Source organism: Dermacentor variabilis, chromosome 5 (genome assembly GCF_050947875.1).
Source record: "Dermacentor variabilis isolate Ectoservices chromosome 5, ASM5094787v1, whole genome shotgun sequence".
NCBI lineage: Eukaryota > Metazoa > Arthropoda > Arachnida > Ixodida > Ixodidae > Dermacentor > Dermacentor variabilis.
In genome coordinates, this window is record NC_134572.1 from 67,630,579 (window position 1) to 67,689,183 (window position 58,605).

The following is a 58,605-nucleotide window of genomic DNA, read 5'->3' on the forward strand; positions in this document are numbered from 1 at the left end:
TACCGTGGGCACATGCGAGTGCAAGGGGGGATGGGACTGGACAAATTTTTACTCTAAAAAGTGCTCTTAGGAGCTGGTGCTGTAAAATACGGATGACTGATCAGTGTCGTTTAAAACATTCTATAGTATACCAAACTTCATGCGGAAGTAGCGGTATGGGACGCATGTTAATAAAACAAATTATTATTCTAAAGACAATTAGGGGTGAACAAGTAGCAGTTTTCGAGGTGTGACTCGAATACGAATCGAACAGTGTTAAAATCGAACCAAATACCAATTGAATATAGTGACATATGTGAGTGGAATGTCAAATATTTTTCAATGAATTCGTGAATAATGCACAGCCTTCTCGCCATTAATATCAAACAATTTTAACCTCCTGGTGTTCATTACAATGGAACGTTTCCATAATTACACTGCAAATTATGAAGCATGTTGAAATTAAAAGTATGTTTAATGTATATACTATTAAGTTCTTGCATTCATGCCCGTTTGCCAACATGCAACTTGTTAACAACTTGAGTGACATTGTTGTATTTTGTTTTTGTAAATACACTAAATGTACGATGGCCACTATTAAGGTGGCTGGTCGGATGGCGTACATTTCCTGCCTTTACATTTCCTCTTTTATTTCACGAACACCTCGCGCCTTTCCATAGTGTGCCTGTATTGAGATAAAAAGGATGCTGTCGTTTCTACGGCGCTATCTCTCTCATTTTACCTTTGTCCTTGGAATACAGGACATCATTATTTGTGCTAATGAGTTCTGTAATGTTCTGATGGTAGGGGTCTTTTGGTCATTTAAAGAAGCAGCGCTGCTCGTCGCAGTTTATATATCACATCTCCATACCGGTTCCTTCTGTCGGGACCTCCCGCCTATTGAAGCAAAAGAAGAAGCATTTATTCGCTCGCTCGCGGAAGTATACACGGCAACAAAAACATGCAGGAGGAGATCCCAATGCTCTGGGATTTTGTGCCACCTCCTGTGCAGAGTTAAAAACAAAATCAAAAACAAAATAGGTTGATGCAAATTCAGCAAAGAGGCAAGGTTGTCACTAACATAATTAAGAACTACTAACACAACGAAAAAGGTGAACTGAGACATAATAGAACATAACATGACGTTACATAGATATACTGATTGAAATTTCATTAATGAATACAAATGGCAGTAAATGACATGGCAGTAAAATAATTACAAGTAGACCAACAATGAAAATAGATCTCTTTTGAAACCGCCTATGCTCTGAGACAGCTTTATGTTAGTTGGAACAAAGTTCCAGAAGGACGCTGCTGTGAACGTTGAAGTTAATTTTATTATTGGTCTTAATTTCAGGCAATAAGAAGTTATTAGCTGATGAGAATTGAGTTGGTTAACAAGTTGTTTTTGTTGAAAATACTTGAGGGGATGTTTGAATGAAGAGAGTTCTGGGCAAGAACATTGCCATGTTTAATTTACACAGCTTGTGAATTGTGATAATATGATGCTCCTGCAAAAGGGTGATCGGAAAGTAATAATGCTGATGGCCTGGTTTTGAACGAGTTGTGAAGGCGCTAGGTGCGAGGGATATGTTTTGCTCCATGACTCAATGCAGCAGGTGAAGTGATTGTGAATGAACGCGCGATACAGAGAGAGAAAGGTTTTTGGAAAGAAGTTTGGCCGTGCTTTTATATGTATCCTGTTACCTTACGCTGTGTTTTGCTTTAGAAGTGAGGTGTACTTAAGTTTACAGTCGAGGACAACCCCCCAAACATCGACATGGAATTATAGCATTGATGGGGTTATCAGCGAGAGTTGTGTTCAGAATCATTTGGACCATCTTTTGAGTGCAGTGAAATAGTATAAAGACTTTTCACTGGCGCCAATTTCGCAATGTGTTTAACCAAGTGAGGCAAAATATAGCGCAACATATCTTGGTTCCGAAACAAATAAGAAACAGTGGCCCTTAGAACAATGTTCGCTCGCCTATCATAAATGATGAACGATTCTGGTCACTATCGGAGCTTTTGTTGAGTTACTCACAGCTACAAGAGGAGACTGCTTCGGCATCATTTATCTACTTCAACGAGGCGTGAATTCTTCCTTGCGGCCGATACGCGCGCGAATGCGAGAGCCACGCACTTTTTGCGACGGACAACACGAAGCCTGGCCAACGCCTCCAATGCGATTGCTTCCCTCGTTGGCACTGCTCCAAGTCGTGCTGCTGGTCCTCGAGCTATATATAAGATGGTTGCCTCGCCACAACCACACGTGTAATCTCCGCACTTCTACCTTTGTCTCGTATAATGGCTCCTAATGACAGGCACCGCGAGCAAAGTACTAAGGCACGCTCCGAACTCAGCTCGCTTAATCTCATGTCAATCCGAATAGTTAAACCGTTGCGCGCCTCCTACGTTAGCTAAGACATGGCTAACGGATGTTCCTCAGTGCAGGAAAAAAAAACACTGAATGTCATTGCTTTCGAGGACGATCATCTAGAAAACGGATGGTGCGGCGCCGATGCGATGTCACGATTGAAGAAGTGCTGTTTATACGTTACGCGCACTATATAGCTTTTGTGGCGGATTTTTCCAGGTGATTTCTGTTGCGGAGGACTTCGTTTGAGAGTAAAGTGCGCCGCCTACTCGCCATAAATAGGTGCCTTTTTATTGCCCGTTGCTTTTTTTCTTATTCTTCCGCATCGTACAGACAAGCGACTAGCGTGATTCTTCGGCCGGATGTTTTCCTCAGCGTCTTTCGCAGCATTTGTTTTCTTCTTAGGCGCATGATTGAGCGGCAAAACGGCCTGTTGTGCTTCATGCGAATAGAAAAAAAAAAGTAATCGTTCTTGTTTTGCTGCCACAGTCATATATACAAAAACGATATATCGTCAGAGGTCATGATACACACATTTTCTAGCTGGTGTCTGACGTTTCATGGTCGGTATTTGTCCTAGTAGAGTGAAATATGCCAGTTGTCAGAATAGTCAGGACGTGGCCGCCACAGCGAGATATATATTCTTTTGCTGGAAATCACCGTGCCGCAATAGATACGGCGGAGGTCGTCTCTCTTGGGATAGATTGTAGATACGTTTTCCTCAAACACCCCCATACGAGCCTGGAGATATTATCGTCTATGTAGTTTCTATCAAGGAATGACAAAGTATCACATATTTTTCAGTGTGAAATCGTATCGACTAGTATAGGTGTCGTGCAAGAGTGATATGCTGTACAGGAAAGTAAACCTGCTTCGAAAGCGCAAGGGCTTTCGGTCGAATTAAGCGCTGCATGAGTTTATTGAATTATCTGGTCGTAAAGCCAGTGACTCTGATGTTTATCAACCTTTATTGATTTATTAACACCTAAAATATCTTTGATGAAAGAGATGGGGGAAGGAGAGGGGATTATCCGAAAACAGACGCGCCGATCCACATAGCAGCGGCTGCTAGCACTGTGCGGACAATGGCCTCCCAGATCGGAGAGTGCACAAACCTCACGCGTTATCTTGAAGGTCATGTGCGGGCTTTCTAGGTTACAGAGGCGCATTATGAGTTCATGTGACACATGTCCTTGCTGCAAAGACTTGCCAATAACGTGCCTTAGATACTAATGAAGTAGGCCATCCGCCTGACGACGATGCGTTTCGGAGGGAGTCATCGACACAGCGACCACTAATCCCCTTTTGTGATTTTCTCCTTAAGGATTCAGGCTGTTGGCTAAACTCGAAAACCAATCTCCTTTGAGGCACTACGTCATTCTTGTATTCGTTCAGAACAAATTAAAAAAAGTATCATCGTCAGCAGCAGCAGCCGCCTATATTTATGTACACTGGCAGGACGTACGCCTCTCCCAGAGACCTCCAATTACCACTGCATGCATTGCACTAGCTGATTCCAACGTGCGCCCGCAGATTTCCTAATTTCATCACCCCACTTAATTTCCTACCATCCTCGACAGCGGTTCCTTTCCCTTGGCTGTAACTCTAATGGTCCACCGGTTACCTGCCCTATGCATTACATGCCTGCCAGCTCCCATTCCTTTCTTTTAATCTCAACTATAATATCGGCTATCCCCGTTTGCTCTCTGATCCACACCGCTCTCTTCCTGTCTCTTAACGTTACACCAAGCATTTCTTATTCCATAGTTCTTTGTGTGGTTAACTTGTTCTGGAGCTTCTATGTTAACCTCCAAGTTTCTGCCCATATGTTAGTACCGATAGAATACCATTATTGTACGCTTTTCTCTTTTCTTATTTTTCAGAAAAAAAAATGTTGGACTAAAATCCGGGCTGTGAAGGTGTTTGGCCAGCGAAGACCAATGTGGAGCAGTCTTGAACGACTGAGCAATGCACTACACGAAATCAATGACAGCAAGACAGTTAAATGCTTTGTACCAAAACTTGGGCACAAACCGCTCGGTCCTGCCGAGCCTGAGCACGACGCCGTTGTGCATATTGAGGTTGCTGTTACCTTCGTCGCTCATCGTATTCGCGCTGCTTTTCAGGCGTACCCTCTATGCGTGACCTAACCATAGCACTATCACACCATAAATGAAATCAGTTGCTAGACGGCTTCTTCTTTTACATATCAAAGTGTAGTGACGTCACTCCCTGCTTCTCATACTACAGTGGCCACTTCCGGGCAAATGCAGCTTATTCAAGCGTAATCTTTACCAAAAAACCCATCCGCCGTCTAAACAGACACAGTACAATGCCCCAACGCACGGAAGCATGTGTCATCTGCGCCACAACAGGCGCAACCTCGGACAACACTGCGAAAATCGCCGCTGCAGTGACGACACGAACCAAAAGGACAGAAGTGGCCGAGGAGGCGACTATAGCCCTAGACATTGTCTCAAGAAGCTCTAGAATCATCTTAAGTGACTCCAAAGCGGCCATAAGCAACTTTGAAAAAGGTCGAATAGCACCACCAACCATGCGAGTCCTCCAAGGACAGCACACCCACGGCCAAGGAAAAACAATAGGACTGGTATGGGTAACGGCACGCGCGGAGAACCCCGGGAACGAAGCGGCGCATCAACACGCTCGATGAATCGCCAGGCGAGCGATGAAGTCCTCAGACCCGGAAAACGCAGCGAATGCCTATACACTTAGCAGGACATCACGCAATATTATCGTCTAAACAGACAAACAAAACCCCCACCACACGATTCCCTTGCCAAACATTAAGAAGTCACATGGTAGCGACTACAAAACAACTCCAACCGAAACCCGCATATATATGCAAACATATACCCCGACCAAGTAAGCCCACTCTGTGGATTCTGTTGGGAACAACCAAAACTGAATTACATAATATGGGACTGCGAAGAAGACTAGCCTCCTCCTAACCTCATGGCCTCTCCTTCACCTGAAGCGTGAGAGGCGATGCTGCTCAGTTCTATCCTATACACCCTACTCTAGGACATATAACGAGCTGAAGAGGTCGCCATTAAACATCGTTTTACGGCCATTTGGCCCACCTGAAGAAACCACGCGCAATTACCCCACCTAATGCTGACGAAATAAAGTTTTAGAGCGATAGCTCCACTACTTCAGGTACAAAGCCAGAAAATGTCTGGTTCCGTAAATCTGACCTTCAAGATCTGCCAAGGTCAAACTGGGACTTAGGTGGCGCTGCGTACCCCGCGTGGGTGCCCATGTCTTGAATGCGATCTGCAATGTGGACAAAGTGCGCGGTTGCGCGGGCCTCATCTTCCAAGCGATCTGCGATCTGTTCAACGTGCGCCAAGTGCTAGTAGCTTCCTATGCGATGTGCTTTCGACACTTAGTTCACGTTGCAGCAATACGCGGCACGAAGGTGAATTCACTCGCTGCTGCTGCCGCGCCGAGCAGCGTCTGTATGTTGTGGTGCAATTGTAGATGCGGTAGTTGCTGACGGCGCCAAGCAGCGTCTATGTCCTTTCCCATAGCAAGAAAACCCATGCTGTCGCTCGACAAACTTTAGCTTAACCGCGTTCAATCACAGCAGTTCTTTTCCTATCTAAGCACAAGTGTCAAGACCACATGATAGATGATGAGTCGCGTTCAAAAAATAACATTCGCCGCCTGCGTATACCAGCCTACCTTACTATAACGCATGCGGCGAACGCTATTGTTTGAACGCGACTTATCATCTATCATGTGGTTTTGACACTTGTGCTTTTATTTAGTGAAACGAATACTGGGTTGTGTACTGCATGCATAATTCCAATGGAGATAAGCACTTTTCGCTTCAATTCGTGAAATTTCCTGTCGACTGTTTTGTCGATGGAGACGAAAAAAATCCTGGGATCCGAGTCATATAGAGCTTAGCTGTGAAAAAAAAATTCCCCGACGATTACGATGCTCCCCAATGCAAAATTTTAGCGCAGCTGTACAAGTGTTTTCATTTCACGATATATTGGCTGGCGAGGACAATCTGTATCTTGCGGCGCGTTGCAAACGGAGCGAAGTGTGGCGCGACTGCCTCGCTATTCGCGAGATCGCGAGAGGCGTGGGTGAATCGCGCGCGCGATTCACAGCATCCGCCGCAGACATACCTCGGCTCATGCAGCGCTTTGTTTCCATATATGGTATCGGTGGACGCGCTCGCCGCATGCCTTATCGCTGGCACCATTGCTGAACAAATGACGCGCGCTACTATGGTGCCATCTCGTAGCGATCGTCGCCGCACTACGCTTTCTTCTCACGCTTTCGCCATATCCCCCTTCTCCGCTTTCCCTCTCGCGCTCTTTTTGCTATCCTCGTCTTTCATTGCCCGCTGCGCTCCGTGTTCGCTCTTTCATCCTTAGCTGTGCTCGTTCGCTCGGTTACGACGAGGGACGCCGACGCTCAACGCAGGAACGGGCGACTAAGAGCTGCGCTCTAAAACAAATATAGCATGCTATATATGTTTACACTCGTGGATTGAACGTTCCACTCGAGAACTGCAACGGCTTTATCTGCAGCATGTAAGAACATTTTTTCTGCATCTGTCTTCTACCGCTAGCACCTGTTCATACGTAATCAGGTCAGCTGCAGATATCGGATAGTTTATTTCTGTACTCTTAACCTCTTGTCTTTACTGAATTGCTCTTGGCTCGATTTCAAAAATGTCAGGATGAGGCTCAACGACGGTTCTGTAAACGACAAGTATGGGGTTTTAGAAGTACGCAATGCCATTTGAATGCGACACGTCGTGTCATTTGAATGCGACACGTCGTCAGCTGATGTCGCGTTATAGGAAATGTAGGTTGGTAGGCGTACGGTAGGTTATTAAAAAGAACGACAGACTCATGATTTACTCGAGAAACACAAACTTAAAGAAGTTGTTTCCACAAGCTCTACTTTTCTAACTTCTGAACAGGGTTTGTATTCACTCTGGCGTTTGCCTGACACTCTTACTCGGTCCTGCGTCGACTTTCTCAGAGCTTCTGTACGACTTTTATCTTCACTCTACCTTCAATTGCTTCCTTTGTCACTTACGCAAACACGTTAGTCGCACCGTCCTTTCAAACTTACAAATTTCATTGCCTTAAATGTTCGGCTCTATGTATTCTCAATCCTATACATGTGTATACTTTTACATTTGCTCTTGAGGACAACTAAGATTTGACAGAATGAGGATCACGCTACGTCGCACTACTTACAGGGAGACCCGGTTTTTTGGTATTTCACTCGGCAGCTGACCGTGCCTTCTCAAAAGCTTTCGAAGGAACTAAGAACATTGCTAGTGGATTTAAAAGCGAAACACAGCTATATTTGCATTTGCAGCCATGTCTATATGCATGGACTTTGAAACACGGTCACCCAAGTGCCGGTAGCCAGTGCGCCGCGGCACTGTGCTCCTCGCTATCAGAGCGCGCCGGCTGCCCGCTGCTGGGTGACGTAAACGGAACGTTGCCTCGATGGGCGCGGCTTTGCGCTCGCTGCGGCCTCCCAGTTTCGGTTTCGCGCGCTCTGACAGCCGAAATTCGTCGTGGCAGAGTTGCGCGGGTAATCGCAGTTTTCCAGATAAAACTTTCAGAGAAAAGTTTCAGAGAAAACTTGATATGGTTTGCAGGGAGAGATTGCCTCAGTTTCCCAGTTTCGATGATCGAGCCCGCGGAAACTAAAAGTCTTGAAGTTAATTATTATATTTTTGTCAATTAGCTACTAATTACTGCGTGTCACCTGCCACACCGTGGTCGTCACCACTGACGGAGTGTCTCTGATAGAACCGCCCCTTTGTTGCAAAACGGCCATTTTAAATAGTAGTTAATATATTCGTAGAAAATTCCGGTATAGCTATTACCTAGTCACGTGCCAAAGCTACCATGCTTTCGCATCGAATCGTGCTTTCTTAGAATACTCTGAACTAGCGCTCATGCGGAAGTGGCGCAACATAATTAGCACAGGGAGAGAATAAGTTAAATAAAAGAAAAACCAAGCGAAGTGGCATGGAAAACAAGAACAAGATCAGCAGGAACAAAAAAAGAAAGCAAACGTTTTCGCCTGACGCCTCTCCTTGAATCGCAATGCCACAGTTAAGTACTGCTATAATCCCGGAACGCGTTCGTACGTATTAGTAGAGCACTAGGACACGCACGTTTGGCCCTGCCCACCGGCAAGCCAACCGAACTTACGGCTATGCGTGGTGTCAAGGACACCCGCCCCAAAAGCCTGGCGAAGAGCTTATACACTGATGCCAATACACGCAGGGTTACGCTTAAATGGCGCATTTGCGTGTTTGGCTGTCAGGAGCACGGCAGTTACCCGTGTACTCCTCCTTTCTCAGCGTCGAGCGGCTAAGCGCACCAACCGGAGATGAAAACCATAATGATACTAATGTTTGTCGCTCTCAGGGCAGCAAGAGGCAATTTACTCACGCACGAGTGAAGCTGCGTCGTGTTCAAGGATGGCGCGTCTTTCAGTGGACCCGTGGCAACCGGTTTGCGAGTTGAGAGCAAAACTCGGCCGCACCGTTTGCCCCGCCTCTCTGCGTCCACTTTCTCCGCGTATGAGAGAAGGTTGCCGTCCTTTTTGGCCGTACAGTGGAGGTGCTTCGGTGCAGTGTTGTGATCACGCGCTTACTTTACACATCACGAGGCCTCGTTTACAGAAATGACTGGGGTGTATACGAAGAAATCTGTTGAGGACGTGTTCGACACGTCGCAAGAGGCGCTTCCGTTCAGACTTCAACAGATCGCCGAAGATGAGCTCGGAGAGACTCCAACTCGGAGGAAGGAATCTCTTGCGAAGCTTCTCCAGCTTTTATCAGGTGAAATAAGAATCGACATCCCGGATCAGATTGCATTTGTGTGGGGAGCAACGTAGCCTTCTACGGCTTTGAGGAAGGCTCGGATGGTACCGCAAGCAGGAAGTCCGGTTTGGCCATGTGGTATCCTAAATTGCGCAGTTGTCGAATTCTAAAGCAAGGTCAGCGACGAGCAGTTGCAGCTGATGCACGTGCCTTCGGTACCCCAATCGCATATCGCAGGTTTGAGGCTTCACAATAGACAGCTTCCTTGCTGTCATGTACCTTGACGGAACTGCCGTAGGCGTCGTTGCTCTTGCTGTATTTAATTTCGTGGTGTTTTTATAGCATGTTGTTTTATATAGAAGAACTCAAGGAATGCAGTGTGATCAAAATGTCTGATTACCATACCAAATCATGCATTTGCAAAATTCGAGCACGCTTCTGTCGAAGCAGACTCATCATTTCTGTAGAAAATCCCGCCGGCGACGAAACACCTTGAGTAAGAATTAAAAAAAAATAAAGAACATAGGTAGCAATTATCGTCTATGGGACATGCGTAAGTACTTGATGCGTGTACAATAGATTTTACTTATGAAAGTTATGAATGCTTCTTCAGCTTTATGTGAAACTTTGTCAGTAGGCGCCACTGGGTATCGAACATCATTTTGAATCGCAAGAAAGCGCTGGGAATTTTTGTTTTTACCGTGGAATTCTATGGTTCTGCAGATAAGGGATCTTTTTGACGGAAAAAGCATTACTCAGATACTGTGTCGAGCCGGCATCATCGGCATAACTTTAGATTATACGTTCTCTGCTTTATATCGTATTTACTTTGTCTTATGTACCGAAAGATGCTGAATTTGTCTTTGCTCCTTTATTTTCTTTTTAATTGAAATCAAATTGTTTCCAATCACAGTGTTCCAATGTTATTTGAGTCTGAAATTTTGTAATGGTGCCTCGTAAGGAGTTTTGAAACACGTGAAGCTACGTATGTAGCTTAGTCCAATAAGACCATCCCGTCTGCAAGGAGAATACAAGTGATTTGATTTGCTTGGTTAATTTTACAGTTAACGCGAGAGTGAAGCCGCACATAGACAGCATTGGTGCTGCTATTACTTGTGCGTCTGAATTTGTTCCCGTTTGCTCGCGGTGGTGTTTGAGCACTGACATGCCTCACCAATCACGTGTTAATGCCCTTAACTTGATTTGGAGCCTATCATGTGCGTTATAGACCGATCAGCTTACTGTCCGTTGCCTACAAACTATTTACTAAGGTAATCGCAAATAGAATCAGGAACACCTTAGACTTCTGTCAAGCAAAGGACCAGGCAGGATTCCATAAAGGCTACTCAACAATAGATCATATTCACACTATCAGTCAGGTGATAGAGAAATCTGCGGAATATAACCAACCCTTTTATATAGCTTTCATTGATTACGAGAAAGCGTTTGATTCTGACGAAACCTCAGCAGTCATAAAGGCATTACGGAATCAGGGTGTAGACGAGCCGTATGTAAAAATACTGAAAGATATCTATAGCGGCTCCACAGCCATCGTAGTCCTCCATAAAGCAAGCAACAAAATCCCAATAAAGAAAGGCGTCAGGCAGGGAGATACGATATCTCCAATCCTATTCACAGCGTGTTTACAGGAGGTATTCAGAGACCTGGATTGGGAAGAATTGGGGATAAAAGTTAATGGAGAATACCTTAGTAACTTGTGATTCGCTGATGATATTGCCCTGCTTAGTAACTCAGGGGACCAACTGCAATGCATGCTCACTGACCTGGAGAGGCAAAGCAGAAGAGTGGGTCTAAAAATTAATCTGCAGAAAACTAAAGTAATGCTTAACAGTCTCGGAAGTGAACAGCAATTTACAATAGGCAGCGAGGCACTGGAAGTCGTAAGGGATAACATCTACTTAGGGCAGGTAGTGACGGCGGATCCGGATCATGAGATGGAAATAATCAGAAGAATAAGAATGGGCTGGGGTGCGTTTGGCAGGCATTCTCAGATCATGAACAGCAGGTTGCCATTATCCCTCAAGAGAAAAGTATATAATAGCTGTGTCTTACCAGTACTCACCTACGGGGCAGAAACCTGGAGGCTTACGAAAAAGGTTCTACTCAAATTGAGGACGACGCAACGAGCTATGGAAAGAAGAATGATAGGTGTAACGTTAAGGGATAAGAAAAGAGCAGATTGGGTGAGGGAACAAACGCGAGTTAATGACATCTTAGTTGAAATCAAGAAAAAGAAATGGGCATGGGCAGGACATGTAATGAGGAGGGAAGATAACCGATGGTCATTAAGGGTTACAGACTGGATCCCAAGGGAAGGGAAGCGTAGCAGGGGGCGGCAGAAAGTTAGGTGTGCGGATGAGATTAAGAAGTTTGCAGGCATGGCATGGCCACAATTAGTACATGACCGGGGTTGTTGGAGAAGTATGGGAGAGGCCTTTGCCCTGCAGTGGGCGTAACCAGGTTGTTGTTGTTGTTGTTGTTGATGATGATGATGATGATGCTGATGATGATGTGCGTGGTTTTCGTATACTCTGGGGCAGAGGAAGAGGACCTGAACACACGGAAGGATGCTCAGTTTCTTCTGAGGTTCCTGCGGGTGCGGAAATACAACGTGGAGGCGGCCCTGCGCACAGTGAAAAACTATTACAAGATCCGAAACACCAGTGGGCCGGTGTTCCGCGACTTCCTGCCTTCCAAGGTGTCTCCAGCTACGAGAAAGCTCATGATGGTCATGAAAGAGAAGGATGCTCACGGACGACGAATCTTCTTTTTCAAACCCGGTATGGTATCATCGATGAAATCCGTGCCGCGAATTCTACATGTGCAATGTTGACAACAGGAGCGCTTGGCTTTCAACCGACTCGATATGGAAGTGTGTTATCCGCCATATTTACAAATGAACCTTGATTTTAAGCTGTTCTTCAACACCATGAAGCGTAGGACAGCGCTGCCTCTCGGTTGAAATTGAAACATTTAAATAACCCTCTTCTACGATATAGCGATTTCTTCGATGATGAACTGCCTGGAAAGAAGTCACCAACAGGCGCTGCGAGTGGCTTCTTAGGAAAGTTTAGTATGGGGATTGTCGAGGAATGTTATTGAAACGCAGTGGCCACTTGAGTTCAGGGGAAGCATTGCCCCTCGCTTTCTGAAATCCTATGCCTAGTGAAGAATAGAGAAATGTCTGCTAATGGGGAACATTGCACAGCTGATTAAGGGTCAGGATTACGAGGAATGAGAAGCTCTTGCGGGCACTCGGTATTGGCGCTGCACAAACAATTATGATGACGGTAAAAAATAACCAGACGTGGTGGAAGAACTTACATAGAGTAGTAACACGTGGCTACACGTTTGCGTCCTGTGGTGCGAGTGGCTTCCTTGGAAATCATAGTTAAATATGCCAACTACGAGACATTTCCTAACTTCCTTTACACGACGCTGTGTGGTTTTTATTTGTTGGCTTTTTGAATCCCTAATCGACTGAGACACCGATCAAGATTTACCAACGGTAATTACGACACGCGCTTCAGTAACTTCGTCCCCTGTTATAGTAAAACACGCCAACATGCCCGATGCAAATGGATGGCCCCAGTGGACGGCACGACCTGATTGAATGACCACGTCAATTTTCCACTGGCGGAAAACTTACAGTCTATGTTTTTTTTCTATCCAAATAGGTAGTTTCACCGCCTTTCGTGTTATGCGCCCCCGCTATCATCATTACGTTGGCGCACTAAAAATAAATAAATAAATAAATAAATAAATAAATAAATAAATAAATACAGAAAGAAAGAAAGAAAGAAAGTTGAAGGCCACAGTATCGCCATAGTATAGTGTGCGCACTAGAATGTTGCGCTTTTGTTGCCGTAGGTCGCCCGAGGCTGCCCACCAAACCCGGCCAACCAGATCGAACTTTTGCTGTCGTCCTATTGAATTGCTTCCTTGCATTGCTTAAGTATTGCACGGATTAAAGTGATCGGTGCGGTGCATAAACATAAACAATGCGTTAGATAACAGGTTGTATAGCATGAAAAGAAAGAGGCTGGGACGCATCACAGTTAGTTATATATAGCATCTAATTACCCGCTTCCTTTCACACATATCCCAAAACGCGCGTTGGATCTGCTTCTTTCTTTTTTATGACTTCCACATGCCACTCCCCAGGTATGTGGGTACTCGAGGAATCGTCCTACGTTGATGTTCATCGGGCTATCATGCTGTGCTTGGAGCACCTGGCTAAGGACCCAACGACACAAACGCTAGGCGTGGTGATACTCTTCGACTATGGTGGCTTCACAGCAGAAAAAGTGCTTGCCATTAACGTGGGTCTGATCAGGAGAGGCTTTGAGTACCTGCAGGTAAGTGTAGGCCTTACCTAATTGCAGATCGCGTGAATTAATTTGAATGAATCGAGTGCCACCGGTACCGTCGTCTATGTGTTTTCCTTTTATGCGTGTTTTAACTTACGGCGAAAAAAACATGTCTTTCAACATAACTTCCCCTCGACTCTGGCGTTCGCAATGAACTCAACGTAAGAAACATCAGCAGTTTTCAGAGTACTTCACCAACTCGCCGTGGTGTCTTATACATGACCCTCTGCTGCTGAACTCAACGTTGGAGATGTGAACGTGGCCGTGGCGGCCACATTTCAATGCAAGCGTGAGGTACCACCACAACACCGTCCACTACATGCGTTCCCTATCATTGCCCACGTGTAGCTTTCCTACATTGAAAAATTACTAAGTGTGATAACACTCGAATTATTAATTCCGCGTTGGCACGTTTTGCACTGGCTCACATCGTAAGTAATTGAATTCGGAATATACCAGAAAAAAGTGACATAAACAAATGTTTTAATGTTCGCGCTGATTGTGCTTACCTTATTAACTTTGGTTTGTTCGTGAAATGAACATGCTGTCGCATACTTTCCAACTTTAAACATGACGAATATGTCGCTCTGAATCGTTATGTATAAACCACGAGGCAAATAAATCCTTAAGCTGTGTTGAACACACTCGAAACACTGACGGGAGCTGGAATGGGTGGCGTGGGTGGAGGCCGAATGCGTCTCAGAAGCACCACGTTGTAGTATACTTCACTCAATGCAATGCACGTTCGTCGATGCATTTGGTGCGCCGCACCTCGTTAGTATTTGTACTCCAGTTTTTCCGTGACCTTGTGAAAAGTGTTAATACGAGGTTGCGCGTTTTTTCTTTTTTCAGGATTGTATGCCTATGCGACTCAAGGCCATGCACAATGTGAAGCAAGGCCTAGCGTTCGACACGTTCTTCACGCTCATCCGGCCCTTCTTGAAGGCGAAGCTCGCACAAAGAGTGAGAGACTCTATTTATCTGCAAGAGCGGGCGGCTTGTCAGTTTCTTAAAAGAATACATACAAAAAAAAGAAGGAAAGCGAGAGAGAAAAAGTGATAGAAAGAGAGAAAGAAACCACCGTTTTACTCAACGGCAAAGAAGTCCAAGCATGTTGCATAGTGATCGAAGGCTGCTTTATACACGGCTCTCGATGAAGTAGTGCCAATATTGAGAGAGAAAAAAAAAAGATGTGGCTAGTATTTGGGTGGGTTAGCACAGGGTAAATCTTGCGATGGGTGGACAGTGAAAGGTGTACACGTCTTTTATCCTAACACATGCTACAGGACTAGTTTAGTAAAGTTCCCCTGATACGAGTAAAGAGCGGTGTTCAACATTTGACGCAATCCCATATATATTGATACAGACGCGCCATCACAATATGTGTCATAGTCACTCGCGTTATTATCGCCGACGCAGTTCATCCTTTACGGAGAAAAGTTCGAGGAGCTCCACAAGGAAATCCCGCCCAAGGTTCTTCCAGAGGAGTACGGTGGCCATGCGCCACCAGTCGACTTCGAGGGTTTCTGGAACGACCTGGAAGGTTATGACGACGAGTACCGGGACAACAACACCTACGGCTACACGAAGACTACCAAAGAAGACTTTGCCACGGAGGCTGAGATTGAAAGCCAACTAACGTTTCTGTAAACATCGTAAGAAGGCGCAAACTCGGGAAAAAGAAGTAGAAACATTCTTCAGAGCGGGAAAATTGACATCCTCCCGCTTTGTATTTCCAAGATAGAAGGGAAACCCACACGGGTTTCTCAGAGAGAACAATTCACAGCTGAAAAAAAAATTCGGGATCAAACTCAGAGCCAACACCTTGGCGAGGCGGTAGCACTACCGTTTTAGCTAACCAGGATGCTGACAGGACGCACTGCGATGCCCAATCGATCGACAACTCAAGGCACTGGAATACTGAATGTAGCAGATAAGTTGTGCGGAAGCCCGCAAGGTGGCCTCGCCCTGAGGTCTGCGATCTGCTAGCCTCCTGGCGAGGTCAAATGGCAGAGCGACCGCCCTGGAAAGGCGTTGGCCCCGGTTTGGATCCCCGGACCAAGGCGAATATTTCTTCAAACTGCGAAGCTTTCTTGCTCAGAAACCCGCATGGATTTCCTTTGAAGCTAGTCGGGGAGATGAGACTTGTTTTTTTCATTAAGCTTGTTCTACAAAGCGTATTTCCATCTGAACTGGTCTGCCAACAATATTATGTGCCCTTATTGAGAAACCGGCATTCACTGCAGTGTGTTAGGTGAGCTTTGTGCTTTCGTGTGACAAACGTGCACACTACGCAGAAATTACGCCGGCGCATGTCCTGCGCAATGAAAGCAGTGGGCGCCATAGCATTTCGAAAGGCATTCGCATTCCGACTACGCCGTCTAAAATCAAGAAGGGCGCCGACAGGTGGAGTAGCACACTGTGGTATTGAAATTATATAGGCAGTGATAACGTGCCTCAGAAACGCTGGCCAGCGTTTCGGTAGGTGGACCTATCTTTGTCAAATAGAATCACTAGCCGTACGAACATCCAGTCGTAAAGTATTATCACCAAAGTTAGAGCAACTGTTCACAAGACGCTTTTGTCGTACGCTCAGGGGTGTCGAGAAAGGCATATAGTCTCGATGCGGCATAGTGCAAAAGCACGCATCTGCCGAAATTCCACATCTTGTAGGTTGTAGAAATGATTCTGTAAAAAAAAAAAAACATGCGAAAGCGTTTGCAGCACAGATGCAAACGAAACATAGGCGACATCGGGACTACGGACCTTCCATCGTCTCTGAATTAAGTTCTCTGGCTTCCCCACTGTCATACTCATTTGTTCCGGCGCATCGAGATCGAATTACCAACGCCTGCCGCGGATTTCTTTTCTTTTCTGGCGGGTGTTCGGTGCTTTGAACTTTTTTTACTCTAGCACGTTGTAAAGCCTGCCGATGACGCTCGACCAATGCTGGCTCGTGTTTGTGTTGAGGTTGTGCATTGGCGCTATGTACACGCTCGAGTGTCATCTAGAGCACATGCTAACAAAGCTGTAACCAACCATTTATAAATATACCTGAAGGGGCTGTGCTTTCGTGTTTTCCTTCTGCCCACTGTGTGTCAATGGCAGATTTGTTGCATTCCATTTTTAACCAATAGCTAGAAGCCTGAACTCAAAGCTTCGAAAACACATGGCAGGTGCCAGCACATTGCTACTAACTATACAAAAAAACATATATGCATATCTCACGCGTACATAGTTTACTGCATACATATTATCGTCATCGGCACTCCCTCCCTCTCCTTGCTCTTCTACCTTAACTCTACGTAGAATACGTAGCAGGCCAGAGACAGGGCTCCTCCGGCCGACCTCCCTTCTTTTATCACATTAAAACTGTTCTCCATCTCTCTCTTCCCCTCGTATATCGAAATTCTGGGTCATTACCTGCACCCCAAGACCACGACGACAACGACGAAGTCTCACACTGTGACAAATTGGCCTCCCGCATCTACACTGGTCACAGTAGAAGTCGCATGAGCCGCACGAATGTCGTTGAAATCGCGTCCATTTCAAACACCTTTTTTTCCTGTCAATGCATGGCAGTGTCATATATGACATCTTCGAGAAGAAGCTGCAGGTCACTGTATTTTTGTAACCTTGTTACACTCCCGGATAATCTCAGAAAAAGAGAAAAAGATCTGGGATCTACTCTTCAATGGGCCTCGCGCGACGTCAACGACTAAGCAAATAAAACGATGCTGAACGTTAATAGACGCGCAGGTATTGAGACACAGACTACGTTTATTGCTGCTAATCAGCCGACGACGCAGTGGCATTTCGACCAGTCCTCCCAGACTGACATTCACTTTATATATATATATATATATATATATATATATATATATATATATATATATATATCTTAGAGAGCGAGATAGTAAGGCTGCGAGGTTCACATGGTTTCTGTAGATTTGCTAGCCTATATACTGCGGGAGGAGTGCATCCAAAAAAGCACGCGTAAACTTTGTAATACCAAGGGCATGAAATAACTGAAAATTCTTTGTATGGGTGGAATAATCAGTGGCACACCGGCGTAAGAAGGGAGGTGTGGCGGGGACCATTCCAAGTATATACACTTACTGGGAAAGGTTACATATTTGTTTTACATAGGGCTCAATATTTGTTCGTGTGCTTCTTACAGAAGCATGTATAACCACATTTTCTCTCTCAAGTAGACAGGGTTCTGGGACTGGCACTCCCAAACACTCATTTGCTTTGCGAACAAGAAATAAATAGTTTAAAAGTTAATTAACGAAACTACGTTCATCATGCACATAACTGGGCAAATTACTTCTTATCTAAAGGCTGCCAATCTGGGCACTCGAACAGCAACAATAACGCCTGGACTTTGTTTTTTTAATTTAATAATAATAATAATATTTGGGGTTTTACGTGCCAAAACCACTTTCTGATTATGAGGCACGCCGTAGTGGAGGACTCCGGAAATTTTGACCACCTGGGGTTCTTTAACGTGCGCCTAAATCTAAGCACAATTTTTTTTTTTTAAATTTCGTCCAGCAAGAAAATAACACACAGTATGGCATACCCACTCTCTTTCTAGTCCCTCAAAGCCATCATAATTTTTTGCTAAAATTTCTACTCCCTCTCCCCCTCGACCGAAATTTCGGGTGTACTAATGACCGCAATATTCAGCCAGCTACCTAAACGGCAGTCCTCATGCGTGCCGTAGCGCAAACGGCGGCGTTTTGAATGCACCGACTGGATTTTTTCAGGACAAAAAAAAAAAAAAATTAAATGCAAGGAAGAGAGAAATAGTCAAGGAAATGTGGAGGTAACTGTTTCGAACCCAAACGTTCTAAAGCGTTGTTTGTAAAAATATAACGCGTTTAATTTTCTTTCTTTACAAGTAACGATAGCCAGGGGGAGCTGATGGTCGCTCAATCCTCATCGCCTACTAGGACGGCCGTGCCAACTCGTTTCCGTGGTGTAGCGGTTATCACGTGCGCCTCACACGCGCAAGGTCCCCGGTTCGATCCCGGGCGGAAACAATTTTTTTTTTCAGTTACCTCCTTTTTTTTCTTTTCGTTTCTTTTTTTACGACTGCGAATGCTCCGAATGTAGTACGGGATTGGGAAGTCATTTTTGGTGATGTTCAGCAGTACTGGAATTGTGAAAGGCACGTCATATATTACTGGGTGATATTAACTGTGTTCGCTTTCCAGAAGATGAATCTAAGTTGACCAATGTTTGTGATAAAAGTGCGTTGCTTTTAAGTTCGATTGTAAGGCAACAAGAGCGTGAAGACATTGGTTATGTGTTGACAAGCGAAAACCATACCATGTATACGCACTACCAAGGTCAGTGTCATAGCAGGCTAGACCGAATTTATGCTCCGTTAACCTTTGTACCTTTCTTTTCAAGTTACAAAGTGTTACATGTTAGTTTTAGCTATCATCGCCTCGTTATGTCAACAGTAGGAAAGAAACAAAAACCATCGAAATTCCACTGGGACTAATGAAAACTAAATGGTACGCTTCTGCACGATGACGTTTTTCAAAAGGCAGTTCACGAAAAGCTCGAAAATTTGCTCAGCATAACTACGTCAGCGTTCTTCATTGCAGAATGGGAACTCTTCAAAAGAGTCGTTAAATTCACCGCGATTGAAAGAACATGCGTAGTTTATCACAAAGAAAAAGAGCGTGGGAAGGAATTGCAGCTTAGGTTAAAATATACGCTCTGCGCAGAAAGCTCTTCGCCTGGCTTATTTTCGAAAGAAATCAAAGAAGTGAAGTCTGAGCTTGAAGTCATGGGTGAAGAAAAGTACAGGGGTGCGGTATTAAGGGCAAGGGCCGAGAGTTCATGGATGGGAGAGACGCCTACCAAGCGAGCAATAAGGGACGAGAAGAAACACGCGGTTTCCAAAGAAATAACAGAAATAAGTTATCAAGGGGAAGTCACTAGTGATGCTGGAATGATTGAGCACGCATTTGAGTTTTATTATGAAAGTTTGATGGGGAAAGAGACATGTGATATTGAAAGGTTTAGAAATGACTTCTTGCCATTAATTCCAATATTATAAGACGAGGTCTGGGAAGCGCTCGACAGACCAATAAGCCTTTCAGAAGTTGAGGATGCGATTGACGAATTAACTTAGTCCCGGCAAGTTGCCGGGGCCTGATGGTCTGGGAGGGGCTTTCTATAAGAGCTTTAGAAGTGGAATAGCTGTAGCAGTACACCGCGTGATAAGGGAGATGTACGAGAACAAGGAAGCACCTCCTTCTTTTCGGACATCGCACGTTATTTTAATTCCTAAAGCGGAAGATCGTGCGCGATTTTTGGCGGTTGAAGCCTACAGACCAATAAGCTTGACAAATACGGACTATAAAGTTTACACTAAAGTACTGGTGCGACGATTGCAGACTGCTATAAAAGAACTTGTAGGCCCTCATCAGACATGCGGTATCAAAAGCAGATCGATATTTTTGAATATACATATTGCAAGGGCCATACTGGAATGTTGCGATGAAAGGGAGGACAGAGTAGCTATGATACAAATTGACCTTGAAAAGGCTTTTGACAGAGTCGTCCATGATGTCATATTTTTGCTCTTAGAACATGTTAAAGCCGGTGCAGTGATAACAGATGGAGTAAGAATGGTGTACAAAGATTGCACTGCAAGGTTAGTATAATTAATAGGAAATTAGGCGCCAGTATAAAAGTGGAATCATCAGTAAAACAAGGATGCTGTTTGTCGCCTCTATTATTTGCCTTGTATTTAGAGCCATTTTCTTTGAAAATAATTAAAAGCCAATCTATTCGTGGGTTTATCTACGCAGGAATTGAGACTACAGTTTTGGCTTATGCAAATGATGGGACATTTTTCTACCGTGATACAGAAAGCGTGAATATAAAACTATCAAAGAGGTTGTTTCTTTTTGCGCCGCAACTGGAAGTGTTGTCAGCTGGACTAACTAAGCGCCCAGGTTTATGGCACGGCAGCTGGCCACAGGCACCCGAGTATTTTTGCAATAAGAACTGAAGCGTTACCCCTGAGAAATATCTTGGGGTGCCACTACAACATTATCGTGACAGTGCCGCGTTTTGGATCGAAGCAAAAAGAGTTAAAGACCAGACAGAAAAGTGGGGCGGGCATAATTTCTCTGTTTTCAAGAGCTAGTTTTTGCAATTTGTTTTTAGCTACAAAGGTGTATTGGTGTACTACAAGTGTTATGCATGGCAAGAATTTCGGTGCAGAAACTTCACAGAGTGTTTGCGGTATTTATATGGGGATCCACTTGGGAAAGAACTAGCCGGTGTAACTTGTTTCATTCGGTGAAGAATGGAGGACTAGGGTTAACAAATTTGTTTTTGAAACAGATTGTTATTACGTTCTTTTTCTTAAGGGACCAAAGTGATATGTTTCTGCGTACTGTTATTCATGTGAGATTAAGCTCTTCATTGCCTGAGTGGTTTGTCTCATCGACAAATGAACAAACTCGAATATCAATTGACTTTCTGAAGGAAGTTGCTATGTCCTCTTCTTTACCGAAAGCGCATTTTCCGAATGAGTTTTTGACTTCTGTAACACGTAAGAAACTTTATAGTGATCTGGTTGATGTTTACTTGCCGCATCCTGTTTACTGCACGACGTACAACTTAGTACCTGAACGTTTACGTGGTGTTGAAATGAAGGTAATAAAGAAAGAAAAAAAGCTCGATGCTCATCGCCCAATAGGATACCGTTGCCACCTCGTTTCCGTGGTGTAGCGGTTATCACGTGCGCCTCACACGCGCAAGGTCCCCGGTTCGATCCCGGGCGGAAACATTTTTTTTTCAATTACCGTCTTTTTTTTCATTCTTTTTTTACGACTTGTTGAGCACTGTTGACTTCTACTTGGGGTGAACCGTTGACGACGAAAAAAAAAAAAAAGAACAGAAATTCACAAACCTCGTCACACTGGAAGACGTAAACTCCTAAAGGGCCGATCACTAGGCTTGGCCATTGCAAACCGACAAGTACGGTAAATAGATGACGCGCTGAGGACCGCATCTTCAAAGTGTCGAACCGCTGCACTGCGCAACAACACCCGAATTGCCAATCGAAAGCCCGTGCGCATCCTTGCTCTTGAGGAAATCCTTGCCAGAAAATTTTTTTTTTCGTTAGAAACAGTTGGCGTTGGCGCTCGTGTTTCGTTGGTCCTCTGTCATCGTCAATTTGGCGCTGTTTGTCACAATGAAATTGTCACAACTAGCTCGATCGAATTGCCTGTGGAGAATCGAGGCGTTGCGCATGTATACAGACGCCTTTACGTCAGACGTCCTGCCTACAACGCCACCTATTATGAGACGTGACTTCAGTAAAAGGTCCAGAACTCACACAACCGTCACTGGAAGAAGAATAGGCAAATAACTAAAAAATAAAGGTGTAAGGAAGAAGAAGTACGCCGTGCCGAGCTCCGCAGCCGGATCGCCAGCGCTACTGAAGTGGGGCTCGGGCTAGACGCTGTTCCTGGTTTGTACTGGCTAAGCCTACGCTGTTGCGTCTTCTTGTCCGCGTCCTTCGTGTCGTTCACAGCCGTGTCGGACTTCTTTGCCATAAAGGGAAAAGGGGAGGCAAGGGTTTGTGACGTAAACCGGACGCGGTCCCTCGGCTACGGTGTGGGTGAAGGCAGTAAAGGGATGGCGCTTGCGGCCGCTAGAAGTGACGCGTTTTGGCAGTGAAGCCCGCCTCCTGGCAGCACATGGTGACACGATATTTAAGGTTCTCATGTTTCCTCTAATAATGAACGAATTTGAAAGATCCTTTTGTTAACACGATCCATACGGACGGCTCCTGACAACTTCTAACGTATAACCAAAACTTTCAATCGCGCCTGGTGAGGGGACTGCTTAATATAGGGTATTTCGGGGAAATTAGGATAGCTTTTCAAGTCTTAAGGGGAGATTTGAACTTGGAAGTAATAGAGGAACATTTCTTAAAATGTAGGTAGAAGATATTTATACAGTTACGCAGAGAATAACGCGAGGTATAACCATAGTATGCTAGCTACGTAGATTATTGTTCGCGTTGCTTAGCTTTTAAGTTTTACTTTTAAGTTTTAAGTTTTTAGTACTGCTGTAAGCTACTCTTTAAGAGGATGCCTTAGCTTGGGCCCAACTCCGACGCGGCCTATTCAAATACATGTAAAATGCAAAAACGTTTTTCTTAGATAACCCCTGGGAAGATTTTAATGAAATTTGTTGCATTTGAGAGAGAAAGCTAAATTCTAGTGAATGTTGGAAGCGGAATTTCGATTTAGGTCCCGAATTCTGTTATAAGAATTTTCAAAATTTTGAAAGTTCGGAAAGAAAATAGAAGCACGAAGTTTACAAATTCATATCTCCGCATCAAGAACAGATATCGCGGTTCTGTAAACGGCATCCATTATATCGTTAAAAGCAGACAAATTCGATACGTCATTTTATATTTTACGTGAATTTGTTACGTTGTTCACAAGGGTTCTGCAAAATCTGTATTTCCATATTGCTAAATTTCTTTAGATTCATGTGTGACATATCAATTTTGTCCGCTTTAGATGTGCTAATAGATGCAATTCGCAGCAATATATTATCGTTTTTCGTTGTTGAGTTACAGAGTTGTAAACTTGATAGTTTCGTTTCTTGAAAATTTTCGATTTCTGCCAATTTTTAATAAAATATTAACGACGTAAATCGAAAATTCGAAACCAACAGTCGCTAAATTTTAAGTTTTCCTTTTAAATGCGATAAACCTCATCAAATTTGGTGCAGTACTTGCTGAGAAAAACGAATTCTATTTTTACGTGTATTTAGATGGGGGCACCCGAGCTAAAGCTTCCTCTTAACTCCTCCTAAACTAATTTTTGTATACATCGAAAATAAATGTGCGCAGTTTACAACGTCTTTTTTTGATATCCTTGCCGCCATACGCTCCCTATTCCTTTAATTTCCCTGCATGGCCAGCATGACTGAATGTTCTGCTAGAAGCAGGTAAGACATCTGTCTACACGCACACACGCACACACGCACGCACACTGAAACGGAACTATGAAATGACTGTGAAATGAAACATAAAAAGAAAACAAAAGGAAAACCACAAGAACGGCCAGATCAAATTGTAGCAAAGTGGCGTTCGAGGTCTGAGCAGCTGCAGCTTTTTTAACTATTCTGATTGAAATCGATCTTTTTCAATTTCATCGAGCTCAGTAGAGAAGAATATACAGCTGTGTGCGGCCTGGTTAGGCAGGTGAATATATCCTTGATCAGTTTTCTTCCTTTATGCATGACGATGTAGTACGATTAAGAAAGCAAACCAAACGTGAGTCATAAGCTTCGCATTGTAGCTGTGATCAGCACCAAGCACAACAACGCCGCCTCACCAATGCAAAATTAAGCTTAATGAAGGGGTGACAGTCTCGGATGTCCCGCCGCAGGTCGTGTGTTTTGGCGACCTACCAGCAGATATCACGACCGAGCGTCCGCGTGTATAATAGATAGAGAAAAAAATATTAGGAGGAAGCGTCACGTGACACTCTTGTAGCCTAGTCACACATACACACACACATACCCGCCGTGGTTGCTGAGTGGCTATGGTGTTGGGCTGCTGAACACGAGGTCGCGGGATCGAATCCCGGCCACGGCGGCCGCATTTCGATGGGGGCGAAATGCGAAAACACCCGTGTGCTTAGATTTAGGTGCACGTTAAAGAACCCCAGGTGGTCAAAATTTCCGGAGTCCTCCACTACGGCGTGCCTCATAATCAGAAAGTGGTTTTGGCACGTAAAACCCCAAATATAATAATAATAACATACACACACACAAAAAAAAACTGGTACAGGAAAGACTCACAAGAAATAGGCCTTCATCATGTGATCGGAAGTCAGTAATTTCTAGCTGCGGTGTTGGCGGGCAGTATGAGGGAGAACAGAGTGAAGAGCGGGTGGAGACCGGCTGATTATTACGGGACATCATTAAAGGGACACTAAAGGGAAAAGTTATTTCTTCTGCATCAGTAAATTACCGTTCTACAACATCAAAAACACCACCCTTACAACGATAAGACGTTTCGTAAGCCAGAAAAAACGCAAGAACGAAATACGGGTGGCGACGCCTACTTAAGTTCCCGCACCTGGGGACTGTGGCGTCTTCGATTTTGATGGCATCTTCTAGGGCCTACTAATTATATATAGCGGTACAGATTGACTACATTGTGTTCTAAAGGAACCACATATTAAACATGGCAAGTTTCGGGAACCTTTATTCAGCCAACGCGGCCCCCAAATGCGAAAACATACTTTGCAATCCCTGACGTCACGCTGACGTACCGGCGCTTGGGTTTCGGCGCGAAATTCGAATACTTATACTTGAACCTTCATTTTTCCATCTAATAATCAAACTATTTTTCAATAATCAAGCAAACTATCTAATAATCAAACTATCATTAGTCTAAACTGACTGACTGTTTCGCTTTAGTGTCCCTTTAAGAGATACCGCTGACAAAGCATTGCCTCGAGAAGTCCAGCAACCACGAAGGGCCTGTTTCCCAAGAGTCAAGGCCCAGATCGGCCACGAAGAAAAGGACGGTCGGGTTCATTAGAAGTTCCTTTTGCCGAGACTAACTTCCTGACGTTATGCTCCTTCCTAGTGTTTTTCCTTTCTCCAAACAAAGAAAAAAGAAAGCTGAAAAACTTGTTGCAGTTAAAATTTACACACTGAAAAAAAAATATCAGCACGAAAAAAACTCTTCTTGAACAGCGATGCATTTCCCTACACCTTTTGAGCTCCCATTTCTTGAAAAAGGTGTTATGCACAAATTTTCTAGCAAAAGTTTATGCTTTGAGTAGTGCATGATCTAAATTGCGCAGTTGCAATATTGATGCTAGAAAGACAACAAAATGCCGGTCAAAGAGGTGATGTCGAAGGGATCATGCAGACTCTTCGGCTTCCACAAGGAAGCCTTGTTGGCTGAACCTTGTTCTGTAAATTTGTGTTTCTGATATGAACCTACTTACCGACCAGATGAAACGCTACTTATCGAAAAAGAAATAATGCAGTGAAAACTTCTAAATGAACAATCGAATTTACAAGTATAGTGTATAAATTCTGACGTTCTGTTCTGATGTCCACTTCATCTCGAATACTCTATTTTTAATCATCAGATACACGCGATAGTGACGTGGAGGATTCTGTTGACCTGCATTTACGAGATCATTTTGGGGTACAGCTGGACGCGTGAAACACGTGTACACACCATTTCTTTCTTTTTGCTTTCGTCTTGAACACGGTTATACGTACGTACTTGCCTGTACCTGTGCGCATAAATTTACATTACTAGCAATGAAAGAGTCACTTGCGCCCCCGATGGGCTACGTTTTCACTGGGCCCAATCATTTCACTTAGTCGCAGTAGTGCATTCCCCCGTCTCAGTGACACATGCCCACGCTAGGGAATTGGTCAAACTTCGAAATTCACTTTGCAATAGTGAATTGGTTGGTTGCTCTCGATTTACTTTCGGGGCATAACCATTTTGAAGGATTGGCGTAGAGTCGGATGGCATTAGAAAAGACATTTTGTTATTGTTAAATACAGCGAAAATTTTTATGAAGAACCAATTGAAAAAGTAACATAATATATTAAGAAATAATAAAGAAGTTGTCTTGGCAAAAGTAGAAATTCCTCCAACGTCTGAGAAAACATTCCTTTGACCATGCACAAGTTTTGATTTGTAACGTCTTGATTAAAGAAACGAAAAAAAAGAAGAGATAAATGCTCCGATTCCCTTAAGCATTACAGGCATGTGTGGATGCCCCCCATGGTAGTCTTGGTCATTCATATGTTCGTGGGTGGTTCCCAGATGATATCCTGGTCCATCATCATTGTAGACTGTGTCCAAAGGATAGGAGTCTTCCAGAGAAATAATGTTTGGAACGAAAAAAACAATTATCTCCGAGTCGTCAAAACGGTGGCTCTAAACAGTTTTTTTTCTTAAAAATAAAAAAAAGAACGGTGACAAAATAAACATACATTGTGTAGGTACTCTCAGCGTCACCACAGAAAGGGCATAGCTAATGTGAAGGGTGTCAGACCAGCCCTGTTAGATAGAGTAGTCGACGCCTTGTTCTCCAAGATGTGCCAACACTTTCGTTTTTTTCTTGTTCCAAATAAACCTCTGCTACAGCCGAATGTCACGCGCGAGCTACGCGTAGTTTCGATGTGCTGATAACAAACATCGTGCATCTTTCTCTGCCACAATTTCTCTCTCTGTCTGTCTCTCTCTCTCTCTCTCTCACACACACACACACACACACACACACACACACACACACACACACACACACACACACACACACACACACACACACACACACACACACACACACACACACACACACACACACACACACACACACACACACACGCGCGCGCGCGCGCGCGCGCGCACGCACGCACGAACGCACGCACACTTGGCGTGCAATGAAGTGTGCGCAGACATTATGGCGGGAAGGGTTTAAAAGGCCTTCGCCGTCCGTTGCGCTTGGCTGACTTTAAATACGCAACCGGTTTCACAGGCGCCGTCGGTGGGGCGAGCACTCTGAGGACCTTCGGCTAGACGCTCCCGCCCTCGCCTGTAAACAATGTCGGCGCTTTCACTCTCTGTCGCACCATATGGCGGACGCATTCACGAAGGGCGCGCGTCTTTCCGTACTCCTGTGAGCTGCGTTGCTCTTCAGTACAGTCTCCACAATGTCGGGCCTTTACACTAAGAAACACGTGGAGGACGTCTTCGACAGGTCGGAGTGCCCTACCTTTCAAATTGCACAGGATAGCGGAGGAGGAGCTTGGAGAGACACCCGCCAAGAGGCAGGATGCGCTAGCGCAATTGGCGCAACTGCTGTCAGGTGAGGCGCTGGAACGACTCCGATGATATAGCACGGAGCTGCGCGGATTAGGAGGTGGTGTTGCTGGAGTACAGCCTGTGCTTTCAAATTGCGTCAAATAAAGTTGACTGACTGCGCATACAAGTCGAATTCACTGGTCGACCTAATTCGGCACCTTGAGCTTGTCCGACGGCTAGGTAGACGATGAAGCACGGTTGGAAGACGGAATTAAGTCAAACAACGCATATCAAATACCGACATCGACAATAGTTTTCCATAACGTACTAACTAGACAACAGGCACGTCATTTCCTTTCGCTTACTTGAACCGCGGTGTAACACACCATCTTCTTTTTTTTTTTCATTGCATTCAGTTACCGACATACTTGTGCGGAAAAACACGCGACCGTAAGAAAGAGACGCGCGCAAGAAACCGGCGCCAACTAATCGCTTGTCTACGTGAGGTTTCCTGTCTCCTGAGACATTTCGCGCTTCAACTCTACTCATGCTAACTAATAACTATTAATTCGAAAGGTGAGAGATTGAGAAAACATATTTATTCAGACTTGCGTTGCAGACTATCAAGCGAAATACATTACTGTATATTGATTTACGTTTCTGTACCACCGTCAACTGGAGCCATCGCAAAAGTGAAATGCGACGCGCGGCACGCCATTTAAATGCACGGTTGACCACGGATACTGTACTTGCGCAGACGCAATATAGGACAGAATCGCTAACTTACAGCGTTATATATAAACAGAAGCAAACGTGCGTCGCGGCGATTGATTTTGTGGCAGGCGAGCGCGACGCTATTCCAAATTTCACCGCCAGATGACGCTGCTTGTTAATTTAGCCTTACCGAATTGATCACAGTCGCAAGCGGTGACCTTGGACCACTTTCAGATTTTTAATGCTTGCTCGAGCGTTGTTGCTAGAGCAGTTGGCGAGATCTGTCCGTTTTGCAAAGCTGGCGCGTCATACAGCTTCATCTCGGTGCTGTGTGCGAATAAAATACTTATGCTTTAGAAATATGGATGATGTCCTGCAGCAAGTCGGCCGGCTGTATACGTGTCACATTTAACATCAGCACGAGCACGCGGTCAGCTCAGCTGTACCCTTGACGCATTCGCTCGTCTACGAACATATATAAACACGCTATTGTTCTCCTAGAAGACATAGGCGAACGCGCACTACCCTGTTGATGGGTATGAAACGCAAACTAGGCTTACATGATGGAAAACAGCGCGGGGAAACAGAAACGCGCATATATATATATATATATATATATATATATATATATATATATATTATATACACACAGATATATATATATATCTGTGTGTGTGTGTGTGTGTGTGTGTGTGTGTGTGTGTGTGTGTGTGTGTGTGTGTGTGTGTGTGTGCACATGTGTGGGTGGGTGCAATGTAAACACAGAGACCTGCGGGAAGTATGGAAGGTCCGCTGGTATTCAGCAACAACATTTTGCCATTGAAGCAGCAAGGCTTTAGCAGCTTGGGCTATAGCTGTTACAAACAGCTCATACAGGACAACGCTTCAGTGTTGAAGGACAAATAACGTGTGCGCTCGTATACAAAGAGAACGAAGGGGAGGCACTTGATAAGCGGCTCCTACAGCACCGGCTCACGCACATGCCTTTTTCTTTCCGACAAGAAGCGACTTTGCTGAGCCGGCGTCACCAAGCGTCCATGGGATCCTGTCAAAAAAGCTATCGCGCTAACAACAATAGTTTTATTTCAAATAACACGGAAGGAACGTCTTATCCGTGAGCAATTTAACAAGGCGAACTAATGCGAACTGGAGATGTACGTGTTGTGCGACGACTCTTACTGACATCTTGACGTTCAAACTGGTTTGTCCTCTGAGCGCTTGCGAGGCCAGAGCTACGGGCGCTGCTCAAACATTTCTTGCCACTGTTGACGTTGCTCGTGGCTTTTGCGTTCGATGATGCTGCCGGCATGGCGCTCGGTACTCCAAGGGCAAGGGCGCCAGGATGACTCGCGTTGGAAAACCTCAACATGCCGGCCTCGCGAACCTCGGAGTGGCCGTCGGTACGAAGGCACAGAAGGTCGGCAGGTGTACAGCCGGTGAGTTCGAATTCTATCCCTGCGGTATCAGGCTTACGGATGAGACTCGCTATCCCGTTCTTACGAACTTTGAAGCCGTCGGCGTTGCGGTGGCTATAGATACATTCGCATTTGATGTTCTAGTCGCTTCAATATGCCTACGGGACGGGTGTTGCTTCAGAAATTCGTCGTCCTGGCCTAGCAAGACTCGAAGTTGCCACCGAAATGAAAAAAGTGACTCCCCATCCCGCCCCTGCGAAAGTGAATGTCCAGCGAAGCTGTTGCAAAACCATCGCTACAATTGTTGACGGGTGTATGTAACGCTTCATTGATGGTTCAGATGCTTGATTTGAGCTTGTTCTTTGTCGAAAGGTATGAGGCATGAGCTTAAGAGGCATGAGCCATTGCACCTTTTGGTTGGTTACGGGGGTATCAGCCATAGCCTTTTTGCTTGCTTGTGGGAGTATGAGCCATTGCTGATAATGAAAAATCTTTGTTTTGGGCTTGTTCTTTACTAAAACGCACGCTATTCCATATGTTGCATGCATGATTCCATTGAATGTATGCACTGTTCGCTCACTTTGCTGAGTGCTTGTAGCCTCTGCATTGTGAGGGGGATGAGCCATTGCGTTTTTCTTGCTTAGGGCGGTATGAATTATTGCTGGTGACGATAATTTTTGTTTACGGATGGGCACGACAAATGTCGATCACCGAGACGCTAACAGCGTCGCTGTAAAATCTGGTTGGACGGGCGGGCGTATACCATGGTCAACTCTGAGGGCTGGGCAGATAGGATGTGCTCTCTGCTTACTTCGAAAAACATCCCAGCCTTGCGAATATAGGGTCGTAGTGCTGAAGAGCAAGGTCCCTGAACGGAGCTGAAATAAACTAACGATGCCGCGGCCTCACGAACCTCCAGATGACGCCTGCAGTCGCATCAACCTACGGATTGCCGTCTTCGATCGCACTATACTCGCGAAAAACTTTTCTTGACTATGAAGCGAAAGCTACGAAAACCAAGCGCGCCTCTTTCACCACTGCTGGAAGTAGTCCCGCAGTTCTGCTCACGTTTTCTTTAGTGGGAAATAGGAAACAATACTTTTTTTTTACAGCACCTAATTTGAAACGTTATGTAACATTCGCCAGTAAAATACAGGTATTTTATTGTACTTTTAGTTTGCTCTTTCGTGTTTTCGCACACCCGAGACCATCGAACGTTTTGCACATTCATAAAACGCAAACTGACGCCCGTGTCTTCTGGTGAGTGTTCGTCGTTTGCATGTCCCACCAATCAACTCCCCTGAGAGGCTGTTGACTAACTTTAGCAACTAAAGACTGTTGAAGCACACACAATAAAAGATTTTCCAGCGTCTGCGTGGAAACCAAGCGAGGCCATCTGGAAATCACAACCATCGGCACGTACAAACGAGTGAGCGACCACACGGCGTACGAATACACGGCGGACTACATGGCGTACGAATACAGTCATGTGGAGAAGCTACGCCCCGTAGCTTCCGCTTCATAGCCAAAAAAAGTTGTCCGAGAGTATACCAGGCACAGTTGTAGTGCCGTGTTTCATGGCACCAAATGCAAACAATAGAGACCGACACCATGATGATGAGGATTCTGCTGCTGCTGACGATAACGATGATCCTTCAAAAGATGGCTCATACCCACGGCAGGGTAGCGGCCAGAATGGGGGGTTTGAACTCAGTGATGTTTCTAGGAATTAGTGAATAAATAGAAAAGTTGAAAAACCTTGAAAGAAATGATCATTTATTAGATAATTCAAGGCGGATGAATTAATAATTACATTCAAGAAGTAGAACAAGGTTCCTTGAACGATTTGGGCTGGAAAGAATTTAGAATTACTATAGGGATTCTTAGAAAAATTGGGATCAGCGTGGTAACTGTTTTGTAGCTTGAATGCAATCCCACACAGTGGAAAGCACATTCTCGTGGCTAAAATAAAGTGCTGAAACCCTAACGGAGAGCAGGACCAAAGCACTTAATCCAAGTTTACGAAGTGGAGCTTCAAGTTGTTGTTGTTCTTGTTGCTGTTGTTGTTGTTGCCACAAAACATGGCTCGTACCCACAGGGGGGATTGGCCACTGGGGTGATTGAAAAGTGCACCTAACAAAATGCCAAAAAAGAAGGTGAGGGCTCAGATTCAAAACGAGGCATTAGGCAACTAAATGCTAATGGAAATTTCTCTAGGTCCTATACATAAATTTAGGATAAAGTGAAAATTAAGTAAAGAGCGAGGTATATACAGTGTGTCCGTAAAGTCATGGTGCACTTTTGACCAGTCACAGGAAAGCAACAAAACAAGGTAGAAATGTGAAGTCTTCACCAAATAAATGAAAAACTCTGCAAGTTTACATAGTATGATGTGCAAGGGTGTGCGCATTCAGGTGATGACGCCGCACCACGAACTGCGCAGCAGAGGATCAGCCTACGCCACTAGAAATGTGAACGGTACAGAGGAAAGTGCAGTGTCTTCTGTGGCTTGCTAAATTCGTATCCGTGACCAAAGTGCACTGCGAATATGAAACTTGGGGAGTTGTCCTTTCATTTGGGGAAGAATTCACATTTCTATCTTGTTTCGTTGACTTCCTGTAACGGGTCAAGAGTGCACCATCACTTTATGGACAGGCTGTGTTTATAATGAGAGGAAAGCTGCGAGGTCGGCCTGAACGAATGTTCTGACCTGCTATTTGGCGTTGGGGGAAGGGGAAAGGGTGTAGAAAGATAGAATAGAAAAGACGTTGATTATGAGGATGAAGACGGTGATGAAAACCTTACGCGGTCCAAGACTCTTCAAAGTTTCTTGTCCAGACCGCTCCCATGCAAAAATTTGTTGAGAGCTTTCAGACTATCAGGCGAATGACGAGGATCAGGCGAAGATGCGAATAGAACCTTTTCAGTCTATGGTGCAACGACAAATTCCGACAAGATGTCTGTCAGCGATTATCTCTATACATCAAATCGCGGGCAGGTGCACAAGAGGTGTTCTGTCATCTCAATAATGCCACATTCCTCACAATTCCGACTGTCCGTAGAAAAGTGTAACCTTATTCATATATATATATAATAACTTAGAGGTACTTAAAAGTGAAACACAGAATAATTAAACTATATAAAACACATAATTATTACTATTGGAATCTTCCATCGAACGACTCAGCATTACACAATGTTTCTACAAAAAAAAAAGATTTCTATCTTCCACACAAGAATTCCACATCATCTTAAAATAGATAGGACAAATGAAACCTTAAAAGAAATCTATCACTGTCCTCCTACTTAAAGATGTTTTCAAGTTTTTTGCAGGCAGAGAGGAAAATCAAGACACAGAAGAATGACGCCATCTCTATTCAAGAATCAAGCCATAACAAGACAAGAAAGAAGTACGAAACCAGAATACAAGATATTGAAGAATCAAGAAACAAACTATAGGAAAACATCAATCAAATGATATTCAATAAACGCCCCTGATTTTCTCGTCCGTTCCCTTGGTCGTGGCCAGCCGGATAGTAGCTCTACCCCTTTTACTCTCTCTCTCTCTCTCTCTCTCTCTCTCTCTCTCTCTCTCTCTCTCTCTTTAAATTCTTCTTTTCATTCCTTTCCTTATCTCCCCTCTCTCTTTTTTTTTCCTTTTTTATTTTTATTATTCTTTTTTTTAATCCCGTTATACTTAGTGGCACGGGAGGGGCTAATTTCTTTCCCCCTTTTCCCTTTTTTTCTACCTTATTATTTTCATTATCTTTATCTATTTATTTATTTAATTTTTTATTCTTCCTTTATATTTGCCTCACTCTAACGTATGTCCGTCCGACCGATGAGAAGCAAGTAGCGCCGGTGAAGGCCACACCTAACCGTATTCTGTGAAGCAAGCTCGCATTGCAGCTTTTCATGGTGGGTGGTATCCGTATTTTCATCTCCGGGTCGAGTTCGTGAAGGCGGCGATGACGATGACCTGGCGAAGCCAACTATACTGCGGTATTATCGCGCCGAAGTCTACACACTAGGGCATTAGTGTCTGGCCGTGAAATTGAGATGGACACTGGTTTGGCATTAATGTGGTCCATCATTGCCTCCAGGTCGATGAGCTCATTTCCATGTAAGCCACAGTGTCATGGAATACACTGAAACCTCATGCAATGACCAGCTCTTAGGGTGCCATCGTGTGATTCGATCACTTCTTGAGCAAGAAAGTTAAGGTGTCCCACAGTCGGTACCCTAGCTGCGCGAAACCTTCCTGACTTTGAACTTGGTTATAGCAGTAATCACCGACCCGTGGCTTGTGTCAAATTGACAGGCACCAAAGGGCAACATATTTGGTGTCGGAACTAGTTGGAAATATGAGGAACATTCAAGTAACCGATACCATGGCTGCCCATAATCTTCCTTCTTTATGGAACCCCGATGAGAACGATGACGATAGGCAATCTGTTCGCAACAGACGTCATGCTTCGAGAAATCTCGGTAAATTGCGGGCATATTTTTTCAGTAAACAGACCGTAGCGCGAAAACAAACGGCTCGGCGAATTCTTATCGAGGATTAATTCTTACCACAACGCAAGAGACAACATGGTCTGAGATGCTGCACCTCCTGTTTTATGTGATAGAATAAAGCGTTAAGATTCTGTTGCCGAAGACACAAGCACCATATCGTGTTCTAAAAGAAAACGTCGCGTAAGTCAACATACGTTTCGAGTTTTGCATGACTGCATCTTTATAACAAAGCAGAAGCATCCTTAGATCTCAACTCTCACCTTATCTCATGAAAAAAAAAGACGATATAAAGGAGATAAAGAAACAGGCAGATTAGTAATAGTTTCTTGAAAGATCTCAATTTGAAGAGGAGACAAGAAGGACAGGAGCCAAGAGGGACGTACAGCACACTGCAGCGCACCATATGACGTCACACATAGGTACAAGAAGAACACCACTGGCCAGTCAGAAAGAGAGACAACACAAGGACAGAAGTGCATTATTCGGATAATGTAATCAAAGGTAAGGCAACTATAACTATTGCACATAAAGAAGACAGAACGATTCAAAATGGTATCCTTGACGGTACGTATAATTCCCCCAAGATGGACGCTCTGTTGTAAGGATCTATATGCCCCATAAACATCGTGCCCAATGATACCGCTTGAATTCAACAGCACAGAAATTCGCGTTTGCTGTGGAAACCGTGTACTGCAAACTTTTGTGGCCTACCGCACGTGCGGGTGGAGAACGAGAACAGCTGGGCAGACGGACCATGCCTGTACACGGCGCGAAACTTAGATTGTTCACGCGGCACGAAATGTGACGCGAGGATTCCAGCGTGTGACCTTCGGCACGTTGTGGAATTTTTGACGCTGTCGGAAACTCCTGTGGCTTTGATATGTGAAAGCTTGGTACACAGGTCAGACACATGCTTTTGCTGTTTGCCGGAGCACGTGAACTTCCACTATGAGACAGAATGTAGTATAGTGCGAATTCCGGATTAAGAAGTGCTGTTAAAGTTCACAGTGAACGCCAGTACAGTATACATATGTAAGTAAAGCAAGCTTGCGCGCCATCTACTGTAACAGAGAGACGGCAAAAATGGCATAACGAAACGCTATAAGAAAATGTAACTTAAAATCATAATTAATGTTTCCAAAGCCCAACGCCAGTTCAACCTTGCTACACCAGTTATCTATAGTGTATAGTTTAGGTCTGAACAATGTTACTTTAAGGCAGGACATAATGGAAACGGATTGGTCGCAGTGGAATGCTCCAAACGCGTTTCGATATCCAAAACGAGAACAAGGTGAAAGTCGGAGCCAACGTTTCGACAACTGGACCTGTCTTTCTTACGGCCTTGAAAAAGAGAAGTCCACTTGTCGAAACGTTAGCTCCGGCTCTCACCTTCTTCTCGTTCTAATTAACGTCTTGAATTTCCATTTCCCGCCTTCCCAGTGTTCTCCCTCGATTTCCAAACGTGTTTTGTGATGCATGATTTAGTGGTACGGACAAACTCGATAAAAAGAGAAGAAGAAGAAGTAGAAAAACAATTATTTATAATTATATGTCGCTAATGCGTGACTTACTTTCACGGGGGCAAATATGCCAAAACGGGGTCGAGACTCACCATTTGAATCGCATGGCCAGTTTTGGCAAGGAAATGCATTTCAGGTAGTTGTCTGCTGTCTTTCTTACAGCGAAGCTGTTAAGGGATAGTTCGCCCAAATTCGTGTCCGTGTGTAGACATAGAACTATCATCATCAAGAGTAGCTCCAGCGTGGTCGTCTTCTTCCACAGCTGGTTCATTGGCGCCCCTCGGTGCTTAATTGATTAATTAAGAACGACAAGGACGTAGCAAATTTTACAGCGAATTACAGCGAAGCTGTTAAGGGCTAGTTGACTGAGAAGCGTGTCCTTGTGTAGACACAAAACTCTCCTTACATGGGCTGATCCCGAAGACAGTGCAACATTGGGCCGACTCGCGGCGGAGGTGAAGTAGGCGTTAAGCGCTCCTCACACGTGGGTCGATCCCGAAGAGGGTGCAATGCCAGGCGGACCAGCAGTGGAGGTGAAATTCCCTATTATGGGGCCCACATACGCAGCTTAGCTGTACATCCTTCTTCACAGAGCGGAAGGGCACTGTAGTTCTTTGCAGTGTACAGCCGTGTACGCCGCATTAGGTGGCAATCCTGTCCGTCGCACCGAACATATTTTAAGTTATGTTTTATTACAATTCTTTATTACAATTTGAGTACGCACCTGCTGACACCCTTATTTACGTCACCTCGTTCCTCACTCTATTTCTATCTCTATTCGTGTACAGTAATTCATCCTGAATAGGTCGGAATTAATATATTCAATTTCCTTCTCACTAATATGCAACTTATTGTTGTAGAATCTGTCCCCTTAGCGCACCTCGAATGCCTGGTGTGGTCGCGTCTTCCTGAGGCTCCGTGGTGATATTGAATACATTGCAGTCAGAGAAACAAATAACAAGGACAATGTGGGTTAGCAGAAGGATTCGCGCCATTTTCGCCCTGGTGAAGCGTACAACGTAGACCGAAACGAGAGCCAAAGCCTCAGAAAGAAAACGCTAAATCCAATCACCAACACAGTTAACGTGTCGTGTGGGACCGCGCGCGTCATAGCATCGCAGAAAATACACCGGAGACCGGAGCACACTCTCCATGTGCAAACAACAAAGGTTTAAAGTCAGCGTCTCTCTTCAAGGGCGCTGCGAGCATTACGGAGCGCCACGTTTTTCTTTGTCGCTTTGTTGTCGAAGCTAATGGAGTGCACTAAGTTCCTCCTGCTGCCCCCTGGCCAGACAGCTGTCGCTTTTCCTGTTGTGATCGCTGGGCTCACGCCAAATCGAGCTTTCTGCTGTGCGCCTGTGAAAGAGAGGGACTCGTTCTGCCTGCATCACCGGCGACGCCGTCCTTCTATACGCCGCGATGTCGGGTGTTTTCACCAAGAAAGGTTTCGACGACGCGTGCGAAGCATCGGAGGGCTCGCTTCCTTGGAAACTGCAGCAGATAGCGGAAGAAGAGCTGGGAGAGACGCCCACGAAGAGACGGGAAACGCTTGACAGACTCGGGAAGTTGCTGGACGGTGGGTGACAACTGCATTAATGTAAGGTCCCGCACCTGACCAGAGCTCGCTAACGGCGCAATAGTGCTAAGACTATTAGTTGCAAATAATACGGCGATTTAAACAGCCATCTTCACTTTGAACTAATCAGGAGTAAGTTAGAAGTAACGACTAATCCCAGTGGTCATCCGGAGGGAGAGTCTCAATCCAGAACTTTGAACTCGGAGCATGCTGCGAAATCAAAGTCCGCCGCATCAGAAAGGTGATATATATATATATATATATATATATATATATATATATATATATATATATATATATATATATATATATATATATATAGGGTTGGCCATCTCAGCTCTGCGAAAGGGTATGTCCGGCGAAGCTGTCGCCAAACCACCGCTACAACTGCTGAGGGGGGCATCCAATGCTTTACTGATGGTCCGGATGCTTGTTTTGAACTTGTTCTTTATTGAAATGTTCGCTGTTCTGTGTATTGCAAGGTTAATTTCAATGAATGTATGCACTGTTCGATTCACTTTGCTGAGCGCTTGTAACCTTTGCCTTACGGGGGTACGAGCCATTGAGTTTTTTGCTTGCTTAGGGGGTAAAAACCATTGCTGCTGATGATAATTCCTGCTCACAGACGGACACGAAAAATTCCGACCTCCGAGAGACTAACGGCATCGCTGTAAAATGTTGAAGTTAACCTGGCTTCGTATTCATGTGCTCAAGAAAAAAAAAAAAGCAGGAACGCTAGTACAACGCTGCCACTGCTATCTACTGGGCTTCTTGAACTGCTACTCTAACGAATATTTTCGCTACAAGCGAGTCGCGAAACTGCGCAAAAGCCATCCATCGCTCGCAATGCTGCAATGTCGAAAGCGGGCGCTTACATGGAGACCTAAGCTGGACCAATCTTCTTCTCTGAAAGTGCTGAAATGACCGTGCGCTGCCTTTTCATGGGGGAGTGGACAAGTCCGGACCCTGGTGGCAGAGCGGAGGAGCTTCACTCCGTGCGAAGTGAGCTGATTCGAAAGGACTGCAATAAACCTTCATGAATGAATGTGAAATAAAAATTGATTGATTGATTGATTGATTGATTGATTGATTGATTGATTGATTGATTGATTGATTGATTGATTGATTGATTGATTGATTGATTGATTGATTGATTGATTGATTGATTGATATACAAAGATGCACCGCTGCCCGCGCTCGATGACTTCGGACCTTCAAATTCGCCACTTCCCTGCTCTATGCCGTATAAAAGCTAACTCTGGACGCTAATGTCAATACAAGGCTCGTCCTATGCTTGACCTGAGCCTCTAACTTAAAGCTTTCAAAATTTCAGTGATGGATCCTTGTTTTCACACAACTATTTTCTGTTAGGTCAGGTTCAGGAGCTGCGAGCAGTTTTTCGAGCGATGTTTCTTGAACGCTATCAGGCATTTTCTTTCTTCGTTATTTCATGAAGCGAGAAATACCGGCGTGCATGTCCTAATTAGACGCATGCCCAAGCAGACAGCTGTCATACAGCGCACAGATGGCACACAGCTCGTCTCGCAGCTGTCGCTGAAAAATTGTTGCCGATGACGCGGCCGTAAATTGAGGACGCTGCACGCATATTTCGTACCGATGCCGAAGTCGCCTTTGTTGCTCCTTGACCACTCTTAAAAAAGGAAGGCGCTGAAGAAAAATGTGTCTACCTGGCCGATAGTTAGATAGACTTGTCTGATCGGCTCTGACGCAGTCCCATCACCTTTGATTGGTTAAAGATATCAAACGTGGCAGAGTTTGCAATGTGGCCGAACTAAACAACTTCGAAAAGAACAAAACATCCCTTTTGCCAAAAGCAGGTCCAATAGCAAGGTCCAAAAGTTTGCCAATAGCAAGGTCGAACTGCTTTTCTGTAGGCGTGATGAACTCTTAAACTACGCCATATAATTCTGCCATTTTGACTCGCCTGATCGACTCTGATGCAGTCACATCACGTTTGATTGGTTAAATATTGCAAACGTGGCAGAGTTTGCAATGTGGCCGAACTCAGCAAAGCGCCGACTCACACCCTACTCAGCAACCCCGCATTGTAAGTTAAACTAGCGCCCCTATTAAAAAAAGAAGAGTAGTTACGCCTCAACTGTCCGTAAGACCCAGATGCCAGTTAATCGTGATGGCGGACATATTATTAGCCAAAGTTCCTGCCCATGGCAAACAGTGCTTGAGGAAAAAAACCGTATTTGCGCAAAGCCGTAACGCCAGAATATGTTGTAACACAAAGCCCCAGCCATTCCTGATGCTGGGCACGTGATTAGTGAATGCGACGAGCCAATGGCATACTAACTAAATGCTTCGTGCGCAAACTATTTATGAATTCAGTCCCAGCTCCACGAGGCGCCAGTAATTCTGCCGACAACTGGCCGAAGCTAGTATTCGCTTAGTATCTTTTGAAAAAAAAAAAAAGAACGGATCGAGGTGATAAATGCGCATACACGAACACGGCATACCAGGCAGTCCAATGCGCTGTTGCAGCCGCGAGATTTATTAAGAAAGGAAAATCTGGCTTTCCATTGTAGTATTTTACTTACATTAAATTATCCTTTTCTTTTTTGGCAGACGAACGGCGACATAGTCCGAAAATAAAGCAAAGTACGAATAGTGTCTAGAATGGTTTACTATTTATATATAGTATCCTTTTCATGCGTTATTCTCGTGCGCGTGCACGAGTAAGGGTTGTCGCAGGTCGGCTTGTGGGCTCGCCGTTATTACCACTCTCTCTGACTTCTTCAGTGTTAAATATAAGGGTGATCCCTCTCACTATTTACGAGAGCCATTCATAAAATTATTGCGCATACACCTTTACGACATGTATATGGTACTATCTCTGGACACATCATCATCATCATCATCATCATCATCATCATCATCATCATCATCATCATCATCATCCTGGTTACGCCCACTGTAGGGCAAAGGCCTCTCCCATACTTCACCAACTACCCCGGTCATGTACTAATTGTGGCCATATTGTCCCTGAAAACTTCTTAATCTCATCCGGCCACCTAACATTCTGCCACCCCCTGCTACGCTTACCTTCCCTAGGACTCCAGTCCGGAACCCTTAATGACCATCGGTTATCTTCCCTCCACATATCATGACATAACTCCAACGTACGACGTCTCACTTTCAACGTAGAGTAAACATTTCTTTCTACACTACAGTGAAGGAATATCATTGCCTTGGACTCAAAGCTTATTGGGTGCTGTTAAAGGAAGGAAAGAACCATGAGAATATTAAAGCCCTGCTCTAAGAATAACAGCAATTCGCTGCAGCTTCATGCTTCGGCGTAAGTGTTCTGCATTCTCCGTTAAGGATTCAAAACTAACTCTTCACGGAGAACGAGTCATATTGTGAGAAAAACTGTCGGTGGGCCACCATCCGGTGACCCACCAAAAGTTTCGTTGTTTTCGTTGTTGTTGTTGTTGTTGTTGTTGTTGTTGTTGTTGTTGTCGTCGTTGTTATTGCTAATGTTGTTATCCTGAATGTCCGTAGTGCATACGCGCAGTGGGGGATTGGCCATTAAATTTCAGCTGCGCCGCACTATAGCGCTTACAGCATTTCTGTGGGATATTGGTCTTCAATGAGATTCCACAAATAATTTTTGTGTTAGTGTATTGGTGTTAGCTTATAATTAGTGTGTGTGTTTGTGTCCTTGATTCTTGTTTGTATCTCATTCCCTTTCTCTAATCCTTCGTCATCTCACCTCGAGTGGCATGCTAGGCCAGGCACTTGGCTAACCTCTCCTGGTATCAGTCAACTATCTTTCTCTCTGGCCAGGAATCAGGGGTTTGAGAGACACGGACAAGGCCGAGGTCAGTTGCCAGTTTGGAAGTTGTCCCTTCCGAAAAGAAATTCTAATGCTTGTGAAAACATAGAAATAAAAACAAGATCAAAGCAAAGTGCCGAACTAAAGAAAAGCAGAAATGATAAGAACTGCAGTTCTACCGACGTAATCGTTTAGTTTCAGCAAGACAAATCCAGATTGAACGAAAATCCTCTTGCTAATAGCTACTGAAAAAGAAAGTGCCAGTTGATGGACCCCCCTCTTGCCCCCCCCCCCCGAAAAAAAATAATTCTGTGTTTGTATGCGGCCTGCCGCTCCCAATCCCCGTCTCCGGTCAAGTGCGTGCCCTCCGTCGCGTACGGTGAAACTATTTTCGTGTTTGTTTAAAAATTGTGTAGCAACTTGTCTCTTTTTTAACAGGTGTGTGTTTTTTTTTGTCGTTATTCCTGCCTGATTATAGTGAATTTGACATTTTGGGGCATCCAGCCTCTGACCGGTCTCCCTTTCCATTCTCTATGATCAGAGATGTCATGACGTTTACTGTCTCTCCATATCTGCCTTTACTTGCGAGATAGGGTGTGATAGCGGCGTGTGCCGCTTCACTTTGGAGCGATGATTTCCATTTCGATGCTCATCGTTCCCCCTCCTTCCAACATTTTCGTATCCGCTTTCCCCCTTTTCTCCGTGCAGGGTAGCAAACCGAATTTTCTCAGGTTAACTACCCTGCCTTTCCTTTGTTTCTCTCCGCCTCCCTCTTTCATCGCAGTCGAGCCGGATCTGAACGCCAACCGAGACGCCGATTTCCTGCTCCGGTTTCTTCGGGTCCGGAAGTACAACGTGGAGTCGGCCCTGCAGACCATCAGGAACTACTACAGGAACCGCGCCGCCACCGAGTCTCTCTACCGCGAGTTACTGCCCTGCAAAATGCCACCGGCGGCTCGTAAGATCGTCATGATACTGCCACACAAGGACGTCCACGGGCGGCCAGTGCTGCTAGTGAAACCAGGCGAGGACCTATATTTATTGAGCAGTCAGCACTCTAATAATAATAATAATAATAATAATAATAATAATAATAATAATAATAATAATAATAATAATAATAATAATAATAATAATAATAATAATAATAATAATAATAATTCATTTACCGTGCCCAGAAACAACCATAAGGCCGGAGTGCTGGCGCGAGCAGGCACTAAGAACAAAACAAAAATAGAACAAACAATAAGAAACTGCAGGGGGATATAAGTAAAAAAATCAATAAATAAAAATCAATCTTCAAAGGAAGGGTGAACCCGTAGATACAGCAAGGCGCAAGGTGAGTACAAAAGAAAAAAGTAGGGGAAGGGCCGTTGAACAACGTTTTAAACTATGACACAACGCGAAGCTCGGAATAGAACAATGGTAGCAAGTTATCAAAACTATAGAGATCATGCAAATAAGCGTTATAAAGGCTGGGTATTCTGTGGATATTTGATTGTTGGTGATGACCAACACCAAAGGGGCCGGAAAATGCAGGTCATAATTTGCGGTACCAAAATAAAAATTATTTTAAAGAAGAAACTTGCGAACATGTCAGCTAAAGAAACCATAGGAAGTGTCAAGAAATAAAAAAACTAAATAAATAAAAAAAGCTCACTTGATGACTCATGCCTACGGTGTACACAAATGTTATATATATATATATATATATATATATATATATATATATATATATATATATATACATATATATATATATATATATATATATATATATATATATATATATATATATATATATATATATATATATATATATACATAAATTAGCGCATAACATAAACAAAGCAACCTTTATATTAGAACAGGAATGCCCGATAATGCTGCGTAATAAAAAGGAAGAGATGCAATTACCAGAAGATACCCATACTTTACAACAAATTTGGAATGTGTTTTCGCAAGGTAACGACCGAACGCGTATACTGAAGAGAGGGAAAATCAAGAACTATATAAGTACATAGCCAAGACATACACACATTTGAACATATATGTACATATATCTATCTATCTGTACAGCCATACAGATATAACATACGCAGTTATATACTTGATAAACTAAAGTTTCGTTCATATGCTTCTGCGTTAAAGCGCGAACTGTTACGCCTTTGTTAGGTTGCCTTTAAGAACTCCTATAGATATGTCGATGTGTGCTAGGGTTGATCGCAGTGCGTTTCTCTATTTATAATAATTGTTACCAAAAATCATTTGTATTCGTACTATTTGTATTGTATACCTTGCTGTTGTCCGCTGTATTTCGCGCCGCGCCAACTAACTAACTAACTAACTAACTAACTAACTAACTAGCTAACTAACTAACTAACTAACTAACTAACTAACTAACTAACTAACTAACTAACTAACTAACTAACTAACTAACTAACTACCTAACTAACTAACTAACTAACTAACTAACTAAATAACTAACTAACTAACTAACTAACTAACTAACTAATTGACTAACTGATTATTTAACTCACTCACTCACTCACTCACTCACTCACTCAGTCACTCACTCACTAAATCCGAAATCTTTCGTTAATCAGGAGTCTTTCAGCCCTCTTATAGCCCAATCTGCAGTTTTGGGGAGTAAAATTCGATCATATACACAAAAAAATATTCAGACTGAGAATAAAGGCAGTTGGTTATAGGGGTGCGGAAGGTACGACGGGTGTTTGATAACGAACGCAAAGCAACACCGTTTCGTTGTCTCAACCTTTGATTAAACCAGTCTCTCTACCACAACGCTTTATTGCAGTTTTATACAGCAGGCAACCATTCGGGGGAAAGAAAAATAAAAAGAAAAGAGCGAGATGCAGCCCCAACGTTCGCGCTCGACACATCTGATTCATTTCTTTTTATATAGGTTCATGGATGCCCGACGAAGTGTCCTACTTGGACCTCCACAGGGCCGGCCTGGTCTGCTTGGAACATCTCGCTCGTGACCCAGCTTCACAGGTCCTAGGAATAGTGCTACTCCTAGATTATGGCGGGTACACGATGGACAAGCTCTTGTACACCAGCATCAGCCTCCTGAGAAGGGGTCTGGAATATTTACAGGTTGGAGAAAAAACTTATTCCCTGGAAAGACTGTCTATAGTGACAAGAGTTGCACGTGACCAAGGCTCCCACGTGATCGCTCGACACACAGCATGGTGGAAGAGAAAAAACTAGACGTGAGCATGTCGTCAGACAGCTATAGCCTCGGCAAGTCAACCTCCTCTGACACCCAGCTGCGCGTTCACTGCTGGTAAATAGGCTATCCGTAGTTTTCGGAGCTCTCAAAGCAGTGGTTGGTTCGTGGTAACTCTTAGTGACGCCGGAGTCACTATCTGCCCTGGCCAACCTCTCTCCGCTCTACATTACCGAACTGTCCGCGTGCTCGGCGGCTAGAAATTACCACTTGCCTATTCCGTAGTGAGGGCCAATTTCGCATGAGCCTTTCCTCCATATTTCGTAGGGCTAAGATTCAAACTTGTCACGTGAAGCTTCCCCCTAGTCTTTTTTCTTCCTACATGATTGACAAGCGCAACTCCTGAACGCAGGATGCACGCATTACGCCATAGTTTAGCGATGCTGTGAGGTGTCGTGCGGAATTTAGATGCAAAGGTATTCTCAAGATGGTGATTTTCTTTCAGATGCGCGTATCATCCACTAAGTATTAAAACCATCGCTTGTCTCGAACATAATTATTTCATTTCTAGAATAATGCGCGGCTGCTGGCCATGTTTAGTATGGTCCCGGAACATTTGCCCTCAACGATCGCCCTCAACGCAACGCCATGTTGAGTCAGATTTCGCAACATATACTTGCCACACACTGGCAGGTGAGAAGAACACGCGTGTGTCACCGCGCGTGCAAGACCCTCTGTTACCATCTTCATGGCTGTCCTATGCACGAGCTACAGCGACGCATCGTAGGTGTCGGAAAGGGCCCCTCAGCAGTTTTGGACATTGCGAACAGACAAGCGCGGCGCGTAGACCACGTGGTGGTAATAATCGCGTCTGCGAAGTATCGAACGGCCACACGCCGCGAAAACCGTTGCCATTTCGAACGGTCCGCGCGTCTTTGCTCTCGAAGGAGCCCAGCTTCCAGACAGAGCCAAGGTCAGGCGTACAAGGACCTCTACGCAAGACGCATTGCCTGCCTTATCATCGAGCATGGCACGTGAGTTCGGTAAATCAAGCAATGCAGAACGCGCAATATGCCACCACTGAAAATGAGTTGCGCAGAGAAAGTAGAGAAGAAAAAGAAAGGAGACGAGCTTCCTTGCACAAATGGGGCGTGATCTCCCGGCTACGGTACGGGAGAAGACAGGAAAGTATGTCACCCGAGGACGCTAATCGAAGCAACGGTAGGGAGTGTCGACGTTAGCAGTGAAGCTCGGCCTCTGGCTGCATGCCGCTGAGCCGTGGTTCATGCAGCGAAGCAGAAATCGTGCCTTTTCTCATCAAATCTCTCTTTGCATCTTACAGTTAGCATGACAACGTGAGATTTCAATTCTTCCTATCTCCGCTAACAAGGACTCAATTTACAGTTTCTTGCGGTAAAACGCTCCTAGATGGCGTCCTGCGAGTGACAGGGTAATTGAAAGCGTAAGAAGGAAACCCGGAGTCATCAAACACGAAGTGAGGGAAACAGAGACGGTAAATTGGACACAAAAGGTGGAAACGGAAAGGACCACGGCGATATACAAACGCGGCAAGAAAGAAATCAGGAGGAAAAATATGCACGATAACGCCAAGGACAGTGCCTGCTATTTGAGGTCGAGGCTGGCGGCCTGAGAACGAAAACATATAGTAACAGATATTTGCAACAGGATGAGAAATGTGTCTGCTGCACCAGAAGTCGAGAAAATGCTCAGCACGTGGTAATGGAATGCCATGATATTCACTCAGCAAGACTCGTAATGAACATCTACATTTATGAAGCACTAGGATTCAAAGCGATTAAGCCTTAACTGGCCAGCAGTTGAGATAAGAAAGGAATATTTAGAGTACTGGTGGGAAAAAAAAATTGGAAGAGATTCATTGAACTGAACCTGTTAAGGCACAGGTGACAGTACAATATAAGGACAGAGGCTTTAATGAAAAGATGAGTATCATGCAGAGATAGCTAGAATGCTATACTCCTTTGCATGTATATAATACCTGAGCAGGTGAAGCAGGCTACGTGACTACTTGTCGTCGCCCTGTTTCGAAAGGGCTGTCAATCCAAATCATCATGCTTATCATGTATCCAAAAAAAAATGCAATGGGTCTGATGAGAAGACCTTTAAGACCTGCGGTGTCTGTATGTGACGTCATGTATGCATACTGACGCTTCTATAGCGAACCGTGCTTCGCTAAACAGACAAGCGTTAAAATGCGGTACAAGAAAGCGCCACAAAGTTGCACACATTTTGCCAGCATTTTTGAAAGCGTTCCTGTCTAAATTCTCTGTTCACAATAAAGCCGGTCAGGTGTGGTACTGTCATCAGCAGAGTCGCAGGAGTCGCCAGGAATGACAAGAAATTTAGGAAGAACAGAAAAAAACTCTGCGAGAAGTGCTCGACAGGTAAATTAAGAACTTGGGAGTTCACCTTTACGCGTGCGAACACATCAAACAGATTTTCTAGCACTATGCATAGCAGCAACGAATTCTCTGCGTTCTGTTTCTTGACAGCGCACCTTTTTCGCACATTGAAAGGGGCCACTCAAATAATTTTCCCAATTTTCTCACCTGATGTTTTTTTTTTATTGATACTTAATAAATCAGTTGGGTAGTGACAAATCACAGTTTTGGTGCTGTCGGGATCTTTTATTCACAACCCTTCCCACGGGTAACCAGATTTGTTCCTGCATGACTTTTACCAGTGAAAGTGAGATGAAGTATGTAATATAGAGAATGAAAATGCCTGCAGAAGGCGTGTTAAGATTTCCTAAATATACGGAGTGTATTATTTCTTGTTAAGTAGAAGGCATTCATAAACGATACGGCATCATACAGTCTACATTAACATTTTCTTTCAGGATTGCATGCCTATGCGGTTGAAGGTAGCCCACCATGTTAGACAGTCATATGCTTTCGACGTGTTCTTCGCTCTCACCAGGCCATTCATCAAAGCCAAGCTAGCCGAAAGGGTAAGTAACTTGACGCGCTACAAGAAGAAAAAATGCCCAGATTCGTTGCAATGTTAGAATACAAACGACGCGAAACTCGTTTGAGTTGGCGAGGTAGCAGCGGTAGTGGATGACATGCGCAGGGCCTCATCGCCAGTAGCAGTTAGTTCTGCACCCACGAGGTCGAAGGCCGCGTATGATTTTTCACAAGGATCGATTGTTGTCTGTGCATAGAGAAGTACGATAGATACGTAAATACATTCACGGCTTTTGTAGCCGTAGTTTCACAGTGGCGCACTGCCATTCTGGAGAACTGTCGAAGAGTGGGCCGGTACTCGGTGACCAAAGTTGTTTATTCGGACGCGTACTCAGTGGCAAATGCCCAAAGGGGCGTATCAAGTAGCTCGAGCTGTTAGTTACACTGGGCCTAGTAGACGTAGACGAACGGTCAAACTCCCGGGAAGAGTCAAAGAACAGGTCAGGTACATTTAGATCAGGAGATTGGTTCACCGCTTCTCGTCTAGCAGCTGTGTCGGTATGCTGCCGAAATTAAGATCATGGGTTCAATTCCCCACTGCGACATTCCGCTCATGTGTTTAGATCGAGGCACATGCTACGAGGTAACAGCTGATTAGAATTGCTCCACAGGCATCCGTTATGGTGTTCCGTGCAGCACAATTTCGGGACAGTAAATCCCAGTAATGATTTAAGTTAGCGCCAGACCGCTAAATTAATTTCACTTCGCCGAAACATTCAGGGTAATGATCCCAGCGTCCTTTATGTCGAGCAAAAGCCCGATTCTATTAACCAATCAGATTGGAAACGGTGAAAAACATTCCCATTCATTAACCACTGAACCAGCTTGAATTAATCAGTTGCTTAACAAAAGTAAGCTTCTGGTACGCGCAATGACAATTAGACGACTAAATGTTTCACAAAAAATTTAAGAAGCACTAGACTTCAGAATAACTTATAAGATGTTTAGGATCCTTGTTTGAACAACATAGTGAAGACCTTACGTATCCTTGCATTGTGCTTCATGGAGCCTGTAAAGTGCAGTTAACATTGAACATGCAACATGCAGCTATACTGTGGATATTGTTTTTCTAAATTAACGTATGTTAATATCCCACAAACTTTGAATTAACATGCTAGCTTACTTAACATCATAATCTCTGTAAGGAGCAGTTGACAGAAATGCGTCACCTTTTTGTCGCCTAGTTACAGCGCGGCAAACCGATGTTTCAATCTGCTGGAACTTCAGAACTTTTTGTGGAATTTCCAAAAGACAGTTGCATGTTTTTATTAATACTTTGCTCACGTTAGCAACTAGAGCTTGCTTTAAAAATTTATACGCGCCTAATTAGGCTCGGCCAGCATTATGATCTGGTTACAACCCAGTATGCTTGCCTCAGTTCTTTCTTTCCCCTGCGTTTCTCTGGAAAATGTCTAATTTCCTACGCGTGTCTCGCACGTTCTAAAAGTGTTGTCTCGGTCTACGTACAATAGTGATCGTGTCTCGCCGCTCGCAATTATAAACTACCAAATTTCGAAGTTCGCCAAGAGCCTAGTACAAACAGGGATGTTCGTCTCGTCATTAAGCGCTACACCACGCATGCCAGTCTTGATGTGATAAAACTGTAAACAACGTTGAGTGGCACTCTCCATCCTTAGACTCTCAGCGATGTGCTTTGCGCACGAGTGTCAGCCACTCGAATGACAGGCCGTTCTCGGAAGCTAAGGTTCTGGGATTTTTGCCCAAGAAGTCCAGTACCCGAAAGGCCACCAAAGCCTGAATGCTCTTATTGAAAGCAACTAAACTACGTAAGCGCTTGCGACTAAACGGCCGTGAACGTTCGTCAGCGCTGAAAGTGACCCTTCTCCTTCCTTATCATTTTTCTTCCGCCTTTCCTCTTCCCAATGTGTACGGTGAAAAACCGAGCGTGACCATGATTACCCTCCCTGATTTTCGTTCGTGATGTATCTCTTGTACTATCTTTAATCTGTATTTTTTTTCCTTTCTTCCGGCAGTTACGCCTATATGGAGAAAATTTCGAAAGTCTACACGAGGAAATCTCGCCCAAGACATTGCCCGAAGAATACGGGGGTGAGGGACCACCGCTAGATCCCGAGGAATGTTGGAAGGCAGTTGTGGCCGACGAGGATTACTTCGCGGCTTGCAGCCGCTTTGGATATGCCGCGAACGGCCAGGACGACGACGTCCCCGCAGAACTCGAGCCGCCACTGGAACTCACATCTTTGTGAAGAATAGAAAAGAACGGAAACACGGGGCACGCCACTCTGAGTTGTCAACCATCTCGCTGACTCAGTGACTATTACATTCGGCCGCTGCGCGTGAAATAGTAGGTTCGATTTCCCGTTGCGGTTTTGTTAGGATGAAGTGCGATATAAGAGGCATTCATTGCGAGATGTGTGTGCGTGTGCGTGCGTGTGTGTGTGCGTGTGCGTGCGTGCGTGCGTGTGTGTGCGTGTGTGCGTGTGTGTGTGGGGGGGGGGGTTCGGGAATGGAACGTGAAAGAGATCCGGCACTGAGATATAGGTGCACTCTAAAGGGACTTCCCGTGAACAGTGTGTTAACGCTTTACAGCTTTTAGTCAAGCTTTTATTATTCTGTCATATTAGTACACTTGTTTGAGCTAACCCGACTTTGATGTGTACTGATAAGTTAAGCGAGAAAGAGTGATCGGCAGCACCCATGATGTCAACTTCAGCTACAAGGACATTTATTGGTCCTAATTTTAAAAAATCCAGGAGGTCGATATGAACTGAAATCTACAGTTTAGCTCCACCCAGTGTCGAGGTTCTCAACACAGAGACCCTAAAGCTGTGAGCTTTCAGATTTCATTTCCTAGAACTTGGTCCTCATTGTATATCTCACCCATACAAACAACCCATTACAAATGTTCTGTGGTTTTTGGTTATCTCTGGAGAGCCACGACGGTTATCTCTGCCCATTTTCAAGTGTCCTGCGCATTAGAGCCTTGTCTATATAGTTTATTTCGCGCCTTTGTTACTCTGTGCCTTTGTCACATGTGCAACCTATGTCACGTCGACACACATATTTAGCCTCTTACACCATTAAGTGCACCGCAACGATTACCTCGTAAGGCATAATTGCTCCTTGAGCTTAAATATTGCTGATGTCACGCTGGGCATGGATGTCACCTCATACTTAGATTTCCACAGTTTAACAATACTGGTGGCCCTATGTAGTCTATATACGGTCTCTTAGGAACTAAAATATGTGATCGGGATTCCGAAAGGCCGTGATATACCAGACTTTTTTCGCCTTGAGCTAGAACTTCCGCCAGACTGGATGCAATTCTGGATTTTTGTGCAAGTTGCGTGTACTTGTGTGTGGTTACTTGAGTTTTGAGCGAGTATATTGCAATGTTATCTCAGTAACATGGTATTCGCAGTTTTGTTTTTTCATAAGATAGAGAAAAAAATGTTGTCCCCCTCTCGAAAATGGTTTGCAGTGTCCATCTTTGAGAATGAAAAGTTCCAGATGAGTAGTTGGCTGCTGCGCCTGTAAGCTTTGCTGTAATCTTTTTAAAGTGTTTCGCTTTCTCACGGTTTTCTTGTGATTGTCTAACCGTCTTCGTGAGCCGATCCCGAAGATAGCGCAGCATAATACAGCGGTAAAAACCGCACAGTGGTACCAGTTGTACCATGCGGTACCGCATGGTGGGCAACCGGAGCGTTCTCGCATTCTTTCCTCGTGACAGCTAGCGTTTGGAGACGCTGCCGTATGAGAGGCTGCGCCTCTGGTTGCTGACACTGCACGGGGTTCCAAACTAGTCCTCGAAGAAGTGGCCCTCGAAAGACCGGTTGGCTCCCGTGTACGGGTTATAGGCACGGTGGCAAGGGGAGTGCCACTATAACACAAAGTGCGACATAGTGCCACAAATAACCTCCTCCCATAGCCTGCTAAACACATCACTGAGTTAGCAACCTGGGTTGGTTCTTTGCAAATATTTTATAGGAAAAATTTTCTCGCCTCTCTATCTGTCTCTGTCTCCCTCTCTCTCTCTCTCTCTCTGTCTCTCTCACACACACACAATGACAGCAGATCACGTGACAATACTCGGCGCACGAGGATGCCATGCGCTGTCTATACCTGGACAGCACGGCGGCACTGACTTCGACGGCTAGAACGTGCAATGAGTGTCCGCATATTTGCTGTCGCAATGAATCCCAATCAAACCTTGGCCCCAACCAAGGAGGTATTGAAGCAAAATTATCTTAAAACCATCCTTTCTGACAATCCCAAGAAGGCTTTAATGAAAGCTCCATAGCGCCAACCTCGACACCAAGCCATCTTCTTTCCGCACCTACTAGCCGCAAACATTTAAACAACACAGGTTCAGGTTAATACACTTGTATTAGGATGTTAGCTTAAAGGGATACAGAATAAAAATCGGAGAATATAGAGAAAACCCCACAATTGCATTCCTAAGACACGATTGCTATAGTATATAGTCATTATTCGGGTTACTTTTGAGCGGATGGCTTTATTTTTGACTCTCTATGAGCGGCCACCGCGGAACTCGCAAAGCGCTCCCGACAACAAGCCGGCGGATCTGACGTCACACCTACCCTCAGCAGCCGCGGAGCGAGCTGGCCGGCTGCGCAGTTTTGTTTTCCTCGCGCTGCGCAGTGCAAAATGCAAAGTTCTAGTGAGAGCGATAGCATGAGCGGAACTTATGACTCCGACTTGGATGAGCGGCCTACTGAACGACCACGAACGATAAAGGCGTATGCCTACGATCCGTCCGCGTCGTCAAGCGAAATTGACGACGACCCGCCGCAGCAGTCCCCCTCCGCGGGGCCGAGAGAGTCTGGACCAGCAAAGTGGTGTTTACACTGTGCATTCCATGTAGACGCGTTCGCCTCGAGAGATCAGGGGCGGCATCATAGGTGGAAACCAGATTTAAACGCGGTTCCTGCGGCTCGGATCGCAAGCTCGCACCTGTCACGAATGAGTTAGCGAGACGAGAGGTGCACGCCTCATTGACAGTGTTGCATCCGAGGCGGTGCGCCCAGCGTGATTCACTCACGCAAACGCTTTGCCATGTTTGGTTTCAACAGAGCGAGGACGCTTATGCCTCAGGCTATGCAATGTCAGGCGACGTAAGGAATTTACTCTGCGTTCTGCGCAAAGCGGCTTGCTCCGCCCGCTTGGATGGGTAGCTGCTAGCGCGTAAAACATGAAAGCCATCAATGCACAATACAGGTGCCGTGAGTACACACTGTTGAAAAAAAAAAACGTAGAAATCGTTGAAGATATTGACGCGTGTAGACCTCCCTGTACCTATGCCATCGGAGCAGGTGTGGCCGGCGGCGTGAGCATAACAGTCGGCTGCCGACTCTCGCGCGGCAGGTGCTTGATGCGCGCAAGTAGCTGTTTTGAGAATAGATGCGATGAAGCAACGGGTGAGGATTGGAGCCAGGCATGTGCAGTGACTGAAATGCGCCTCTGTAAGCAGGGAACGTCTTGTTATTCACGAAGTGAACGAGTACATGCGCAGCGGTTTCAGCGTCCCGTTGTTTCATCGCAGCCGAGCACTCCTTCCCTTGGTGCACACGAGATGGCGCCACCAGTCTCATGTCGGCGAATTTTTTTTCGTCAGCCGTCGCTTCAGACGATGCGGATTTCGATTTATTCTGGCAGAATTGCCCAAACATCTGGCTCAGAACGTCGTACAAACGACAAATTACGGTCAAACGGCACCTGTGCGCAAAACTACAGCGTGAACAAGTACGCGAGAAAAAGACTACCGCTGCCTGCCGTTTTCACATGCGCACAGCAGACCCTCGGCATTTTGCGGCGTTGACACGGCTGCTCCACACATCAAACCACAAATCCACGAGATCAAAGACGAGGTTTTCGAACAGCTCACACGAGGAAGCGGTACGAGTAGGACGGTCGAACAAAGAAAGCGCGTTGCTGCAAACGTCAACTCGCCCCTTCGCGCGCTCAGTGTGGACGATCGCTCGCAATGGGCCTCGAGGTGGGTAAGCGTGACGTGATATCCGGTTTTGCCAGAGCTTTCGGAGGAGGCCGGTAGGGGCTGTGATTTGAGAAATATTCACTAAAATAATTACTTTTCGCTCACTTCTCCTCAGAAAGAGTGTTGTTTTCGTCGCTCTCGGTGCGACAGCTATCAATGGAGACAGAAATCTCGGCGACAAATTTTTTATTCACTATCCCTTTAAAGAATGTGAACAAACGTTAAAGAGTAGTGCAGTTTGATCTCAATTTTATGGTTGCTCATGATGCCAATTGTACATGCATAGGAAATCGGCAGGACAGACTACCAGAGCAACCACACAGAGTTTTCAAGATAGCGTATGTAGTCAATGTTAGCGTACATCAAGCTTCATTGATAACGGACGCTGTCGATAGCCATATTATCCTTTTCTTAAATTTTGTGTCGCCATCATTAGTGTTGGCTAGACTATGAGTCTTACCGTGCAGCTACCGCGGTGATAACAGACACGATAGGTGGATACAGCTAGAGAAATCTTTTTTTGGAAAACTTGGAAAAGCTGCCTCGGTAGAAGACAAGATCCAATATTTGGGACCCTTTCATGAAGTTCATAATCGATGCTGTGAGTGTGCAGGCGCGAGCGGTACGTTTCGTAACAGGTAACTATTCTAGATAGTTACCCGATGGCTGAAATGCGTTGAGGTGGTCTCCTCTTGAAGATACACGATGATTTTTACGCTTGTGTTTGTTTTACAATATATATCATTGTGAGACTATAGTATTCAAAAAGAAAAAATAAACACAGCAACCTTCGCATGTATCCGCGCATACTGATCACTCCCTAATAACACGCGAATGTGCTACTAAGATAAACACAATAACATGTGAATTTTCCCCTCAACAATTCTGGGAGGATCAAGCTATTGCAAGAAACTGTCCATATATGGACAGTTTCTTGCAATAGCTACTTCCTCTTCAACATCTGAATCGTAACATAAAAATTTTCAAAAGCATCCTGGGTGATTTTCAGCGAGCTCTGTTTTTGGAGCACAGCTCTTAGGCGCCCACTCCTGGGTTGAGCGTCGGCGTCGGCGTCCGCGTAACCGCGCGAACGCGCGCGCGCCATTTATCGCGTGTTTGTCGTCGTCTTCTTCCACAACTGGCTTCGATGCCGCTCAGCATGCTAGCATTGCCATACTGCCCCTCCTTCTGCGAAGGCGCGGACGGCACTGAACCACTGCCAGTCGGTGCGCTGATTTCGGTCTGAGATTTTTTTGCTTCAATATATCGAGAAGTGAAAACACGTAAAAAGCTGCGCTCAAGTTTCGCATTAGGGGGTATTGTAATCGTCGGACATTTTTTGTTCTAGTTCTTGCCCTGTAACCTTTTGTGACGCTTGCAAGAAATTTTCTCAACTTTCATTGTTCTCTGTGCAGCGTCGAAAGGGCTGTTAACAACCAGCTTTTTTTTCTCCTTTCTTTCTTCCTTTATATATGTACAATTACTGCATTTGGAATTCTTTTGCTTCGTCCTACACTAATGCCCCCAAAAGGAACTAACTAACTAACTAACTAACTAACTAACTAACTAACTAACTAACTAACTAACTAACTAACTAACTAACTAACTAACTAACTAACTAACTAACTAACTAACTAACTAAATAAATAAATAAATAACAATAACTAACTAACTAAGCAAGCAAGCTTGCTAGCTGGCTGGATACCGCTGGCACCGTGTGTGCCGCATGACCTTACTCTGCGTATAGAGTGCATGATGCAGTGTACAACACACTTGTACGTAACAAATTTCATGTAATTGTTTACTTTAATCGATTACTCTTTGTGTACTTTTGTAACTGATTGATCACTATTATTTTTTTCACGCGGTAACGCTCACTGTAATTCCATTACTTCTTTCTGGTAACAAACTAGGTGCAACGATTTACTCTATTGATGGAACACGCTGTAATGGGCGACGCAGCTTTGAGCACTTGAATTTGACGGGAACTAGCATATAACGCCTGCGGTCATGCCGCGCAGCAGCCTCTCGAGTGCACATGTTCCGACAGGCAAATTCGGCATCTCCTCATCTTAGCGTTCTACCATGGTGTTGTCCTACCAGACCTTGGTCCTATCCCGAAAGCGCCTTCTCCGATCCCTAGCGACAATGAAGCCCTACGCTTCATAGAGGACGCAGACGCGAGCATCGCGGCTTTGCGTATATAACCACAATCTCGTAATGAAGGTGTTCGTACGTTACAACACCGCCCTCCTCACGCAGAGCGCCTTTGCCTATACGCGCTTTGTGTGTACGTCCATGTTTCTCTTCATGTCCTGTCTTCTACTCGTAGTTCAAAATTTTGCTGAATTCATGAGCCGACTAGCCCAACAACGTGCCTTACCGAAGCAAGGTGATCGAAAAATTCAAGTGGCACTTAGTTTTTCGTACGTGGATGAATGCGAAAACGATGCTGCCACCGCGCGATGCATATGCTCTTTCAGTCGTCTTAATTTAACTTGACCTTAACACCAAAGGCCGAGTGTTCGGCTACCAACAAAGGTCGTGGGTTCGACTGCCCTAATTAATTGTGTCTTACTTAACCTCCCCTTGATCAACACCAAAGGTCGTGGATTCGACTCCCACCAATGGTCGTGGGTTCGAGTGCCGTAATGAACTTTATCTTAATTAAACCTGCCTTAATGGACTTCACCTCTAACTTAGTCTTAATTGACGTCATCGACTGTCTCGATTGTCTCCCTTGGACCACTTGGACTTTTTGGACCATCATTCGTCATGCGAACGCGGGCAATGCCGGATTTCCCGTGTCAAGGGTCATATAATTTAAAAATATATATATTATGGGGTTTTACGTGCCAAAACCAGGATCTGATTATAAGGCATGCCGTAATGGGGCACTCGGGAAATTCGGACCACCTGAAGTTCTTCAACGTGCACCTAAATCTTAGAACGCGGGTGTTTTCGCATTGCGCCGTCCAACTAAAATAACGCTGTCGAACTAAAATAAAGTTTGTACGCTGTACAAACTAATGTACGCTGTCCAACTAAAATAATGTTTGCATAGGTGTGCGAGCCAATGACATTCGCTTATTTCTCGACGTCAAGCGGTTTTGCGTTTTATGTATACTCTAGATGCCTGCCGCGTCGCTGGTTTTCGCATTGGAGCCGCGGTTCCTGTGGTTCAGGGTAGCCGCGGATAGACGGCGCTTGCTGCCGGCCCTACTTAACCCTACTTCCTGTTGCGGAGGTAGTGACGATTACTAGGCTGGCGCACGCTCGACCAATGGCTTGACGAGAGACCGCGGGTCCTGCCTCCGAGATTACAACAGACGCGGCTAAAATCTCGGAGGCAGGTGTATGTGATTCAACATTGAAGCAGCCGCCGCAACTAGCGCTCGCAGCCGACCCTGGTGGTGAGGAGGAAAGAGGAAAGGGGCCAGAAGCAGTTTAAACATTGCGGAAACTCTGTCTCTTTGATTCATATCAGCGCTTGTACCAAAACGCAGAAGACAAGCGCGATGGATAAAGCCGTAGCGGATTATGATTACCTCTATCTCCATCTGTTATAACTTAATCAAAATAAAAATTGCGTCACCACCTCAATTCACACCAAATATTGAACTAGACAAAATAGTGAATCGCCAAATCAAAACGACAAATAAAAGCGTTGCCATTTGGGTGACGAAAAGTGGTCTGAAATGACAAGCTTCCGCTACAGCCCAACGTCGGTTACGCGGGGTAATCCAAATTTCGCGCCAGCGAAACCGAAACAGGAAGTGCACGTCAGTTGCTCTCACCAACCGACAGGCGCGCTAGGGTCGATTGGGCCGCTGGGGTGTATGGGAGTGTCCACTCTTAACTTTTAGAGCGCAGCTCTTTGGCGTCCGTTCCTGGGTTTCGCGTCGTCGTCGGCGTTGTCGTCGGCCTCGTAACCAGCTCCGCCCCCCTTTCATCCCCCCAGCGCTAGCAGCGACCGACTGATACCGCTGGATGCCGCTGACGCCGCTAGAGAGTCAAGATAACGTGACTGCATAGAACACCGTCGCCGCCATGCAGAAAGAGGAGGAAAGGGTCCCCCCCCCCTGTTCTTGTGTGGCGGATAGGGTGCTCTTCAGGTGCCGACGCGCCGGTTATTTCACGTAGGCCCCGGCATGTCGACGAATACGTGACCACCTTCCCACGGCTATACCTGGTTCTTAGCGCTGCGGAAGCGAGGGTATCATATTGTTTGTGTCGGCATCGGCGGCGTTGTCCCTGAAACCCACTCCGCAGCTGGGGTTGACTCACTATCGGCGTCAGCGGCATCAGTCAGTCGCTGCTATCTCTTCCCTCCTCCCTTTATCGTGTTGTCCGCTTGCTGCGCGCGCTTGTGCGCTTGTGCGCGCCCCCATCGTTTGCCGCTGGGTGTACACGCCGCCCCCCTCCCCCCTCTTCCTGCGAGTCTCCGGTTGTCAAAGCGCCGGCTCGAACTTAATTCCTTTCTTCGCTCCTCCTCCAATGCAACCCCTGTGCGGTGGCAATCAGAGAGCCAGATCGGTGGCGGCGGATCTGTATATGTGCACCGCCCGAGCCGAAATTGCCGCTGCCGTTCGCCCTGTGCGGTGGCAATCAGAGAGCCAGATCGGTGGCGGCGGATCTGTATATGTGCACCGCCCGAGCCGAAATTGCCGCTGCCGTTCGCCACTGCGAAATTATCTGCCAGTTCTTTCTGAGCCATGAGCGAGACGACCGATGGAAGTCCTCCGTCTGCTGCTGCTGCTGCTGCGGCTGCTAAACGAGCTGCCAGAGCAGAGGCCCAGCGCCGTCGCCGTCAGAATCCAGAGGTGCGTGCCGCCGAAGCAGAAGCTTACCGTCGCCGCCGTCGAGATGATCCAGGAGTACGGGAAATATAAAAAAAAAATTCTGTGATAACGCATACATGTGTTGCTCGATTTCTTTGCCTCAATCTATCGAAAAGGTGAAACAGCTTATTTGCTGCGCTCAAATTTCGCATTAGGAAGTAACGTAATCGTCGGTAATTTTTTTTTTCTTTCTCTATGGTATCCGGCTTACACGAACGCATATTCTAAATGACGCGTTCGCACACATCGTACAACTATTTTGTCCGTACAGATGGGTCGTTGTTTCACTGGTTTCAAGGTGAAACCTGACCCTCTAGGCATTTTTACTTTATGGGGAATTCTGTCTCACTACTCAACCAAAGTATTATTTTAGCTTGGAAAAACTAGCTTTTATTTTCTAACTACCATAGCATTTACATTAGCCGACCGAAGTCATTAAGCTGCAGGTGGACTCTAGCTGGTTCAGCTCTCTTTCATAGGTGAAGAGCAGGTGCACTACGATTTTGCTAGCGGAGCTTCTCTGTAATTCTTCGGTTGTCACCAACTATAGTCTGCTTGATTTATCCAGGCATATACC

The 58,605-nt window shown here is 45.1% G+C and overlaps 2 protein-coding genes and 2 non-coding genes across 7 annotated transcripts; all 4 read left to right on the plus strand.

Annotated features, from left to right (window-relative positions):
• Positions 1-8,911: 8,911 nt before the first annotated feature.
• Positions 8,912-16,668, plus strand: LOC142582737 (alpha-tocopherol transfer protein-like). The gene is made up of 5 exons (XM_075692736.1): positions 8,912-9,218; positions 11,762-12,001; positions 13,386-13,579; positions 14,444-14,554; positions 15,011-16,668. The coding sequence occupies exons 1-5, from the start codon at positions 9,062-9,064 to the stop codon at positions 15,239-15,241; spliced, it is 933 nt and encodes a 310-aa protein (XP_075548851.1). The 5' UTR covers positions 8,912-9,061; the 3' UTR covers positions 15,242-16,668.
• Positions 16,669-18,566: 1,898 nt separating this feature from the next.
• On the plus strand, positions 18,567-18,639 carry TRNAV-CAC (transfer RNA valine (anticodon CAC)). Its single transcript has one exon. It is a non-coding gene; the product is annotated as a tRNA-Val (tRNA).
• Positions 18,640-21,343: 2,704 nt separating this feature from the next.
• On the plus strand, positions 21,344-21,416 carry TRNAV-CAC (transfer RNA valine (anticodon CAC)). The gene has a single exon. It is a non-coding gene; the product is annotated as a tRNA-Val (tRNA).
• Positions 21,417-29,484: 8,068 nt separating this feature from the next.
• On the plus strand, positions 29,485-50,746 carry LOC142582741 (alpha-tocopherol transfer protein-like). 4 transcript variants are annotated; one of them, XM_075692750.1, is made up of 6 exons: positions 37,103-37,186; positions 38,100-38,188; positions 41,776-42,015; positions 43,918-44,111; positions 47,063-47,173; positions 49,184-50,746. In XM_075692750.1, the coding sequence occupies exons 2-6, from the start codon at positions 38,107-38,109 to the stop codon at positions 49,415-49,417; spliced, it is 861 nt and encodes a 286-aa protein (XP_075548865.1). In that variant the 5' UTR covers positions 37,103-37,186; positions 38,100-38,106; the 3' UTR covers positions 49,418-50,746. The 4 variants fall into 4 exon arrangements, with proteins under 4 accessions (XP_075548864.1, XP_075548866.1, XP_075548863.1 ...); XM_075692749.1 differs by lacking the exons at positions 37,103-37,186; positions 38,100-38,188 and adding an exon at positions 29,485-29,593; XM_075692751.1 differs by lacking the exon at positions 38,100-38,188 and having other exon boundaries at positions 36,920-37,186; positions 43,918-44,009.
• The last annotated feature ends 7,859 nt before the right edge of the window (positions 50,747-58,605 follow it).

What these genes read in the sequence shown, in the direction of transcription:
- LOC142582737 (XM_075692736.1), top strand. Translation starts at nt 9,062, where the DNA reads ATGACTGGGGTGTATACGAAGAAATCTGTTGAGGACGTGTTCGACACG. An exon ending in GCTTCTCCAGCTTTTATCAG is followed by an intron (nt 9,219 to 11,761) that starts GTGAAATAAGAA and finishes ACTCTGGGGCAG; the next exon opens with AGGAAGAGGACCTGAACACA. An exon ending in AATCTTCTTTTTCAAACCCG is followed by an intron (nt 12,002 to 13,385) that starts GTATGGTATCAT and finishes GCCACTCCCCAG; the next exon opens with GTATGTGGGTACTCGAGGAA.
- LOC142582741 (XM_075692748.1), top strand. Translation starts at nt 37,030, where the DNA reads ATGTCGGGTGTTTTCACCAAGAAAGGTTTCGACGACGCGTGCGAAGCA. An exon ending in ACTCGGGAAGTTGCTGGACG is followed by an intron (nt 37,187 to 41,775) that starts GTGGGTGACAAC and finishes CTTTCATCGCAG; the next exon opens with TCGAGCCGGATCTGAACGCC. An exon ending in AAGCCAAGCTAGCCGAAAGG is followed by an intron (nt 47,174 to 49,183) that starts GTAAGTAACTTG and finishes TTCTTCCGGCAG; the next exon opens with TTACGCCTATATGGAGAAAA.